The 72089-nt window shown below is 38.4% G+C and overlaps 2 protein-coding genes and 1 long non-coding RNA gene across 3 annotated transcripts; 1 reads left to right on the top strand and 2 right to left on the bottom strand.

The window, feature by feature from the left end:
- Positions 1–15615: 15615 nt before the first annotated feature.
- On the bottom strand, positions 15616–16707 carry LOC149267247 (uncharacterized). Its single transcript, XR_016253067.1, has 3 exons — positions 16412–16707; positions 16176–16269; positions 15616–15924 (listed from the first exon to the last, which is right to left on the bottom strand). It is a non-coding gene; the product is annotated as an uncharacterized LOC149267247 (long non-coding RNA).
- Positions 16708–19166: 2459 nt separating this feature from the next.
- On the top strand, positions 19167–20941 carry LOC149267248 (uncharacterized). Its single transcript, XM_089410579.1, has 2 exons — positions 19167–19698; positions 20322–20941. The coding sequence occupies exons 1-2, from the start codon at positions 19167–19169 to the stop codon at positions 20939–20941; spliced, it is 1152 nt and encodes a 383-aa protein (XP_089266705.1).
- A 17002-nt stretch (positions 20942–37943) lies between these two features.
- Positions 37944–40881, bottom strand: LOC149267249 (DNA sliding clamp PCNA). The gene is made up of 4 exons (XM_089432040.1): positions 40412–40881; positions 40144–40296; positions 39561–39658; positions 37944–38345 (listed from the first exon to the last, which is right to left on the bottom strand). The coding sequence occupies exons 1-4, from the start codon at positions 40728–40730 to the stop codon at positions 38130–38132; spliced, it is 786 nt and encodes a 261-aa protein (XP_089288166.1). The 5' UTR covers positions 40731–40881; the 3' UTR covers positions 37944–38129.
- Positions 40882–72089: the final 31208 nt, after the last annotated feature.

A 72089-nucleotide genomic window follows, 5' to 3' on the forward strand; every position in this document is an offset into this window, starting at 1 on the left:
AAATGTTTTATATAATCATGTATAGAAAGGATTGAATACCATCATTGGTGGATTATCAAAGGAGTCTCAACATGATGATGTTGGAATCATGCTAATAGAGGAGTCCTCTCTTTTTCCACAGAATATGTTCTAATGTACTCTTTACAAAGTGCTCATGTATAGTTTCACTCTTCACAAATCACTAATGGATAATTTTTAATTGTTAGTAAGATATGATTTTTGTTTTAAATGAGGTTTAGGAAACTTAGAGAACATTATCCATTACAATCTTACAATCTTACAATAGTAGGTCCTTTACAATCTTAAAAGATGTCGATAAACCTGCCCAACGCATATATGAAATTGTTATATGCAAGTGTTGAAAGCACTAGCAGAATGTAATTAAAATGATGAATACTTTTTTTCTCTAAGAAAAAAAATCACAAAGAAAAATATATTTTAAAAGAGAAATATTAGGAAAAATAAAAATGAAAAAAATGCAAAAAAAAATTAAAACAAAATGAAGGGTTGGTATTTCATTTTACGATGATGGTGATGGTGATATTTTTAAAATTCCTTTACACCAACTTAGTCTAACTGAAAATAAAGAACGAAGAAACTAATAAATTAAAATCAAAGTTATTGCATACGTATTTATTTTAAGTTTGTTTTTTTCTTTTTCCTTTTTTTTCCTTTCTTTTTTAACTATTTTGATCCTAGGCCAAGGCCAGCCTATTTATGGGATGGAAGAAAAATCTATCCATAGTGAGATGTTATCACCGGTATTGTGTGAAGCTCGGTCAAGATGTGTTTCCCCTTGGGATAACTTAATTCCCCCAAAATTGGTTTCCATCCTCAACCTCTCCACATGAGGTTTGAAACTAAGACGTGGTGGGAACTAAACCCTACTAAAAACAACTGGTCTACACCTCATGGGTTTTATTTTAATTTTAAATTCACATAATTTGGTTGTCTTGATTAAGGATTTAACGACAATGGGAAAACCAAAAAGGCAATCTAGACTCCAAAATGCAGTGCAAAAAATTCTGCTTGTAGGTGATACAAAATATTTTCGCATCACTCTTCTAAAAACTTGTAGGCACTACAAGATATTTTCGTAGCGCTTCAAAAAACTGTGTTTCATACTTTTGGAAGGCGAAATGGATCGATACTCTACAGACTCAATTCCTCCATGGTCTAACTCGACTTCCACACTTAGAGAATGATCTCCTCCTGCCTATCCTCGTCAATGGTTACACTCTCGCTCACCAATGGTCCACGTTCCAAGAAAAAGGGAATGATATTGCCTGCAAACACATAAGCACTATGAAAATGGTTTGAAGGTCACTATAAGCAGAATAGACATAATTAATCACAGCTCCAAGTCAAGTTTGACACCACAAAACATTTCACAAATAGTCACAACGAATTCTGGAATGTAAATAGAATGTACACACATAGTTTGAGTGGAACCCAAAGAACAAAAAATGCAGATTTATGAAGAGTGTATAGTGTAGAAACTTTCTTTCATTCACTTTGACATACATACTCAAAGGCGGGAGAAGAGTTTCTCTCCTCCTCATTTGATGCCTCTTTTATTCACAATCCTCGGTGAATGGTTTGTTTCCTATTCCCCCTAAATGATGGAAATCGAAAAGGCAACCATGGTGAGCTAATTATTACAATGGAAATAAATCTTAATTCCTAGACTCTTCAACTTACTACCAATCCTACACTTACATTAAATATTTAGAATTCCAACAGAAATAACAAAATCGATTTTCCAGCTCAACATGTGGCCAGTCCACCACATTGTCAAGCTCTACTCCATTTCTTCATCACGAGCTTGGTCTAATGTTGATCCGGATCTTTTCACTTCACATATGCATACATAATTTCATATAAAAGAGCATGTAACCATGAAAGCATATCACATAAAAGGAGCAGAAACAAAATGAAACCATGAAAAAACAAAGGTGCAAAACAACTTGATAACAGAATTCACCTAGTGTGGGTTATGTCTTCGAGCCCTGCTCAAAGTGGTGAGGCCTTGTTCATTAATATTCAGCAAAATCAAATTACATGCATGTACAAAAGACACCTTATACCTCCACTTCTGGGGATGGCCTAAAAATTCACACCTCTTCTGAAGAAATGTATTGCACTATTTAATTCCAGACGAAAAATCATGAAAAATGACTGTAAACTCGACCCCTTTCTGCTTCGGTCAAAATCTGGACCTTTAGGAACCTCAAAGATTCCCCCAAGATTCCTTCTCGTTGATTGACTAGAATTATCCTGCTCATATGACAAATTTGACTTGACCACTACGCTCCTTGTAAAAAATTGAGTAAAATGAGTATAAAGTCGGCTTGGTTCTGAAACTGTCAAAATTTGGCCCTTAGGGAATCTTTTAGATTCCTTGTGATTCCACAAAGATTCCTCTTTGAAAGTTGACTGAAGATCTGTTTCTCATATGAAAAAGCTTACTTCACCACTGTGCTCCTTGTGAAAAATTGAGTAAAATGAGTATAAAGTCGGTCTAGTTCTGAAACTGTCAAAAGTTAGCCCTTATGGAATCTTTTGGATTCCTCATGATTCCACAAAGATTCCTCTATGCAAATTCACTGAATATATGTTGTTCATGTGACAAATTTGACTTCACCATTGCACTCCTTATGAAAAACTAAGTAAAATGAGTATAAAGTCAGCTTGGTTCTGAAACTGCCAAAATTTGGCCGTTGGGGAATCTTTTAGAATCCTTGCATATTCCCTTGTGTCAGGGTTCCACTCCTCGGTTTTCATGTCCGCTCACGGTTCCACCTTTGCATTGGGTTTCATGATCTTGTTCCCTTATGGAAAATATGAGTTTAAATAATAAAAAAATGGCGTTAATTTGTAACCCTGTCTTCCTGACAGAATGGTTGGCAGTGTTAATTTGTTGGGTCATTATTGGCCAATTTTACTTTTTTTTGGTTACTTTTTTTTATTTAAAAAAAAAATAAGAACAAAATTCGTTGGCCGAAATTTGGGTTCACCGAAAAAGTTAAGTATGCAACAATCTCGCGAGTTCATGTCACCGGAATCCGTTACCGCAAAGTGCCAAATTCTTGCCTCGTAATTTCCACCAAATTTAGCGGCTCCACTAGATTTAGCCAAGATTCCAAGATTCCAAAACATCATTATGTTGCTTTCATAAGTTATGGAAAACACATCATCACTTTTAAAATCATTTTGCAACATATGATTTACAATAATATGACAAGCTACTATATCTAATAAAACTGTCTCTCACTCAACAAAGTGAATGGCTCGTCTCCCTATGATTGATTCGCTTGTTGAACATCTTCACCTGTTGGTTTATTCATAGGTGATTTTTGGGCATGGAGTGTCTGCCATGTGGCTCTCTGGTCTCCATCCTCATTGTAGTAAGTACAATGATTCTTTCTCCTCCAAACTTTCTGGATCGTCTTGGAACGTTCATTCCTGATGCGCCTTTGATAAGTGCCCATGGAATCCTCACTATCACTGGAATGTGATGAAGTGCTCTCATCAGCTATCATTGGTTGGTAACTGGGTATCTTGGAGTATTCCCCAACCTCTTTTATGACATATTGTTATAGACATTTTTGGACACTGCAACCCCAATCATAAATGTCCATAAACCAAGGGCTTTTAAGTCCTAAAAGTGTTGTTCCAACCTCTAAAAGAACAAGGTCAACTGATTACATCTTCTCCCAGAAGTTCTCCATGAAAAATTGCTCAGAACTGGTCAAAACTAGACCGTCTCACCTGCTCCATGGTCAAAGTGCGCTGCATCCCACCTAAATACACACGGGAGGTGCGATGCATCTTGAAAAGCCCTTCTTTGGGGTGCGATGGGCGAGAGTGGACAAATGGCAGGGTCAATCTGCAAGGTGGAGGATCATGGAATCTTCCAGAAACTTCTCCTGTGACACTTGCCTCTCTGCGTTCACCCACAGATGAGTAAGAGATCATCATTCTCCAAGTGGAATCAAGAACTATCAGAGAGAGGACACTAATCAAATCTCAAAAGCTGACTCACCCCCCTTGCAAACATCTATATTTGGATCCCTCATCCCAGAGATCCAGGAGGCTGGAAATTTGTATCTTGTAAGGAAGTGTTGCTGGTTTCTTGGTGTAACATCATAGTGTTGGGTGATCTATGCTTTTCATGAGGTGAAGAAGGGCTTTCTTGCTGAGAGGATGATGTTGGGTCAGAACAATTAGTTGTAATCCTCTTTGCTATTCTTGATTATTAATAAAGCTATTCAAGTTTTCCTCCACATTCTTGTATGATTGATGATATATGCATTTGTGTGGTCAACATATATCTGGTCCTATATTGTTTATGATAATAGATCTATGCTCTTGGATAGTGTTATGCTTCTTTGATTCTACAGGTGCTCTTTGACGCTGGGTAGACGAGGAAGCGAGAGGCAAAGATCTATCAGAAGAGAGAGGAATCAAGCAAGGAACCAGGGGCAAGACAGAGGTTGGTCTCCTTTATTCTCCTCTTATCTATTTCTCATAAAGGAAAACGAAAGTAGTTTTAGTTTGTTTGTTTCTAAGGTAGCTAGCAGCCTTAGTGGGACTAGCAGCTCTGGATAGACACTAGATTTTGTTGAGATTGCAACAAGATGATGGAGCTTAGTGAAAAGAGTCGCCTTCACTAAGTGGGCCCGCAGGCTATTTTTGGCGCAAGTCTATTTTTAGACTATGTCTATTTTTAGACATATGGATCATGTCTATGTTTATGGATGATTGATCAAGTTGGGAAAATAGATGGACTTCTATTTTTGATGAAAGTGTGAGTGATCACAGTGTGAGTGATCAAGTCTATTTTTAGACTGGCTGTCAAAAATAGAAAAGTCAAATATTATTATCTCACAATAATATTTGGACTATAAACTTAATCTTATTCTCTTGGAGCACTTCAGTTTGAGCTACGGAAGTGGCACATGCAGCTGTCAGAAGGAAATTCGTTTTTCTTATGAGTCAGTTGAGTTGTTGCATGCATGACTTCAGTTAGAACTCAAGTGAGTTGAGTTTAGTGGACTGGAGGTACAGTTGATGGAGTTGTGTTCAGTTTAACTTAGTTAAACTGGTTGTAGTTAGTCTAACTGCAGATAGACTAATGATGAGTTGTTAAACTAATTATTAACTCATAATACAACTAAAGAATACATCAGTTAACTCAGTTGCATGTCAGTGCATGTTCAGTTCAACAGGGACAGGTGGTAGAGAATCAGATTGCTATCAGTTGTGACTATAGTTGTGCACCAGATCTTGCACAATCAAAGGATTGAGTATGCCAATGAGTTTGCTCACGTATTTGGCCCGCATTTTAGCCTTTGCTCACGTCCACAAAGAGTGAGTGACTATTTTGCAGGTGAAAATCGAGTTTGGGAAGCAATTCTCATCAGTTCTTGAGCAGGTATTGAGCAGTGGAGGCAGGCAAGCAGTGGAAGAGATTTGGAGATCAGATCTGAGCTGTATTGTGTGTAACAGAGGTGGAGATACTTGTGAGAAGTATTATGCTGTGTAATGTTACATGACTCAATCATTAATATACAGATAGTGTGGGGTTTTTAGCGAGATGCTTTCCCCGTGATACATACTGTGTTAATGTGTGAATGCTCTTGATGTTTTATTGTTATTGATGCTGCTATATTCTTGATCAACGTAGAGGAGCTTATGTATTGTGTATGTTTTCCGCATTAGTACATGATCAGGATAATCTCCATTGAATATGTGTTAAATTATTCAAAATTTCTACATGGTATCAGAGCAAGCTAGATAATTGTAGAAAAAGTTTCTACATGGTATCGGAGCTGTTGATCATCAGATCTACTATTCAGGAAGTGTTTACATTCTATTTCTCTAGGCAGAGCCTGTAATCGGGCCAGGTAGCCTCTGGATTCATCCTTCCTTTGGAAGGTGAAATATCCGGTAAAAGCCCATACAGTCAATCTCTGTACGAGAAATATTTTGTTCTCACGAATTCTAGATCAGAAGCGGTTGAGTTTGGAGCTGGTGGAAATCAAATTTGCAGCAGTGTTGTTGAAATGTCTTTCAACGGATTGCAAATGTTATTCCAAAGCAAGAGCGACCTGGCGCTCAAGGATAAACTCAGTAACAATAAAGGTGAGAATGGATCTTCATCAAAGGTATCTGATGAAGAGAATTGTGCTTTGGAAAGGGAAGAGCAAGAAAGCTTCTCAGTCTGGTGCGAAAGGCAAGAAGCAGGATATGTCCAAGGTGAAGTGTTTTCACTGTCACCAGCATGGACACTATGCCACAAATTGTCCGCAGAAGAAGAAGAACAAGCAAGCTGCTGGATCTGCAGGGGGAGAGGCTTTAGCTTCTCAGTTTGAGCTTGATTTTTCATTGATCGCATGCTTGGTTTCAAGTGTGATGGGATCAGTGTGGTTCCTGGACAGTGGTGCGTCTTTTCACATGACGGGAGATAGAGATTTGTTCTCTGATCTGGAGGACAAAGATCTTGGAGTGCACATCGAGATGGGCGATGATGGTAGATACAGTGCGACCGGTATCGGTACCATTTCCTTTGAGAGGGAGTCTGGTAAACCCTTTGTATTGAAGGAAGTCATGCATGTTCCAGGATTGAAGAAGAATCTCATCTCAGTGGCGATGTTAGAAGACAAGGGGTATGATGTTGTTTTCAGCGAGGGAAAGGCCTTCCTGCGCAGCAAGACAACTGGTGAGACCCGGAAGATAGGGGTTCGAGTGAGGAACCTTTATCAGTTGCATGTAGATGGATGCGCAGCAATGGCAGGCAAGGCAGAAGGATTGGTGAGCCGGGATGATGGCGAGTTGTGGCACAGGAGATTGGGTCACCTTCACCATGGAGCCTTGAAGATACTGCAGCAGATCACTACAGGGCTTCCTAAAGGCACACTTGCGCAGTCAGATCAGTGCAAGGGGTGTACTTTGGGGAAGTTTGTGAAAGCCACCTTTCACGAGAAGGATAGTCGCGCCACGACGATCCTTGAGAGAATTCACACAGACGTGTGTGGACCTTTCTCAGTTGCTTCGACAGCAAAACACAGGTATTATGTGATTTTTGTTGATGATTTCTCTCGTAAGTGCTGGATCTTCTTCATGCAGAAGAAGAGCGAGACATATTCAAAGTTCTGTGAATTCAAAGCACTGGTCGAGAAGGAGTCGGGGAAGAAGGTGAAGGCTCTTAGGAGCGATAATGGTGGTGAATACATCTCGGACGAGTTCAAGGATTTCTGCAAGGCAGAAGGGATTCGTAGAGAGCTCATAGCTCCCCATAACCCACAGCAGAACGGGGTAGCTGAGCGGAAGAACAGAACGATTGTGGGTGCTGCACGGGCAATGTTGCATGATCAGGGCCTACCCCTTCACTTGTGGGCGGAAGCATGCAATACAGCAGTTTATGTGCAGAACCGTTGTCCTCATAGGATACTTGGCATGAGTACACCCGAGGAGGCTTATTCTGGTAAGAAGCCTGATCTTTCTCATTTGAGGATTTTTGGTGCTAACGTTTACATGCATGTGACGAAGGATGCCAGAAAGAAGTTGGAGCCGACTGCAGAGGTTGGGATATTTGTGGGGTACACTGATACGCCCCACAACTATCGTGTGTATTTGCCAGACAGTGGTAAAACTGTTGTGCGACGGGATATAAAATTTCAGGAGGAGAAAGCCATGAAGTGTTCGCTTGAGAGGGAGCTACACTTGCATGCAGATGAGGAGCTATTAGTTCCTAAGGATGAGCTTCAGGACGTGGATCAGCCACAGGACGAGGTTCATGGAGTGGAAGAGACCACTCATGCAGCGCCAACCATCAGAGGGCGAAAGCGCTTGACAGAAGCTGAGCGACTGGCTCAAGATGCAGAGAAAGTTGTAGGACCACCTACAGCCCAACGCAGGCAGAGACAGTCACCTGATCGGTACACTGGATACATGGCTCTTATGAGCAAGTGTGTTGTGACTGAGCCATCCTCTTTCGAGGAAGCTGTGGAGGATCCCGCATGGGTAGACGCCATGGTGGAAGAGTATGATTCTATTGTCAGAAACAGTGCATGGGAGATTGTTCCTAGACCGGAAGGGAAATCAGTGGTAGGTTCGAGATGGATCTACAAAGTTAAGCAGGCAGCTGACGGGAGTGTGGAGAAGTACAAGGCAAGATTTGTTGCCCGAGGCTTTTCACAGATTGAGGGGATCGATTATGAGGAGACCTTTGCACCTGTCGCAAGGTATTCTTCCATACGGACGATTCTTGCTCTCTCAGCGCAGATGGGATGGCACATTCATCAGATGGATGTGAAGACTGCGTTCCTCAACGGAGTCATTGAGGAGGAGGTGTACATTGAGCAACCCGAAGGCTTTGAAGTCTTCAGCAGCGAGTCGCATGTGTGCAGGCTCAAGAGAGCGCTGTATGGGTTGAAGCAAGCACCACGTGCTTGGTACACACGGATAGACAGCTATTTCACAGGACTTGGATTCTCCAAGAGCGAGGCGGATCCGAACCTATACCAGATTGTGGTGGAGGGTAAGTTGCTTATCATTGTACTGTATGTTGATGATTTGATTCTAACGGGTGATGAGCTGTTGATACTGTCATGCAAGAAGGATCTTGCTACAGAGTTTGAGATGAAGGATTTGGGCCTCCTTCACTATTTCCTAGGATTGGAAATATGGCAGCGCAGTGGTGGACTGTTTGTTTCTCAGGGCAAGTATGCTCGGGAGATACTGGAGAAGTTCAACATGCATGGCTGCAAGCCTGTTGATACTCCTCTTCCTGGAGGTTGGAGGAAGGAGGATGCCACTTCGGGAGAAGAAGTGGATGCCACTGTTTATCGACAGTTGGTGGGGTCGCTGATGTATTTGGTCAATACACGACCTGATATATGCTATGCAGTTAACCAGCTTTCACAAGCTATGGTTAAGCCTACCAAGCTCTTCTGGAAGGCGGGCAAGCATGTATTGCGCTACTTGAGAGGCACATCGGGATATGGATCTTGGTACAGACAGGAGGATGAGGTGAAGCTATGTGGCTTCACGGATGCAGATTGGGCAGGGAGCCCAACAGACAGAAAGAGCACATCAGGAGGGGTCTTCAGTATCGGATCGACAGCAGTTTCTTGGTACAGCAGGAAGCAGAGATCTGTGGCACTCAGTTCAGCGGAGGCCGAGTATATGGCAGCAAGTTTGGCTGCATGCGAGGCTATATGGATGAGGAAGATCCTGGTTGGTTTGTTCGGTTCTCATTTGGATCCTACTGTGATTTACTGTGATAACCAGAGTTGCATTAAACTCTCGGCTAATCCTGTATTTCATGATAGATCTAAACATATTGACATCAGGTACCATCATATCAGAGATTGTGTGCAGCGGAGGATCATGTTACTTTCGTACATTCCAACGGAGGATCAGGATGCTGATATTCTGACGAAGGCTCTCACCAGGAGCAAATTCGAGTACCACCGAGGCAGGATAGGGGTTGCTGATAATCCATATCTTGTCGAGAGGGAGTGTTGAGATTGCAACAAGATGATGGAGCTTAGTGAAAAGAGTCGCCTTCACTAAGTGGGCCCGCAGGCTATTTTTGGCGCAAGTCTATTTTTAGACTATGTCTATTTTTAGACATATGGATCATGTCTATGTTTATGGATGATTGATCAAGTTGGGAAAATAGATGGACTTCTATTTTTGATGAAAGTGTGAGTGATCAAGTCTATTTTTAGACTGGCTGTCAAAAATAGAAAAGTCAAATATTATTATCTCACAATAATATTTGGACTATAAACTTAATCTTATTCTCTTGGAGCACTTCAGTTTGAGCTACGGAAGTGGCACATGCAGCTGTCAGAAGGAAATTCATTTTTCTTATGAGTCAGTTGAGTTGTTGCATGCATGACTTCAGTTAGAACTCAAGTGAGTTGAGTTTAGTGGACTGGAGGTACAGTTGATGGAGTTGTGTTCAGTTTAACTTAGTTAAACTGGTTGTAGTTAGTCTAACTGCAGATAGACTAATGATGAGTTGTTAAACTAATTATTAACTCATAATACAACTAAAGAATACATCAGTTAACTCAGTTGCATGTCAGTGCATGTTCAGTTCAACAGGGACAGGTGGTAGAGAATCAGATTGCTATCAGTTGTGACTATAGTTGTGCACCAGATCTTGCACAATCAAAGGATTGAGTATGCCAATGAGTTTGCTCACGTATTTGGCCCGCATTTTAGCCTTTGCTCACGTCCACAAAGAGTGAGTGACTATTTTGCATGTGAAAATCGAGTTTGGGAAGCAATTCTCATCAGTTCTTGAGCAGGTATTGAGCAGTGGAGGCAGGCAAGCAGTGGAAGAGATTTGGAGATCAGATCTGAGCTGTATTGTGTGTAACAGAGGTGGAGATACTTGTGAGAAGTATTATGCTGTGTAATGTTACATGACTCAATCATTAATATACAGATAGTGTGGGGTTTTTAGCGAGATGCTTTCCCCGTGATACATACTGTGTTAATGTGTGAATGCTCTTGATGTTTTATTGTTATTGATGCTGCTATATTCTTGATCAACGTAGAGGAGCTTATGTATTGTGTATGTTTTCCGCATTAGTACATGATCAGGATAATCTCCATTGAATATGTGTTAAATTATTCAAAATTTCTACAGATTTCCCGATAACAAAATGGCGACTCCGTTGGGGAATGAATAGATTGTTTGTTTGTCTACATTTGTTTACTTTATAGACTTAAAGACGGAGCCTGAAGTCAAGCTAGCGAGCCTTCGAACTGCGTTTGCTATGCAAGTGCAAAGTAGATCAATGTTGCTTCAGTCTATCTCCGGGTTTTGTTTATGCACTGAACAATCGATTTACAAGCTCTCTAATTGCCCTTGTGGTGGCTCTAGTAACCTCCTTAGATCTACCCCTGTGATTGATTTACTGGTTACCACTTGCTCGGCCTAAATCCCTGAACTGAGCTGCAAACTGTGACCTGGAACCCAGTTAAAGTCTTGTCCCTGGTCCATCGCACTGTCTCTTCTTTGGATTTGGAGAAAGCAAGAGTTCGAATATTGATCCAAAACAACAAAAAAACTCGCCTCATTCATTAGTAGCATTCATCCCTTGTATGCATGGTTGTACAACAGCCTGAAATTCTTGGTGAAGTCCCATGGGATCCCATCATTTGGTTCACTCACAGATATCAAGCACAAGAACTAGGTCAAGCAAGAGATAGATGAATACTTAGAATAGTGGAGACAGGTTACCATCAAGGAAGATCTTGAAGTAAACAGATAGAGTATGCACAAGTATATCGGTGGCCCTGTCCAAATCAACACGGTGTGTCTCTTGCTCAAGAAGGAAACACAAACTGGTTCCAAGTCAGTGTACCTGGATGCCATGGAGGCTAGAGTTTGCTTCCAGCTAGACACCATCGCAAAGTTTGGGGATATCATTGCGTAGTACCAAGCTTGGCACCACTATGTAGCCGAGAAACATCAAGTGGAAGTTTATGAGCTGGAGTTTACCCAAATGCAAACATGATATGTTGTCTTATTAGGTTGTCTAGTTGGCTCTAGCCAATTTTGTCTTATATGCGTACGAGTGTAAATTGTAATATTATTTTGCAATTAATTTGTAATTGGAATTCCAAGTGTCAATATTGAAATGTGAAGAGTTACAATGTAAATAATGAATCATTGTAAAGACATTCAAGAGTCGTGAGGTAATTCCAAGAGTTACAAAGGGGAGTTGAAGAGTCACTCCCTCTTGTTATAAATATACCCTCATAACTCATGTAAAGGGCTTTGGGGGAGCCAAGCTTTTAGCTAGGTTTAGGCTTATAATCAAGAGCTTGGGAGTTTGTGAGGGCCTTGGATTCTCTATAGCATAGAGAGAGTATCTTTCTTTGGAGGAGCAGGTGTTGACTTCATGTTCCACTATTGGGGCTAGTGGTCTGTCAATGGTATATGTGTGAATGAAACTTTCACTTAATAAAAGATTAGAGTCAGCACAGTATATGTGTGAATGGAACTTTCACTTAATAAAAGATTGGAATCGGCACGTTTTCATGCATATGTAGTTAATATAGTAAGATTATTCGTGTTATGTTTGCAATGTATGTTATTTAACTTACACTTATGCTTATGAACTATTTCATTCGCATTGGAACAAATCTTGTTGAATGGATATTGTTGTTTAATTCCATCACTGTTAACTTGTGAACTGTTTCGTAGATTAGCTTGTGATGTTTTTATGCTCGTGTGTTCCTTTCAAGTTACGTACTATTACAAGTTTCTAAGGGACTCACTCATTTTCCCTTTGTGTATTAGAGCCTCCATGCATTGCACATGATTTTCCACAGAGTCACACTTGTTCCCACCAAAGTCACCATACATCACTCTATGCGCCATTGCAGCCAAGGAACAACAGTAACACCCACTGCATTGACAACCAGGGTGTATTCTGGATGGGACTCCTACACCAAACGGTGTGAAGTGGTTTCCTTTGTCTTGTCTTTTGTGGTTTTTGTGATTTGGTCTTGATGGTTTGTTGGGTGTAAGGAAAGAAAGTGGAAAATACAAAGCGAAAGAGAAATAGGTAACTTTAGAAGAGCTCAACGAGGGAACTCAACCCGAGAAGCAAAACCTTGATCAAACCCTATGCATAAAATAAAAGATGAAAAGAGAACAAAAGAAGATGGCGGAATAATCAAAATGGACATGACTGAGTCCACTTGAACAAAAAGAAGATATAACCACTATGAAAGTGGAATGGAAAAGAAGTTGTCATAAATTCTAATAATGCGTGGTTGATGTAGATTTGATATTGTGAAATTATGATAATGTGTGGTAGATGTAAATTTGATATTGTGAAATTACGATGTTGCATAATAATAATGTGTGGTTGATGTATATTTGATATTGTGAAATTATGATTGTTGTATAATGTAACAGATCATTATGTATAGCTACGAGCACCATGGGTAGCAAGGTAAGTAAATACTCCTTAAAAACTAATATGATTATTGTATGAATGGTATAAGAATGGTATAAAATTGGAATTAGATTGTGCGGTAAAGTCAATTCATAAATTGCATATTACCAGGAATGACCATTAGATAAATGTGCAAGATAATCTTTTGATGTCAATTACTATTAATAATGTGGTTATAGTGATGTTTTTGACCCTTGTTGGGTGTCCATTAGAAGTGGTTATATTGATATTATTAATAATGTGGTTATAGTGATGTTTTTGACCCTTGTTGGGTGTCCATTAGAAGTGGTTATATTGATATTTTTGACCCTTGTCGGGTGTCCATTAGATAAATGTGCAAGATAAGTTCGTATTGAATATGAATTTGGAAGAAAAGTGAGTTTTACTCCAGAATTGAACCATCGCCTAGTTAAAGTGCAATAGAAGCACTTTGTTCCTCAGGATGCCACTTGGGAGATGGATGATGAAATGAGTGAAGTTTTTCCTATATTGTTTCAAGGAAAATGGAAAAATGAAAACACCACTAACACAGAAGAATGAAAACACCACTAACAATGTTCCTCTGTTAGTTCCTTTTTAAGGGGAAGGGGGATGTAATAAGGAACAATGTTCCTCTGTTAGCTCCTTCCACTAACAATGTTCCTCTGTTAGTTCCTTTTTAAGGGAAAGGGAGATGTAATAAGGAACAAGGGAGATGTAATACCCCTAGTAAGTTTATTTTTATGGCTGGCTGTTGTTCAGCTGCCTGTTGTATTGAACATGTGGTGCCTGTTGTATTGAACATGTGGTTGAAAAGTCAAAGTGAGAAGGGAGATGTAATACCCTAGTAAGTTTATTTTATTTTTATGGATGTGGTTGAAAAGTCAAAGTGGAAAGGGAGATGTAATACCATTTTTATGATTGGCTGTTGTATTTAACATGTAGTTGAAAAGTTTATTTTATTTTTATGGATGTGGTTGAAAAGTCAAAGTGGGAAGGGAGATGTAATACCATTTTTATGATTGGCTGTTGTATTTAACATGTAGTTGAAAAGTCAAAGTGGGAAGGGAGATGTAATACCCTAGTAACTTTATTTTATTTCTATGGTTGTTGTATTGAACATGTGATTGAAAAGTCGGAGTAACTGGAAAATTTTGGAATAAAGTTATTCCCAAGAAGGGGCGGGAACAAAAAGAAGAAGAATCCTCTTTTTGCTGCGAAAACCACCAAGAAATTGAACTGTTTAACTGTTGGTTGTACAAACCACCATGAAATTCATGACTGGAGATCAAATTCATGAGGTGGAACTGATTGAAAAAGGATTGCAAGAGATAACAGTTTTCTTCATAAAAAGAAAGGGACAATGGGAGATAAAGACCGTACATGTACCTAGAAATTAGCAGGACGCTGCTGCTAAGGGTTAAGGAGGTATGAAGTAAGAAATGAATTGTTGATTTGTTGTTCTGACAGAAAGGAGTAGAGCTCGGGGGGACTACAGAGAAGTGAAGTTCATGGTGTAGAGCTCGGGGGAACTACAGAGAAGTGAAGTTCATGGTTGGGATAAACGGGGAAGCCTTTTTCAGGTATTTCCTAGATAAGTATATATAATTTCGTGGAAATGAATCTGTGTTAATTACATTCATTCTACAGTTTATAACTATGACAGGTTTTAGGAAATATCAAAGTAGCTCATATTGTTTCCTATATGTGTTCGAGTAAAAGAAAAGAATGGATAATTTTTGCTAGTTTCCTTCTAATGAAAATGTGTATATAAGTGTGGATTTGGACTAAATAATTGTAGGAAATCTAGTGGCACCGGGACAAAGGGTTATGTTTAAGGATTTGAACAGGAACCCTGACCAAGGACCAACCCTGGCAACCAATACAGAAGTGGGTGTGAACAGAAAATAGAAAGATGGAGCTAAGGTAGAAGAATGTTAGCATTTGTTTCGAAAACAAATGAGACACTTCTAAAATTAGACTATGCTTTTAACAACTACAGGAAAGTTAAAGATATGTATGTATATATTGAAGGTATATGCATTTATTATAATATAAAAACTTATCACAGACAAGTAAAGAGTAGGACAGTTATACCCAAGTTAGTTGTTGCAGGCCATGACAAGGGACCTTGTCAATTGGCCAAGGGACAAATAGTCATGGGCAAATGTATTAAGAAAGCACAAAGAGAATTCGTAATGGTCCCCCATGACAGGTGTCCTCCAGGTCCTTGGCTTAGTACCGAGGCTATTATATCAAAATACCAATTACAGAGCTACTACGAAGATATTGTCAAAAACAATACATAGATTGTAGTGAAAGAAATCTTGTATGCATACATGATAAATAAAGAGGATGGTAAGGCCATTATCACCAAAATAATCATAATAATTGCACAAGGAAATAAGTATTGCCCAACCTTACAGGCTTCGACCTTAAATTATACATAAGTTAAAGAAACCATACCTAGGTACACATGTATCATTGACATGCACAGTAAATTTCGAGAGAACAAGATGCAATGCTATTCTAGAAATGAATCAAGGAAAGTTTGCATTCTTGGTAACACAGGTATCGACCACATATCAAACTTTAAAGTGAGAAAATCTAGAAATTTATAGAACGGTAAACCCATTGTAAAATACAATTATTATAACAATTGTATACAGAAAATGGGAATTTTCCCCAAATACTTTTAGTGCAACTTTCCAGACAGGGATGCATTCAAATAAGTGAAATTCTGGCTAGATACGACCCTCTCTGTAAAACCCTAAAATCAAGAGATTTGCATATGAGCCAGAAAAGTTGGGCATGTCTATGGCATTGATAACCTGTGAAAGATAAAGATAAATAATCCCCTGTAGCAGCCGTGGCGAAAGGAAGAGAAATTGTGAGCATTTAATACAAGAAATGCCAAACCAAAGACCCCAACTCCGTTGAGACTAACCTGTGAAAAATAAGAAGAGTTCCTCAGTTAATCCTCACATTCCTTAGGAAATTATTATAATCAATGTGAAAAAAATTGTCAAAACAATTATAATATTTTTACCAGTGGTAAGGGAGGAGAAATCTCTGCATTAAGACTTTGTTTCATAATACAATATGTCAATTTCGAATATGCATGCAATTAATGGGAGACCCTTTTTAAAGAAGACAAGTTAGGGTTTGAAATTAGGACTAGATTCTTAAGAATGTTACCTTGTGAAATCCATAATAATGGAGTGTCAATGCTAAGAATTATGGAGAAAACAGTGGACATAACCAAAATCCTGATGAAATTCCAAGGTTTGACCTACACATTCAATTACATATCATTAAGCTGAGAAATAAACAATCTAGCCGATGAAAATACCCAAAATCTTAGAAGTAGTTATAGAGGGTTATATACGTAAAAAAAGAAGTTAAAAGAATAGAGATATGGGTCGATTTCAAACCTGGATGTGAAACCCTGCCTCAGTCTTAAGTAAAATTCTCTTCCATCGGCGATAGCAGCAAGACTGGAAAATAATTCATTATGCAAATCTTTACTATGTGAGGAAAAACCCTAGTTTGCCATCTTAATTCACCGATTGCAGATCGTGTTTCCAAAACTGGTGCAATTGCAAATGAGGCCAAAGCATCAGTATTCGTGGGTAGGTAACTAAGTCAGAGTCATAATCATCGTAGATTAAACCCTTAGCGATCCCTGTCGTCGAGATTTCCACATGTCAACGAGTTGATCAAGTTGTGGATAATACTTCCAAATGTAACATATCACATGGGCCGCAGGCTGTGAGGCCTCCACGAATGCATAGGGTAGCCATGAAAAGCCCTCAAAGGGGTCTAGAACCCTCTATACATGTTGAAACTTCCAAGGTAATTAAATCATTGCGAAGTTCAAATCTCATTGAGTACATTGTCCCTGTGGTGATAGTTAAAGAGGCAGATTTCCCAATCCTGTTTTGGCGGTGCGTGAGTCTAGCTCTTGCTAAAATCATAGGATCTTAGTATATCGACCTGCAGGGAGTCCCTGTGGTGATAGTTAAAGAGGCAGATTCCCCAATCCCGTTTTGGCGGTTCGTGAGTCTAGCTCTTGCTAAAATCATAGGATCTTAGTATATCAACCTGCAGGGAGTTGGATGTACCCCTGGTGTTATAGAGACAGCTACGAGAATTGATCTTGGGTCTCCCATAGATTAGGACTAGCAGTTACCGATACACCATGTGGTTAAAAAAAAAAAAAAAAATCATTGCGAACAAAACATCAAAATCATAGGATCTTAGTATATCGACTTGCAGGCAGTTGGATGTACTCCTGATGTTTTAGTTGGATGTACTCCTGGTGTTATAGAGGCAGCTATGAGGATTGATCCTAGGTCTCCCATAGATTAAGACTGGCAGTGACCAATTCACCATGTGGTTAAAAAAATTAAATTAAATCATTGCAAACAAAACATGAAAGCTTGGTTTTATGTGTCCACCACCTATATAATATCAACCCTTTTTATGTGTATATAATTTTATAAGGACAAAACATTAGGTAATGAAAATACAAAAACAATAATTCCATCCTTGGACAATGGGCAAGGTTGGCTAAGCCAACACCTTAGTCGAGGCTTGATTTTATGTGTCCACCACCTATATAATATCAACCCCTTTTTATGTGTATATAATTTTATAAGGACAAAACATTAGAAAATGAAAATACAAAAACAATAATTCCATCCTTGGACAATGGGGAAGGTTGGCTAAGCCAACACCTTAGTCGATAATAGATTGACAATTAAAAGAGGAAACATTGTGTAAATAAAAAGATATATAATAATTTTTATTGATGGAAGAAGTAGAAAAAAAGATTGGAAAACAACATGTTTATTTTTGTGAAAAAGAATATATAAATAATTTTAAAGAGACGTTATAATAGATCTTTTCAATATTTATTTTTTAATTAATAAAAAAAAATTATTTAAAAATTAATAATAATAAAAGAAGCAAACATCATTTTAAAAAAATAATAATTTGGTCTTCAATTCACTCTTAAAAACATAAATTATATATATATATATATTCTTCAATCAATAAATAAAGTTCTTTAATCCAATTTGCTATGTAGCACAGTCTTAAAAACATAAATTATATATATATATATATTCTTCAATCAATAAATAAAGTTCTTTAATCCAATTTGCTATGTAGCACAGGCAAGTTAATTATTTCTTAAAACTTTGTAAATATTATTTTTTTCCTTGTGTTTTACAATTTTATTTTAAAAAATGATTAAAGATGTTTTTCAATAATATATATTTAATATTTTCGCCACTTCATATAAAGTTAAACATTCTAATTGCAATTTTGATTATAAAAAGATAAAATAGTAACATGGTTTTGGATACTTCAAAATTTTATCTATTTATAAAAACCATTCTCTGACATCTTTAAACATAATTACAAAGTGATGATGAGAAACTTATTTTAATCGAAAAATTTAATCCAAATATGGTTCACCATAACTTTAAAGTAAAACATTGAATTTTTGTGGTGGTGTTGAACAATTGCTAAGGTTTGGGACCTGCTGCTGCGCTCGGCTCTGTTCTGCGTGGTCCGCCCCTGCGGATCCGCCCTGCCTCGGCCCATCCTTGGTGGCTGTGCGTGGGTGCTCTTGCCCTGCGCTTGCCCACCCCTCTCTCTCCTTCCCGCTGCGGTTAGAGCTGTGCGTTTGCCCGCCCTTCTCTCCCCTTTTCCAGCTGCGGTTAGAGCTGGCTCCCCATGGAAGATCCGGACCCTCCCCCGGGATCTTCCTCCTCCCCTCCCCCTCCCTCTGCAGCTGAGGCCTTCAGATCCTTGTTGGCCTCGCTCCCCAAGAAGAAAGCAGTGGAAGCCGCAAAGTTCGTCAAAAGGCTCGATGACATCCCTGAGATCGCCCTTCCTCCCGAAGGTCCAATCCAAGTAGCCCTTTCGTTGTCGGAACGTGCCCTAGTGGGTCAGTTTACAGGTCTCTGGCCCTCTCCTAAATCAACAGAGAGCTGGGTCTCCAGAAACTGGGCTCCGTTGATCCAGGGCAAGGTTACTTCTTATTTTCTTGGAAGAGGATACTTTCTTTTCGAATTCTCAGAAAAAGAAGACAAAGATCTCATTTTCAGAAATGGACCATATTTCATGGGACCTCAAGGGTTATACCTGAACAAATGGACGCCAGATTTCGATCCGGCAATGGACGTGCCTTCAGCAGTCCCAGTATGGGTAAGACTCCCCAATCTTCCGGTCCATTGCTGGAACTGGGATTCCCTAAAGCACATCGGGAACACCCTCGGGAAATTCATTGATACGGCCAACAATAGAGACCAGTATGACTGTGCCAGAATCTGCGTGGAGGTGGATCTGGAGGTTGGTCTTCCTGAAGCTGTCAAAATAAGGGTGGGTCCGTGGACACATATCCAGAAGCTTGACTACGAGCAGCTGCCATTCAAATGTCGGAAGTGCCAAGTCTATGGACATTTCGCCAGAGACTGCCCGGCCAAAGGGGCTGAAGATAAAGGGAAAGAGGAAGGATGGAACCAGGTGAAGAGATCCAGAACTACCTCCAGGAAGGCCGCTAATGCTAACATCAGAACACCCCAAACAGCGCCTGCTCAGAAGCAACCCATGGAAAGTCAAGGAAACAGATATGAGATCCTGGGATCAGAAACCATAGTTTCCCAGGATGCTGAAATCCCGAAAGAAGTCTCCCCGACTAAATCTAAAAGTGAACCAGAGATTCCCAAAGAAAAGACATCTGAAGACGAGGAGGAAACCCATGAATCCGACGAGTCGGAGGAAGAAGGGGAAATAGGGGAATCACAATCCACCCCCAGAAGATCTACAAGAGGCCGAATGTCTTCAAAAGAAAAAAGGGAACAAGAAACATACAAAGACAAGCTCCAGGGCAGCCAGCCTACGCTCGAGAAACTCCTATCAAAAACTCCGAAGACGAAGAAGGCCCCAATCCAGAGCTCCAAAGGAGCTCTCCACAACAAAAATAAGTAATGAAGATTGTCTCCTGGAACTGTAGGGGTATGGGATCCAAAGTCAAGGAAGAGGCGATGAGAAGTCTGATAAGGCAGGAATCCCCAGACATCCTCCTCATCCAGGAGACTAAGATGGAGGAATCATCCTTCCTCCAAGCAAGTAGAAAGTTTTGGAAAAAAGATGGCGCGCATGCAACTTCGGCTCGAGGAGCTTCAGGAGGACTTGGGTCGCTCTGGAATCCTCATAAGTTCTCCCTCATCTCTAAAACCCTAAATACTCATTGGATATTGTTAAAGTTGCATCATCTAGAATCTAATACAATTATGAGTCTAGTCAATGTATATGCTCCAAATAATGCAGGTGAAAAAAAATTATGTTGGGACTCCATAAAAAATTTGGCAGACCGGGAAGACTTGGAGAACATCATCATTGCAGGAGACTTCAATCTCACCCTCCTGCCATCAGAAAAGAGAGGAGGCAGTATTGTCAGGGATCCAGCAAGAGAAACAGTAGAGGATCTCATGCAAGGCTGGGACCTGATCGATATTAAGCCAACCATCGGCAAGTTCACATGGTCAAACAAAAGGGCTGGGCCGGGACACATAGCGGCAAGATTGGACCGCTTCCTGGTTCAAAGCTCCTTCCTACTCATTGGGTTGGAAGCTAGATCGCGCATCCTGCACAACAGTACATCAGACCACAAACCAATCAGCCTGGAGTTACTGACTCCTCCGGATCTGGGGCCTATTCCATTCAGATTCTGCTCTCTCTGGATCAAGGAGGCAGACTTCATGGATAAGGTCAGAGACTGCTGGAAAAGCCCAGTCAAGGGCTCTGCCTTCTTTGTATGGGAAGAAAAACTCAGAAGAGTGAAAGCCATGCTAAAAAATTGGGCCAGGACCTTGCCCAATCCAGCTGAGGAAAGGAAAAAAAACTCACTCAGATCTGGAACGGCATCACCTCCAGCTAGAAACAGCTGATATTTCAAATGAAGACCTGGAAAAGGAGGCCAAGCTTCAGCAAAACTTTCATAAAGCATGCCTGGCCGAAGAAGAGTATTGGAGACTCAAATCTAGAAGTCTTTGGCTTAAATCCGGAGACAGGAATACCTCCTTTTTTCACAAGCAGGCTCAAGCTAGGAAAGGCCGGAACTCTATCAAAGAAATAAAAGAAGAAAGCAGTGTTTTAAGGGACTTTACTAGCATAAAAAAAAGCAGCCTCTGAGCATTTTGAGAATCTGTACAGAGAGGATATCAGAGCAGACCATAATCTCAGCCTCTTAGATGCTGTTCCTAAGATCATCTCACCCAAAATCAATCAGGCTCTGGAAGGCATAATCACACCCAAAGAAGTCAAGGAGGCTCTATTCGCCATGGATCCGGATAAAGCCCCGGGCCCGGACGGTTTCACCCCTAGATTCTTACAAACATGTTGGCAGATTATTGAGAAGGAATTCATCAAAATGATCCAGAAATCACAGAACTGTCAGAAGATTGGAGGCTGCACTAATTCGGCATTCCTAGCTCTCATCCCTAAGGAAAAGGGGGCAAACACCTTCAGCAGATTCCGCCCAATTTCTCTATGCAACATCGGGTACAAAGTGATCACCAAAGTGATAGCAAACAAGCTGAAAAGATTCCTCCCCAAAATCATTCCGGACAATCAAGGGGGATTCATCAAAGGCAGACAGCTAGTAGACAATTTCGTGCTGGTCCAGGAGGCAATCCATTCCAGTCAGCATCGTAAGGAAAGAGGTATGGTCATCAAACTCGACCTATCGAATGCATTTGATCGTGTTAATCATAAATTTTTGTTTGATGTAATGCTTAAAATGGGATTTGGGCAAAGCTTTATAAAGTGGATAAAAGCCTGTATTGCGGAGCCCTGGATTGCTCCTCTAGTGAATGGAAGGGCCGCTGAATTTTTCAAAGCTACTAGAGGGCTGAGGCAGGGGTGCCCTCTTTCACCCCTCCTCTTTGTCATTCAAGCCTCTGTTCTTAGTTTTTATCTGAACAAAAAGCAGCAGGATCATGTTATTAACGGATTGTGCATTGCAAGAGGAGTGAAGCGCATCAATCATGCACTCTTCGCTGACGATACTCTTCTCCTGGGAGCTGCAACTCTTCAATCAGCCATCAAATTCAAAGCAGTATTGGATGACTTCTGTCGAATCTCAGGCAGTGAGCTAAACAAGGGAAATGCCAGATCTTTTGTTGGAATACTCCTGCTTCCACTGCATCCTCCATAGCTAGATGTTTGGGATTTTCTGCCTCCAATAGTTGGTCCTCTTTCAAGTATCTTGGGCTGCCAGTCTTCAACAAGAAAGTGACAAGCAAAGACTGGAATCCCCTCATAGATAAATTCAAATCGAAGATGAATTCCTGGGGTTCCTCTTGGCTTAACATCGCTGGCAAAGCTGTGCTCATCAAAGCGGTCCTCAACAGCCTTCCGATCTTCAGATTTGCGGTCCTTCTGGCTCCAGTGGGAACTATAAAAAAAATGGATGAATTAATCAGGGGATTTTTTTGGAGAGGAGGCAAGCATAATGACAAGAAATTCTCTCTAATCAACTGGGATACAGTCACAAAACCTTATCTTGAAGGAGGATTAAATCTCAAAGATCTGTTTGCCAAAAACCTTGCTATGGGAGCCAAACTAGCATGGAAAATTATCGCCCCGAATCCTAGCTGGGCTCAGATTGCGCTTTGGAAAAAGTATTTTAGAGGCCCAAGGCTCCGGTGCTTAGACCACCCCAAAGAATCAACCAGATCGCATCTCAGCATTCTCCTTAGCAAAATCGCGCCGATGATTAACAGCTGTGCCCATTGGATTCCCGGTAATGGTAAGAAAACGCAGGTTTGGAAGGACAAAATAATGAATCGCCCCCCTTTGGTAGACGCAGGCAATTTTACAGCGCTCAGAAATTGGATGGAGGCAGCGCACATACACACGCTGTGGGATCTGTCAGAATGGACAGAGAATTACTGGACGGGCTGGAAGCGGTTGCCAGTGCCCAGCGATCTGGAAAATGAATGGACTAACTTCAAAGCTCATCTCCATGGATTGGCTCCCCTCCACGCCAACAGAAAGGATGCAAGAGGCTGGGAAAACAGTCGCTCTGGTTACACAGTCAAACAGGGTTACTACAAGTTCTTAGAGCGTCCAAACGTCCCTCCCAACCCAGCTCCCTGGGCAGGGATATGGAACTTCCCGTCCATACCAAAAATCGACCATTTTTGCTGGATTGTTAGCCACCAAAAAATTCTTACCGAGGACAGACTTCAAATCAGAGGATTTAAGGGACCATCCAGATGTGTCATGTGTAAATCAAATTTTGAAACCGCTCTCCATATAATGATCGAGTGTAATTTCACTAAATCTGTTTGGCAAGATCTGCTGGACAATTGGCATCTTGATTTTAATTTCCCCACTTCAGTTCAAGAGCTGTTTGCAGGTTGGATGGACAGATACCCAGGTGCTCAACCAAAGAACAAAAAGATCAGAGCAGCATGGAGCGCTTTGCCAAAATTCACTAGTTGGCAGATCTGGCTAGAAAGGAACAGGAGGATTTTTCGAGACAAAGCTCAGGATCACAGAATAGTAGCTAATACAGTGAAGTCCCAACTAAGTGAGTGGTTGGAAGGCATAGATGACGATTCAAACCTCAGCCAACAGGACAGAGAGCTGGGAACAGCCTTCAAGATTAACTTCCATAAACCAAGAAGGCCACCTCCAGAACTGGAAGTTTGGCAAATCAGAAAAACTGAGATTGAATTCCAGGAATGGCTGTCCAAACAATTAATTCCTTCTCTCTTTTTTGATGGAGCAGCTAAAGGGAACCCTGGGAAAGCTGGGGCAGGTGGTCACATTATCATGCCAGGCAATATTTCTTCTCATAACTTTGCCTGGGGGCTTGGTCATACATCAAGCATGCAAGCCGAGGCTCTCGCCCTCTTGCAAGGGGTAATCTTCCTCAAGGAGCTGGGAATTCGGGAAGCAAACATTCTCGGCGATTCCCAAGTTATTATAAGAGCTGTGGTGACCAACTCCAACCCCTCTGATCTGCATCTAGCAAGGCTTCTCTACAGAATCAAAAGTATCTCGAAATCGCTTCGCTTGACATACTTTCATGTCTTAAGAGCAAACAACAAAGCAGCAGACGCCCAAGCAAATATTGCTGCCCACCTAGAAGCTGGAACTGTCCTCAGAAACGAAGATTCTCTGTGGTCTCCTATCCCATGAAAAAATATGTTTCACTGTTTATTATTAAATCAGTTTGTCTGCATTTTCCATCTAGGACAATTAGCATTCAAAGTTTATTTTGAAAAATGTAAAAAGAGGAAAAGGATAAGAGAAAATGCCATTCCCCTTCTGGCAGAACAGCATGTTGGAAAGCGCTCCTCATTTTGTAACAGAATTTGTGGCCATTGGCCAAGCAGATAATGAAACACCATAACCGTTTTTGTTAAAAAAAAAACTTTAAAGTAAAACATTAACCAAAAATCAATTTGGGGGATGAAAAGCCATCACTCCTCATCGATGAATCTGACCTCTTTAAAGAAGTATTTGAAAAGAAATAAATGGGTCACTTAGGCTCTTTGTCTAACTTACAAAGACCTCTCCCACTTCCAAAGCTTAAATGTTCCCAGTCTTTATGATTAACCAATGTGGAATTGAATATGTGCTTGAAATAAGGTGTATGCTTATGTTTATGGTTGATTGTTTATGTGTTTTAAGTCTATTTGATTGAACTGATATAACAGCAACTAAAGTGGCAGACAAAATGTAGCAATAAAACAACACACATAAGACAACAATTTAATGAGGAGTTCATCCAAAACTCTTGGGCTACATCTCCTTGAGCTCTAATCAACTCAACTAGACTCTCTAGGATTATGGCAGCAATCTTCTTACAAGCTCTCTGGCTCAAGTTCATGGTTTAACACAGAAACAATGGGTTTAGAATGCCATTCTGTCCCCGGCTCTGAAGCTCTCGGCCTTCTTGCTCTGGCTTTGGCTCTTAGGCTCTCGCGCTAGCTCTTAGGCTCTCGGCTCTTTGGCTCTAGCTTCTCAGCTGTCTCTCGGCCTCTGCGTGCCTCTGTGATCCGCTTGATCTCCAAGCGATCCTCGACAACCTTCCAGCGACCTTGTTGCAGCTTTGTTGCCTGTCAATCGCACTCTCAGGCTTTCTCGCCCCTTCAGCTCTCTGCACTGCCTTCTTATGCCTCTCAATCGTGCTCTCAGACTCAGCAAGCCCTCTGTCTCTGTCATTGAACAACTTTTAAGCCTATTGGCGCTTGTCTGTTCGTTTCAGCTCTCTAGCTCTCTAGCTCCCAGTCGTCGTCCCTTCATCTTCCTTCTGGAGCGTTTAACAATCATTGCTAATGTCCCAAGGTATGGTGGCCACCTGTTTTGCAACGGAAAAGGCCACTAGCGCGTTGAAATCCCAAAGATATCATTTCTCTATTTACACAAAGAAATACACCGGAAACGCTGAAAAATTTGCATAAACGCCTTTTATCGGACTTGAAAATCCCTTAAATCCGCTCTATAACCATATCGGGTCCGCCTTTGGCTATTGTCGTAATCTCCATTGTCGATCTGGGTGTTCTCCGATCCAACGGTCATCATGCAATTTCGGGCGGCTTAGGAGTACGAAGGTTACCTGCCCAAAAAGGCGGTTTTCCTCTCTCCTCTGCCAACCACGAGTCGACCAGTCTATGGAATCGAGCGGAGCAAGCCCAAAACCATTTACCGCTTGAGGCCTACTCGAAATCCGCCTTTACGGAACTCAAAATCTATGCAATCGGGCTTAGAATTCCCCTTCGGGTCCGTAATATCGCTTCGGGCGTCGTTCCTTTGTATTTTGGTTTTTACACCGAAAAACGTTAATACACAGAAAAATCTGAATTTCCGAATTTCAAAAATTATAGAATCCTGCCTTATATTCCATCAAGTCTGCCTTTTAAATCGCTATCGCATGTCGCAAATGCCCGTTCCGTGGTTTTCCCTTTGTATTTGAAAAATACATTAAAACCTTTGAAAATCCAACAAAGGGCTTTATGGTGGACTTTAAATACCTATGCAGCGGAATCCATAACCCTTTCGGGTCCAGTCGCATCGCATCGATGCATATGTGTGTGTGTGTGTGTGTGTGTGTGTGTGTGTGTGTAGCCCCGCTCCGTCGTATGACTCTGACGCGATATTGCGATGCAATTGATCGCAATCGTGTATCGCATGGGCTCGGGGTCTTTCCATATGGTATCGTCGATTGCAATCCGCCGATATCAGCGATCACGATATCGCATCAACCCGGTCCTTTCCTTATGTTTCATGCCCTTGCTGATGCCAATCCGTCGATCGGTGATCTTAGTGTCGCATCGGCCCGGGTCTTTTGCTCATATTATATGCCTATGCCCGCCTCTAACCCGATATGTCGGGGATCGACGATCGAGGGTGCTTCCCCTTTCCGCTTAAGTCCGCCTTGGACCTCCTCTGATGCGATTTTCTTCATAAAGCCTTTTAGGCCATTTTTTTGAAGATTTGCCTCTTTTTCCAAATAAGCAAGGGCATCTTCTTTCTGCCATAACTTTTGCATCCTAAGTCCATTTTTGCCCATTCAAGTTGCAGTAGATTCAGAATGAGACGATCTCTGCAATGGGGCTAATTCCAGGAACTTCCTTGGACTTTCATTTTTCCTCTGTGAGGAACACTTAGACTTAGGAGTCTATCCAAAATCCATTTTGGATCATTTTTTCACACAGTGGGAAAACCTATATAAGTCAATTGTCAAACTAGTAGTGAGGACAACCATTATTGTTTGTTATTTGTGAATACAAGCTCACTCATCTCCATTATTCAAGAAAAACCACACCACTTGGAATTACTAGTTAGTGGTTCGTAAGGGGTAAGCTTTCACTCCTGCTAGATACCTCTGAGTCCTGGATTTTTAACATGTTTCCTTAAGTCAAAAGAAAACAAACTCTTGGAAAAAAAAATTAAAACATACTCCAAATCCATTTATTAACATATACCATAACTAAATAGTCTTTTTTTTAATATAATTTTCAAAAACGCATATTATTTTATGTATTACTTTGTTCCTCTTTTGGGTTATACAACACCCTATCCCTAACTACTCTACTCTACTCCACAAGTGAGCCTAAGCCACAACCTTTACCAGTTAGAGCTAGAATTGTAGGCAAAGAGACTTCAGTTTTTGCTAAATGAGTTGTTTGTGAATTAAAAAATGCATATTATTTTATGTATTACTTTCTTCTTCTTTTGGTTTAGTACCCTATGCCTAACTACTCTACTCTACTCCACAAGTGAGCCTAAGCCACAACCTGTACTAGTTAGAGCTAGAATTGTAGGCATAGAGACTTCAATTTTTGTTGAATGAGTTGTTTGTGAACGGGCACTTCCAAATTCAAAATTGTGCGAGGAACTACATTGATGGTTCCAAAGTTAGTAATCTCCTTAAAACCACATTTTTTGTTGTTTTGAGAACTACTATGAAAGTTCCAGAGTTGGTGTTGGTTGAGACCTTAAGTTCTCCCACATTTTTGTATCGTTTGTGTTTTTCTTTTGAAAACCATCGTCTTTGGTTTTTGGTCATCCTTTGAAACCATTTTTTAGAGACATTCAGCTTTTTTAGCTCTCATTCTCTTTTATACATCCTTTGGATTAAGGGAGAATGTTAGACACATAATCCTTGGAATTAAGTTTGAGTTAGTGTGTATTATGGTAATTAGTTGTTAAGTGTCCAAAAAGACCTGAAAATCGAATCAACACTTTCTTTATGTATTTACATGTACATATGTTCATCATTCTGTGAGATCAATTGTTAATATACAGTTGAATTTGGTTTCCAATTTTGTTGCCTTACAATCTTCAATGTAATAAGACACAATTGAATGATACCCCCTAAAGTCAACTTGTCCTTTATATTTTTTCCAAGACTTTTAAACCATATACTTATCTTTAATACTTCCATAAAACTTCACTAATATGAGAATAATTACAATATTTTTATAATTAGAAAAAATAATTTTATCCCCTTTGTAAAAATAAGAATAATGAAGTTTTAAATTCAAGACTTGAGAAAGTTCAACTTAACAACTAAATTAATTTTAGAAAAACAAACAACTAAATTTATTACATCGTAAGGCATTTCCCTTTGAGAAGAACTCTTTCAATTACCACTTTGCACTCTTCTCTGCCATCAGATACATTTTAGACGATTGAAAGTTCTCCCACCCTTAGATCTCACTTTTTTAATTGTCAACCAAATCTTGATTTGTGTAAGTGTTCAACTTGTTGATCTTTAAAATAATAATTATAACCTATGAACATCGCTCCTCCATGGCGGGTTTCAGCAAAGAAAAGAAACAACGAGAACACAAATATGTATAGATATGTTCTTATAAGCACGCAAGCAGAATGATGGAGTTCATTAATGGCAAACGAGGCAGAATCATGGAGTTTACTAATCGATTTCTTCGAGAGAGAAAGATATAGTTCATATTTAGGACGTAATTTTTGTTTAGAAATAAGTACAAATATTCTGAGATTTCGGTGCCAGATAAGCTCTGTAGTATAAGTTATATAACGTTCTTTTCCATGTATTGAGATGCTTTGCTCTTAGAATATGTTGATATTCGTGATAATCAAATGATCATTCCAAAAAGCTAACTTTCAAATATTTTCAAAGTAAGATAGGATGGCTTATATAATATTGTTTATTCGACTACAATACTACTAACTACGAGTGTAATTGGAAAACCAACCTGCGAATATCGGGAGATGAAAAACAAGGTATTTCAGATGAGGGCCTTTGTTGATTACTGGCCTCTGGTGTTGTTGTTTATTAGCAATCTCCTCACATTTGCCTACAATGCCGGGATGTGAAACAATCACGGAATTTCAGGTTAAAACATGTGAGTTTTAAATTTTTTGAGAATTTAGATTTATGTGATTTGAATTGAGTTGATTTTTGTTTCAAAATGTATCACATTAAAAAAATGCAATCATTAAAATGGCTTCCAATGCCAAGTTGCTAGCCATGTCGAGCGATACCTATTGCCCAATACATAACTTGGAATCTATATGTATCGATGTCTTTAAATTTGCTATCAATGTCGCTGTCGTTGTGATCGTCGTTGGTGTTAGGTGTGTTCGCTATCGCTTACTGCACTTGCTCTACGAGCCTGGATTTTCCACTCGATTCTCCCATGGGGATTACGATCCAACCATCTTGTTTAATTTAGTCCATCCCTTCTTGCTCAAAATCTTGCTGCGAGCTTTCAATTTGATCTCAAAGGAGGAGTGGAGACCCTGACTCTTATTTCTTATCCATAGATAGATCTTTATACTTCATTTTCAATGAATGTGTCTGCCCATTGGACGAATCTTACTCTCCATTCAACAGATAGGATGCCAACATGCTTTAGCCCTTCAAGAAATTTAGGACGAAGGGCTCACCTAATGTCAGAAAGGTGAGGGCAGTCAATGCCATCTTGCTAACAGATTAGATAGTTAGGCATGCCAAAGAGCGCTTCCTTATATTCTGCCCAATTATAATCAATAGGAAGGCAGGCTGGTAATGAAAGAAATAGTAAAGAAAGGACTTCCCCTTGATCAAATATGAATTAGAGACATTGTAACACTTTTAGAGTTATTGGATCAACATATTGGATCCCGGTAGCCTATTTCAACTATGGGATTAGCGAAGTCAAGTGGACTGGCCAAGTAGTATTCAAGCCCACCCAGTCTAGCATCGCAACATGTAATCAAGTAGATAATAAAGACCTGGCATGAGGGGAAGTAATGTCCCAGGGATAAACAATCTTCTCAACGATAGTCAATTCCCAGGAGTAAGCCAAATATTAGGGGAGAAGAAGAATCTCCATCTCTTCTCGAACTCTAAGAGGGCCGTTATGAAAGGCTCTTGCGGGGGAATACTTCGTTACAGTTAGTTTGTGAAAAGTGAAATGTATATATATGTGATTATCATATTATATCAAATTGATAGAGAATATCACGTAGATATGTGATTCAGGTTAAACGTAGATATGCAACATGTAGATCCACAAGTTGTTAGGTTAATCGATGCACCTTTACACTGGGAACTACTCTAGTTCCCTTTGGCCTATCTGAAAATTACAAATATGTAATTTGAATTGAGTTGATTTTTTTTTTCTGGATTTGTATCCTTTTTTTAAATATTATTTCACAGTTTGCTTACACAATCACTTGATAATAAAATATTATATTTCATGAAATTTCAATTTTAAACCTCCCCTTAATTAAAAACGTTATTTCTCATTTTTTAATTTTTTAATAAAACAAAATGAAAATAAATTTATATTGTTATAATTTACATTAACTAGATGGTCTCCTTTCATACCTATAGTTTTATAGGTTCTTGGGTATACTACAAGGAAGTGGTCAACTCTAATTTAAATGATAAAAAGTATTTTTGAGTTTTTATTAGCAAAAAAAAATCAACAATGCTAAACTAAAATTCAACCTCCGTTGGCTTCATAGTGCAAGTGTGCATTGGATAATTCTCAAAACATCTTGGGATGCAAAAATTTGTCATCAATACACTAACATGCAAACCAACTTCTATGAATTTCATAGTGAAATTGTGCATTGGACAATTCTCAAAACATCTTAGGATGCAAAAATCTATCATCAATACACTCAAATGAAAACTCAATTTCAAAATACATGTTATTATGACTTCTCTTAATGCTTTTCTAAACATACAAATAAATTCTAAAAATATCAAAGTAATATCTTATATCTTCTTACATGTTTCCAATTAATATTAATAATCATTATAGCCCACGGGGGTTTGGATTGACAGTGAATGTGTGTTCTGTTAAGGCACTCCTTGTGATAGGTCACTGGTTCAAATCCCCATGGGTACTTAGATTAGTCTTACCGAGGAAAAATAAATAAATAAAATACAAATACAAATACAAATATTAATAATCATTATCATCCTTGAGTAATTGGAAGCACAAAATTTATTAGTACATTGAAGGTGTTTTTCACAATTAGTCTGAGAGATGTCAACATGAACTTGACACTCAGTGACTTTAAAAATATTCATGAAAAAAATATATTTAAATATCCACTTCCATTAAAATAATTTTATATCAATCTAAAAAAAATTGTTAAATAATAGCAATCAGTGACTTTAAAATATTCATGAAAAAAATATATTCCAATATCCACTTCCATTAAAATAATTTTATATCAAATTTATAAATATATATATATATATATATTAAATAATGACATTTAATGACTTTCAAAATATTCATGAAAAAATATATTTCAATATCTACTTCCATTAAAATAATTTTATATCAATTTAAAAAAAAAAAAAATTGTTAAATAATAAATAGAAACTTTTATATTTTAATGTTAACAGTGAATACAAATATAAATAATAATTTCTATTTAAATTCTGGTGAGAATGATAATAATTATTTTTCCCACTAACACAAAATAAACCCAAATCCTGTTAATAAAATTTGAACTTTATCAGGAAATTGGATGTATGAAAGAGCTGAAATATATTCAAACAAGCATTTACTATACAATGCTCTGCCTTTTGCATTACTTTTCCTCATAATGAAATTGAGATTCTCTAAATAGCTGCAATTAAGATTTCAGAATGTTTTTAGGAAGATAATTTGAACAAACATCAAAATTATAAGGCACGTACCATGAATACTAGGACTCTCATTTGATTTGAATGGTTACTAGAATTACCAAAAGGCATATATCAAGGTTATTTTCTCTCAATTTTAAGGTGATAATGCATTCCTCCGTATCATATATATTTTAAATGTTTTTTGGTTAATTTATTTTTAAATTCATTTTATTTTTTTTATTTTTTATTAATATAATTAAAATATATATATCATCGTATTTGTTTTGTTATTGATTTGTTACTCGAAACCAGGCTACTACCATAGAAGGAGAGTCTTCAAATTTATTATCAACCTATATACCATCTTTCAATAGAAGAGTCTTCAAATTTATTATTAACATATATACTATCTTTCAATAAAATAAGAAGTCTCAAGTTTATGACCAAACCTAAAAACAACATAATCTAATTAGATTATTATTATTGTTTGCATTCTTGTTCCATATATCACCCAAAAAAACCATAAACAAGAAAGTGAGCCATATAATGGTACTAGATTATTATTGTTTGCATTCTTCCATATATCATAAATATATATATATACATATATAACAAAAAAGTGAGCCATGTTAAGGTGGATAGTGACTCAATGTCCTCTTTAAAGATTGTGAAGTTCAATTCTACTATTGTTTTTTAGGATAGTCACATTTTCATCTCATGTTTTTGTAGAATTTTATTTATGTATAATTTAATTTTTAGTTGTGTTAAATTAACACTTTTTTCATAATTGTTTTCAATTGATAATAGATTTCAATTGGATTGGTCAATATCTTGTGTTTCAAGCCTTTGGATTCCAAAGGCTAACAATTTTTCCAATTTCTTAATCCAATATGAAATGACTTTGGATGCCAACCTCCTCTTTTTGCTAATAAATTTTAATTCTAATTTTCAAAGGGATCACAAAAGTTTAGTGAGTTGCAAAGCTCTAAGTTATTGCTTGGACTTTAGGAGAAAGAATGGATTGACCATCGTATGTAATGTGCCTCATTACTTCATTAAGTATTATTACCAAAATAAAAAAGAATAAAAATAAAAATTGTAATATTTAAGTATATATTATTGTCAATATCGCAATTATAGATTTCATTTTTTCACTTTATTCACCAAGGTTACTTTGAGTATCTATGTATGTTCCAACTTTTTTTAGGTTATATGATTGTATGTATATAACACAGAGTTTTTCCCTAATCTCATTAGGATTTACTTATAAGTAAGATGGATGACCACCACCATGTTCAACACATGACACACCGAAAGGCAATGCAAGGTCTTAACATTAGAGTACCAACGTGACTTTGTATTTTCTTAAAAAAAAGAGGTAAATTTATTGAACCGGCATGAAGGTTTTAAAATAAGTCTTATCTACCATTCTACCATGTAACATATATTATGTGCAAAGTTTTACAATCTCAATTCTGATATTTTAATCATGCACTCGAGACTATTTGGCCAATATTCCAAGGCCACAATTAGCCTACCCACGTGTTTGTCATAATATTCACGGTCTGCACGCTCCCTCCTTGATCTAATAGTGGGAAATTAGGTGTCGAGTGGTTAGGGTAACTAAATCTCAAACATTTGAAAATTTCAAATAATTCAAGGAAATGGTAGGTAACAAAAGTGGTCATCATAAAGTGTTAAGAACAAAAAAAAGGTGAGTATGAAATGACTTTCATACCTTATGTAAGAAGGATGGGTTTATAAGAGAATTCATAACAAGGTACACACTTTAGCAAAATGTTCTATATGAAAGAAAAAATTATACAATTATGAATGTGATTGGAAGCATGTTAAAGGGGAAACTATATCAAATGATTATTGGGGACAAAAAGTATATTCCTTTATTTAGTTTTGAATGGATGTCCCATTAAAGCTGTGAAGAAAAAAGTCCCATGGGAAGTAGGGGTAGGCATGAGTTGCAGTGTAACACACTTTAGGGCATTTAGCTATTTGACATGTGCTCATGTGACTAAAGAGTTGAGAAGAAAGATATATCACAAAAGTGAAAAGTGTATCTTTCTTGGGTATAGTGATCATTCTAAGACATATAAGTTGTATAATGTGAATATAAACAAGCTCATAATCAGTAGGGATGTCAAATTGAAAGAAAATGAAGCATGGGATGGATGTATTGAAAAAGACTAAATGTTTGGAGCAACAATATGTCAAGCAAAAGGTAAAGCAAAGAAACAAATTGTAAAAGGATGACAAGGCTCATAAATCTAATAATCAATGCTAAGAACTCCCATAGGAACTCCAAAAAACACTATTAAGAACATTCATGTACTCTAGTATCCCAATCTACACCCACATCTCAACCAAGTAGTGAATCTTATACTATAATTGTTTCCTTAAAGTATACAAAAGGTTTAATGGAAATCTATGAAGAACTAGTTGTGCATTTAAATTTTGCATTATTTACTTGTCAACCAAAACGTTTTGAAGAGAGAATTAAAGAAAAAAATTATGTCAAAGAAATGGATGAATAGATGGATTTGATAGAGAAGAATGATACACATGATGTACTAGAATTACTAGAAGATAAAGATTGTATTCGTGTAAAATGGATTTTCAACTTAATGGTAAAGAAGTAGAGAAGTACAAGTTTATATTGTTAGGAGAATATTTTGCAAAACACTATGAAGTAGATTATGGTGAGAACTTTCCAACAAATTCAAGGTTAGATATCACTAGAGATAGCATAGCCATGACAACTCAAAACATGTTGAAAGTTAATTAGTTTCATGTAAAGTTGGAAATATTAATGGTATTTTTGAATAACGAGCTTATCTTGAACAACGACCATGATATGTGATAATTGGATATAAAGATAAGGTGTATAGGTTGAAGAAATATCTCTATGGACTTAAACAATCTCCTAGAGCTTGGTATATTAGGATTGATTGATATCTCATCCATAATGGATTTGGTAGTTGTAATACTGGACCTACATTGTACATAAAGGTTATCACATGGTTTAGGTTCAAGTTCGAGTTTGGCAATGATTAGGTTTGGTTCATGTTTAAACTTTTTGATGAGGTTCATTATATAACATAAAAAATGTTATCACTAACATGGAAATTGCAAAGATAGATTATAAGTTTGAGTTGTAAAATGAGGTTATGAGTTTTCATCTATGGACTTGGTCAATCACTATGAGGTTCGACGAGGATTCGTTGAACCTCAAAAAAAAATTTAAGGTTCACCAATATTCAAACTTGAAGGTTTAAATTCATCAAACCTTATGACATAGATTAAAGGTTATTAAGTGAGGTAAAATTATAATTGCTTATTTATATGTTGATGACACAATCTTTACAAAAAATATATCAATAAATCAACTATAAAACAAGAATTGAAATGATTTAGGGTTAATAAGACATTTTCTTAATATTGAAGTCATTCAATCAATTTTAAGTCTTTTTTATGTTTTGTGCAAGGTATTCCATGGATGTGGTGAAGAAGTTAAAGATGACAAATCATAAATAACAAACTTCAGTTGCAATATTGTAAATTTTAGACCAAAAGTTATGAATAATTGGGATATATTGAAGATTTTACACCAAACTCATTTTTATCTAATACATGGTGATGTTTGAAATTTGTGAGGTTGTCATGCAAACTTAGATTTGGAAAAGTAACCATCATATTATTCATGAATTAAATTTATTTTATTTACTAGTATTTTTACAAAGTATATCAAATATTTGTTCTTAGAACTTGAAAGACCATTTTTGAAGATTAAGGCAATCTATGTCAAAAAGATAATAGAATTTCTCAATTCAGCATAATTAGTGATTTCTCTTTGTCTTCTAGTTTTGAATGGTATTTCATTTACTATATTTTTTATATGACACGATTCTTGTGAAATTTATGCCTTGCATCGTTTCCTTTGCAACATCTAGTACAATTACTATTTCAAAAAAACCAAACTTATGTACATTTTATAATCAATAGAGACCCATGCTCAATCTCCCTATCCATGTGGCATCTCCAATACAATAAAACAACATGCATATAACTGCCCAATTGATTAAACTTTTAAATTAAATGTGAATAAATATATATATTTATTTTATATTTTATAATTAATCCACCCACAAAAGAAAATATATATATATATATATAACCTTGAAAATATATATATATATATATATAATGGTTATATATATATATAAAACCATGATTCATTATGAAAATTAGAAAAATGGTTAATTATAAAAATTATAAGCCAATTCATACTCCCCAGAAAAGGGGAAAATATATATATATATATATGACTCGCGAAAAAATTATATTATAATTAATTAATTTAGAAAAGAAAAGAAAAAAAAAAATATATATATATATATATATAATAAAAAATATATATATATATAATGGTTATATATATATATAAAACCATGATTCATTATGAAAATTAGAAAAATGGTTAATTATAAAAATTATAAGCCAATTCATACTCCCCAGAAAAGGGGAAAATATATATATATATATGACTCGCGAAAAAATTATAATTAATTAACCTAGAAAAGAAAAAAAAAAAAAAAATATATATATATATATATATATATATATATATAATAATAATAAATTATGGAAATTAGAAAATTGGTTAAACTCGTGAAAAAAATCAAAATCCAAATAGTAGACACATTGTCATGATCCACCAAATAGTAGACACATTGTCATGATCCACCATTATTCTTCCAACAAAATTAACCCATGAGTTACCATCCTACTGGAATTGGCAAATTGTCATAATCCACCATTATTCTTTCAACAAACTTAACTCATTAGTTACCATCTTAATTATAGAATTAAATCAAAATCTAGATAATAAGTTACCATCCTAATTATAGAATTAAATCAAAATCTAGATAATAGACACATTGTCATAATCCACCATTATTCTTCCAACAAAATTAACCCATTAGTTACCGTCCTATTTTTGGAATTGGCAAATTGTCATAATCCACCATTATTCTTTCAACAAACTTAACTCATTAGTTACCATCCTAATTATAGAATTGGCAAATTCTAATTGGAAAAGTTTCTCTTCGCTTGAGTCCTTTCTTTCTGTTTTCTTATCATTTTCCTGTTTTCTTATCATTTTCCTGTTTTCTTATAACTCATTAGTTACCATCCTAATTATAGAATTGGCAAATTCTAATTGGAAAAGTTTCTCTTCGCTCGAGTCCTTTCTTTCTGTTTTCTTATCATTTTTCTGTTTCTTATCATTTTCCTGTTTTTCTTAGTGCAACATTTTCTTGTGATTTCCAGTTTTTCTTCCTGTACTGCTCTGCCCTGGTCTCTTTATTCATCTTGGTATTATTCAGGCAAGGCTTAAATTTTATTTTATTCATCTTGGTATTATTCAGGCAAGGCTTAAATTTTATTTTATTTTGTGGGGAAGTGATGGGTAAGAAACGCCTTTCTGCAGAGCATTGAAAGACTTTTGTTCTGACCTGATCTCTTTATCCATCCCTTTTTCATAAATAAGGCAGGGCTTTATTGTCAAACTTTTTTTTTGGTGGGAGGTGCGAGAGTAACATCTTTCTACAGCATTGAAAGAATTGTGTTGTAATCTTTTCTAGAAAGGAGATGTAAAATTACAATGAGCTTCGTACCAGTAATGCAAATTGTTGTGATCTACTCCAGTGTTTTTGCTCCTAGAAAGTAGGAATGATCATGGTATGGTTGTCTGTATCACGTATTTCAATTCATAAACTGTTTTAAGTACGAGTTTGTCTGTACCACTTATTTCGTCCCATAAAATAAAATGTTGTGTTTAACCATGCATAAATTAAAGTAACGTTCACATGTGTTCTGTGACATGGATTAATCACTTCTCACAAATCTTTATCTCAATGTGATTGTTGACTAATAAAATCGGTCATTTAACTAGGTGTGCAGTCATGGAATGAGCATGGTTAATTATATGATGATTCGAACTATTTAAAGATTGTGTTATTGATAGCCCTGGTATGGCACTCTGATATTGGATTGTATAAAGATTGTGTTATTGACAACCCTGGTATGGCACTCCGATATTGGATTGTATCTGTGCATGATAAACATTTAAATGTAAAATTTGATTTGATTTAATATTAATGTCGATGTTAGTGTTCACAAGAATCTTCTTTTCTTACGATAGCTGAAACACTCATGCCAACAAAGTCTGTGAAATTTAATTTTGGCAAAATCATCTTTTGAACTTACTACCCAAACACAAACCTGTATATGGGATCTGTGGAAATAAGACTTAAATAAGATGAGAATAAACCCTTCAAGGGATACATGACGGGCAAATAAAGCCATTGCACCTTTTTGGTTCCCTCCATGACATGCTCAACAATACAAGCAAAAGAAGACCATGCAACTAACTAAGAGCCTCTCTGCTCAATGCAATGCAGACAACGCAGAGGAAAGAGCAGTTAGCTTTCACCTTCCTCCTCAATCTTAGGGGCCAAGTAAAACCTAATATAACCCATCTCTGCAATTTTGTATTCAACAACAACTGGCAACTCCGATGACATGCTAATGGTCACTGTGTTAGACAGCGGAGTTGCCTTGGTGAACGAGTTCATGTACCTCAGTGCAAATGTAAGTGACACAGGCTCTTGCATCTCAATAATTGTTGCTTCATCCGGCTGCAAAAAAACATTAGGGAAAAATTAACATAAAGAGCTTCAGCATTATGTTTGTTTAGACCATGAATGAGTGCCATTGTTAAAACTTTATCATGGCTCAAAGAGAAAACCTGGTGCATTCTATACCCCAAGTACTGTGCATTAAATCTAAACAGTAAATTACATTCATTGAATATTGAAACCATCCACAGAGCTATCTAATCCAGAGCCTCGCAGACTCATCTATGAATACAAGAACATAGGTAATCCAGCGTTTAGCACAGGGAGTTATCTAATACAGGGTTTAGAGCAAACGATCTAAACAAATTGTTCACCATGTAATCCATTTAAAAACACCGGGATCTATCTAATCGAGGGCTTATAAGACCCATCTAATTCGTCGAGAAGCACAGAGACTTCTCCAATACAGAGCTTAGAGCAAACAATATAAACAAAAAAATTTGGTCGCCCTGTAATTCATTTAAAAACACGAGGACCTAGGCTTAGAACATCACATCTGATCAAGTCAGGCACACTAATCCAAGGTTAAGCAAACCCATCTAAAAAAAATAGGGACCCATCTAATCCATCTAAAAACATAGAGGCCGCTCTAACCATTATAGGTACAGGAACCTATGTAGTCCATGTTTAGGACAGGCTCGTAAAAAAAATAGGGACCCATCTAATCCATCTAAAAACATAGAGGCCGCTCTAACCATTATAGGTACAGGAACCTATGTAGTCCATGTTTAGCACAGGCTCGTATGAAAAAATGGGGAGATATCTAACCCATCTAAAAAAATTGGGGACTGACCTGTAAAAAATATAGCAACCTACCAAACCTGGATTTAGGATAGACCCATGTTAACTAAATTGGGACTGTAATTCAGGATTTAGCAGGGCCCCATCTAAAAAATCAGGGGCCTGTACAATCAAGTGTTTAGCACAAACCCATCGAAAACTACAGGCACTATCCAGTACTTAGCACAGGCCCATTTTAAAAAACGACCTACCTAACCTAGAGTTTAGCCCGGATCCATCTAAACAACCAGGGTCTGTAATGTGTCTTGAGATTTTAAGATGCATACATCAACTGGCCAGCTATCAAATATTAGAATTCAAACATAAAGGAAACCTTAAGGTTGACAACTTCCAACTGGAACTGAATATCAAAGCTATGGGTTTGTGCTAACTTCATAAAGCATTGAAAATTATGAAATAACACGTGAAGCTTACCTTATCAACAGAAGGGTTTTGCCTACACACAATGTTAGCACTACCAATATCTCCCCTGGTTGAGAACTTCACTCCTTCCTTGCTCACAGAGATCACAACTGCAAGCAACACAATATGCAAGGGGAACATTATTGAATAAAACACATAACTGCATTGACAACCATTACACTAACAGAGTACTAAGATGAAATCAACCACATTAAGAAATATCTAGGTGCCTATAGTCAGGTTGGGACTGGAATCAGCCAAACTGTGCATGTGTAATAGCACATTGATGCATTTGACATGACATACCCATATAGGCCCCAGGTTAATATGCATATGGCCTGGGCCTAGATTGGTTCATGTTACTCAAGTATGATATGCACCTGATCCCACTTTACATGGATTTTATCCTTATAGTAGCATGGATATGCCAAGCCCATCCCATTTTCTCAAGACCTGGCATTACCTTGGTTAGGTTATGGCTCAGCAGAACCAGTGGATTCACTCCAACCGACATTAACTGGCCTAGGTTCAAATACCAGGCCAAACAAAACGAGAGCTTTATGTTCAAAAACTCAGTAGCATGATTGTCACTCACCAGTGTCCCCAATGGAGCTGAGATCCTTGCAGATGCGAGCAAATTCTTGAGATGGCATCCTCACAATGGCATGGTACTCTGACTCTGGAATGCCCAAATGCTCGCTGTCAATGTCCATTAACTTCATTTCGAAGTCGGAAATCTTGTCCTGGTCTGAACCCACAGAAAAACAAAACCCATCAATTATAAAACCTAAAAGGAAAACGAAAGATTGAATGATTGAAAAAAAAAATGACACACTAGGTATATTGAGGTCGTTTCAACTTACTGGGGCTTTCGAACATGAAGGTAACGGTGTCGCCTCCATCGTCGGCCTTGATGGTGATGATGTCATCGTTGCCGGCGCACTTGAGCATCTTGGCCATGTTATTGAGGTTCATCCCCATGGACATGTTGCGGTCGCAGCGATAGTGCTCGAAGCCCTCAGATCTGAGCAACAGGGAAACGAGGGCAACGTGGCTCGAGTCCATGGCCTGCAGGGAGAAGCCCGTGGCCGAGCAATCGAAGTTAGCATCGGTGACGAGGTCCTTGATGGACTCCAGCACCTTCTTCAGAAGACTCCCCTGCACAAGCCTTAGTTCCAACATCGTTACAGTGAAAACAAACTCTGAGAGAAGAGGACTCTTTCCCTTGTGACAGAGCTCGAGAGAAACGTAATTCGTTCCGAGAGCAGAAAGATGGGTTGCGAGTGAGTGTGGATGTGTGTTTGTAGACTGAAATGGCGGGAACTCTGCTCTGTTTTCCCGCCAGAATGAAAGCATTACACCATATTTGACCAGGGCATCTACCAAAGACAAATGCCAACCAAGTACTCTGTGTCTGTGGATAGGTGGGGATATTGGAGGAGGCCCGCTATTTTTGGTGAATTCTATGCATACACCTCATTCATTCAAACCACATGGCGGAGCGGAAGCATGCCTTTTCCCTCTGAACAAAAAAGTAAATTTGAAAATGAATTCATTTTCAATTTTTTGGGAAGGCGGTAAACCAGGTGTTGTTGAGTTGCCAAGAACGTGTAGGTAGGTATTAGTTTTATGGGAGGGAGATAGCTAGGTTTAAATTTTGAGGGAGGGTAAACAAGTATAATGTAAGTATGAAAATTTTATTAACAAGTTAAATAGTGATAATGAAATTGCTAATCTTCTTAACTTTTTATTATTAAGTATAATGATTATGGTATTGCAATTTTTTTAAACAAATGAAATTATGTGTAGTCAATACTAACAATTCATGTCAATATTAATAGAAACTTAGACATTGAGAGACACATTCCCATATGGGGTCTCATTCCAAGGGAACACCTACCAACTGTTCTCATCACAGCCTATCAATGAATCTCGTCATAACCTATCAATGAATCTCATCATAACGGGCCAAATTTAATTATTGGACTTATATTAATGGTACTAAAGTTTAACTATAAATAAGATAACATGTTAGGTCATATATACAACTTACAAGTTTAACTTTTGTAGAAAAACAATCAAATATAATATATTTATATGTGGACATATCTATACTTTTTATTTTTATTATTACATATAGTTTTCATGACTTTAGGATTGTCTTTTAATTTTTCACTTAAGTATATGTTAATATTTGAAGAAATTTAAACTCTCTAAACTTGGAGTGTCTCTTTTTTCTTAAGTCATTAGTCCTCGTTTCATTGATTTGTAAGGTTTTTATTTAGAAAAATGAATGCTTTTGTTTTTTTATTTACTAGTATTTGTATGACTTGCGGGATTTGCTTATAGACTAAGAAACTGCAACTTAGGGACATCTAAGATATCAAAAGGATCTTGGGGTATCTAAGATATCAAAGAGACCTAGGGACATAGAAGCTAGCAAAATCACCCAGGTCGCACTCGGCCTGGGTTACACTAACCCCTTAATCACATGTGGTGTTGACCACACTAAACCTTAACATGGTTGATATTTTCTTGTCTCCTCCCAACTTCAAAAAGCTAACCTTGACCTTCCAATAGCACTAGTGAGATTTGACTAATGACATAAAGTACATGGGGGTGGTCTTTCACCCACTTATGCATACATGGGTTACAAGGTCCCATTAATATAATCTCTTTGGGTATAACCCCTCATTTTTCACTACTAAAGCTAACCCTTTTCACTCTTAAAACTAACCCTCTTAATGAAGAAAAATAAATTTATCTTTACATTAATGAAAAAATTGTTCTTGACTCATCGTTTGAATGTTTTTTTCACTAGTCCAAAGTTAAGTTTTTTAACCAAGAGAGGGCTTATTCATAAAGTTTATCAAAAATTATTCTTTATTCTATTTCTTTGGAAATTAATTTTTAACCTTAACAACGTTTTTGAAAACCTCAATTTTCATAGTGTTCAGCACAATCTCAAACTCAAATTTTTTATTGTTGCAATGCCATTACAAAACTCGGTTTTTAAGCATTGTATAGCAATTTTTTAGCTCACTCTATGGCTTTGCAACACTTTCTTCAAATTTGCTTAGTGGTCTCGTGGAATACCTTAAAAACTTTAATATCCTCACTCTGTAATGCCTTTTAAATAAAAATCAGGTGAGTTCTGAAAATGGCTTGATGAAATTTTCAAAATCTATTGTAAACCTTTGAGAAATCAGTCACCTTCTAACTTCGTTGCGGCGTATCTTTAAAGTCCACTGTCGAATGAGTTTTCAAAACCTGCCACAAAGTTTCGAACTCTAAACTTTCTTCTAAAAAACTTGTCTTTCTTTCTCTTCTTTGAAAACCTAAAAGCCTATGCAAGTTCTTGTGGATTCTACCAAGTATGTGATGGTCTTGGAATATGTAAGATGCGAGTACATGTTTATTACCAAAAAAAATTGAAAAACAGATATAAAAGGCAATATGTTTGCACATGTGATAATTTCCTTGCACAAGTATTTAAGTTGCTTTTCTGCAAACTTGCTCCTATATTGACAAAGGAAGTAATGTAGATACTTAGTAGTATTGAATATTATATCTTCAAGAATATTGTAGTTATTTGAGAACTTATGGAACTACTGCACCACCACTCCTCTTGGAAAACATATTCTATATAGGTCATTAGTGGCAAGATAACTTATTGAACTATATTATATGGTCTCAAAGCAATATTAATGAAGTTGATTAATGAAAGACAAGTGTAGATCATTTATCCCATATAACATGTACAACGAGCAATATGGTTTGATTGGCTCTCAATACGCAAAAAAAGGAAGCCATAACCATGTTAGAGTTTTGGTTCCCTCAAAGGAAATTCGAGAGACATGGTGCTAAAGGATTAGTGTCAAAGCGTGAGAAAAAACCAAGTATATCTTGGCCCTACACTCATTAACGTTTGTGGTCGTGAAATTATTCATGAAATTGTTGAGTCTTGGGAACAAATCCAAGAAAGGATCAATAACAATCCTCCCCTCGACATAAGGATAAAGAATTAAAAGAAAAGAAAAGGAATGGTGACCCTAAGAAACTGAGAGAGAAGAAGATGAAAGCAAAAGGAAGAAAGAAACAAATAATAATTAAGGAAAACAAGAAGAAGAGACCGAAAGAATAATGGACGTTGCTAAGGGTTAATTTTTTTTTTAAATGTAGAAGTTGAAAAGAAAAGAAAATTCATAAAAGTAGGGAAAAAAAGTCACAAAAGAGGTCAAGGAGAGGGAAGAAGAAGCAAAGAAGAAAATGATTCAATTGAATTAATGAGAAAGCAACTAGAGGAAAAAGAAGTTAAAGAGAAGGTTTAGTACACTCAATTTTTAAATGTTAATCATGTTATGGAAGATTTCATAATTATGAAACGAAAAACACATACTAGTCTAGGAGACAAGTATAAGAATATAGTTACCCTCGATCAGGGTGACGGACAAGGTAATGAGCCATAATGACGGCGTCAAAGGAATGATGGAACAAGGACAAGTACGCATGAGAGCTCAGAGTTACACGGTAAGGCATCGCCGTTTGGCAATGAAAGAGGGCAGAAGGAATGTCAGGACAGAGAGTGGGGGGAGGACGGTGATGTCGGCACGACGAGACAGCAGGATGGTAGTATGCGGAAGTATAGAAGGAGCAGAGTAAAGAGGAAGGATAGAAGGCGAGGGAAGCGCGGAAGGAGCGGGACAAGGGAGACACATCCTACACCAGCAAACAAGGATCGTGCTACTAGGTATGTAAATTGTTGCCCTCCTGTTATTATTTCCACCGTTGGTAGTATGCTGGGGGGGGATAAAAACAGAGGAAGGGAGGACGAACAGGGTCCTGTCAAGGGGACTAGGAAGAGTGATCAGTCCAGACCTCAGAACATGACAGAGCCTGAGCGTTGGGACTGGAACCAGGAGAAGGGTAAAGAAATAAGCAACGACAAAAGGGGGAAGCAGGAGTATATACCATGTGAAAATAACAGAGAGGAAATGAGGATGGAAAGTTGGGGTAAAGGCATCAGACATAGCAGCCGCTTAAAGGAAGCCAACGAGAAAAGCATAAGGAAAAGGGACTGTGAAGGAAATCTGATAGGGAACCCTTGTAAGTTGTTACTGCCTTCCCAGGAGGAGCACTCTGACAACGCTGAAAGGGTAGTTGGGATCATGGCTAAAGGCTTTACCATGATACGGAATAACCAGGATGGGGAAGGGCGAATTCCAGTAGGGGAGCGGGCAGATATTAGAGTTGCAAATCAAAAAAATCTGCGCGAAGGAAAAGCAATGAGAAACAGAGGGAGGGGCAGGGATAGTCCTCTGGGTGAAATGGGTATAGGCAAGTGTACCCACAAACAACCTAACCCGGAGTGGATGGGCACTTGGACTGGTGAGGATTTTATTTTAACACATTACTGCTCGTCTTGTGAACAGATAGAAGGCAGCAGGGAGATGACTCGAGCAAGTCGCAGAAGGGGTCAAGGACGTAGTCGCGGTCGCCATGGACAGACAAGCAACTGCCTGGGACCACAGAATAGTAGCACCCCGAGTAATCGGCGAGGCCGGCGACCGATGAACGAAACCATTCAGGAAGCAGCCACAGATTACATGAGAAATACAGATGAAGGCATAAGAGAAATAATTGAAGACATGGAAGCGGAAGTGAAGGAGGAGGAGTCTGAGGAGGAAATGGAAGAGTGGAGGGGTATGGTTTCTAACCCGGGTAACACTAGGGGTCGAATGGCTCAGTATAAGCAAACACTGCACCTGTACTGGCTTATGAAGAAGTTGTTATGCAAGGCAGTAGAGCAGGTCTCAATGGGCATGGCCTTAATTACAAGGGACATGCCTGATTATAAGAAAGACCTGGAGACCATACAATTTCAGCTCTGCAGGCAAGACATGAGATTGGACCGTATCGAGCGCAACACCCCAGGAGTAGCTAACAGGGGACCTGTGCATGGGGGTTCAGCAGCGAACCCAGCAACGATGGAAACTGACCACGAAGATCAGGATGAGTAAAATTAGCCTCATTCTGATTTCAGATTAGCAGTGTGCTCTTTTTTAGCGGATAGTATCTGTTATATTTTTGAATGTCTATAGGAACAGTAGATAAAAACTCTATTTCTAATTGTATGGTTTACATAGCATGGCTAGAAAGACTACAGACATACCAATTTTGGATGGCCTATGTTATTTTTAGGTGGTTCATAGCTTGGTTTCCCTTTGGGCAAGTTGTGGCCACCTATGTCATGTATGTGTTCTCAGTTTGCGGATTATAAATAGAAAAGGAACTACCTAAACTTACAAAAAAAAAGTATAAGAATATAGTTGATGAGGAGGTGATAACACTAAGCAAGTTGGAGAATGTGAGAATGTGTTATCATGGGGAGACACACCTATAATTGATCCACTAGATGACATTGCTAACTTATAGTTAATAACAAACAATAAGAGGAAACAGTGAATTGTTCAACAAATATATAGAAAGAGAAAGCTATATCTAGATAATACAATAACATGCACAATTGAGGTTGAAGTTTTGGACACTAGGAAAACTAATTGTCTAAATTAGTATCAATAGGGTTAGCAATAGCTCCTACTACTTTAGATAAAGCTTAGACTAAAGAGAAATACATCAAAAAATAGAAAGACAAAATAACACTCGTAGAAAATCAAGTTAAACATTACAAAGGGAATGGTTACAAGTTTCATTGAGTATGCTTTACAAGAAAATGAAGCAAATGTGAAAGTCAAAAGGAATTTTAAAAGAAAACATTCTAGCTACAAGATTTAAGTGTCAAGCTTCAAGTTTATATAAAGAAACCTCGCATTGGAAATTTACTTTGGAAAAAACACAATATCAATTTGGTGTCATAAAAGAAATGCAAAATGTGGTGAGGAAGGACCCTCCTAATATTCAAGATTTAGAGTGAGATCAATAATATAAAATTGAGCAAGTACTTATATAGTGTCATAGGATATCTCAAGATGCCCACATGTATTTAGAAGAAGGATGGATAACATGTTTAAAATGTGGGATTATGTAGAAGATGTTATTGAGGAATGTCAACATCCATCATTCAGACCACTACGGATTTTTCTCCTTGTAGGTGAAGTGATAGAGTCTCTTGAGAAATCACTTTAGCAAAATATAATTGATACTAAAAGTATTTATTATGTAAACAAAATCTATATGAAGATTTTTTTTTGACAAAAGAAGCCAAGAATGTATCTTGCATTCAACACACTTTTCTTAAAATAGATAAGTAAAGTTTTTGAAGGAAACCAATTGAGGCTCTATGCAAATTATGGACTATCCTAAATTTGTATCTACATGGATATACTATAAGAATTGTATTTGAATTTTACAAACTATCCCTTAATGTCATCTATAATTCTCAATTTCTTTGAAGAGAATTTTTAGTTGTCATGGATATTGAATTGTAAATAGTAATTTATTGAAATTTATTCCTAGATTAATCACTAATTATTTATTTATCTAAGTTCATTAGGAGTAAAGAATTACTTCTTAAAACTCTTTAAAACATATTAAGTAGTTGATTTTCTATCCTTCCTTTCATAAGATGGTAATGGAATTAGAGTATATACATTTTAAGCACATTAAATTTTTAACATTATTTGCATTAGAGTAGTTTGCATTCATAGCTTAAAGAAATTTGTTCTACATTTGTAAAACCCATTGAAAGATTGTTAAGGCATTACTCTGATGGGTTTCTCCACAGCAAACAAGAAAGAGTCTCATTGTGCCTTTTTTATAGTTTAAACCCTCTTATGTTGATGTTGGGTATTTTCCCTTGTCAATAGTGTCCTAGGTCATGTGGCACTACCTTACTTCAACCATAGGGGCTTGACCAACCTACACCTACTTTCAACCAACTATGACTCTTACCTACCACTCTTAGCATTTCAGCCAAGTTTATTAACAAATAGGCCAATGACTAGAAGCATTCTTAAAACATCCCAACAATATTTTTTAACACTTAACAAACTACATGTGCACTTAGTCAAACAAAACATTGAAATGATCAATAACATCCATCAAGTAAAGAAACCACAACAAAACATGTTTATGCGGCACCCAAGGCAACACCTTAACTTTTATTATGAAGAATGTTACAACAACAAGAGTATTTGAGGGAGATTGGCCATGCTTGCAACTCTTATTATAGAAGTTCAAATAGAATAAGTCAAACCTACCTTAGTGCCATTCCACATGCACAATCCATCAATGAAGGCCCCATGGATCGACCCCCAACAAATCTCAGTTTATGTATGCCATGACTTAGACATTTTCCATGTCATTTAAGGTCAACATGCAAATTTCCCTAAGAACTCTACCAAACTTAGTTGTGCCACTCCATAGAACCCTTGAAATTTTTTCTTGAATAACTCTCCACAACTAAATGACTTGTAAACTTCATGATGCCCTGGAGTCTCACGACCTCCACTTTAAATAAGAGAGGTGTGCATTTTTCTTTTCTCCAATATAAGGTGTCGCATCACCATCTCCAAGGAAAAGTGGACCCATGGCCCTCATGTTGCCCACTTATTTGTTAGGTAGTTCCAACCAACTCATTGAATAATGCACAAGATAACTCTAGACGAATTACTTGTTTCTTAATGATTGTGTCATTCCATCACCCTTCCTACTTTGTGGGTTGTGCCTAACCTGCAAGCCATAACACACATGCCCATCACATTATTCTTGGAACCTATGCTCATGAAACAAGGAATGCCCACCCCACTTGGATTTACATTCTCCCCAAAATGTGTCAACCATTCAATTCATTTCAAGCATTGTAAATACTTTCACAACCTCTATAATAAGGCCACTTGATGCTTGTCATGTTCCTGAACATTTCTACCAAGTCATTGAACACTTAGGTGCACCTTGGAATTTGGAAAAGCTACTTGAAGCTTGTGTCATTTATCTCTATCACCTTCCATCACATCTTGTTGCACCTTACTTAGACCACATAAATGATTAAAAAATGACACCCATTTCCACCTTTAAGGAAAGGGTGTTACATCCTCCTCCATTTAAACTCTTTCCATTCTAGAAAGCTCAACAACAAGTCCACCCAAGACTTATTCATTTGTCATCCTAAAATTCATATTCCTACTACCAACATTGTTATTGTTGCAACTTAACCTCCACCAAGAAGGTCGTTCAAGTGTTGTTGATATAACTTAACCTTCACCAAGAAGGTCATTTCAATATTGTCGATGTTACAACTTAACCTTCACCAAGAAGGTCACTCAATTGTCCAATGCCTATAGTTCTACAAACTTACCACTACTTCAATACCTTAACAAATTCTACCATGTTTCCGAATACTATTAACCTTCATGTTTTGAACTAGTTGAGTAATAATTCCAACTATCACTCTCGAACCATGAGAATGTACTTATTCATGCCTATAATGATCAATTCCATCCACTCTTCAATTGTTGTACAACTTCACTAAACAAAGGGAAGGTCACTACCTTCACCTCAAAGCCAATTAAGTCACCACCTTAACTCAAACAATTTCTCCCAAGTGTCCTCATATTCAACAAGGCACTTACATAACAATACTTTATGCCCACTTACACACCCTTGGGTAGTATGTCACTTGAGTAGTCTTTAATGAGAAGAAGAGGGCAACTAGCGTGAGTTGTTTCCACCATGAGTTTAATCATCACAATAATAATAATAAACCACATTTATCAAATCTACAACAATTTTCTCATACTTATGGCTCTCGCTCAAGTGCCTAGCTATTTCCTCGAAATAATCATGTTCATTGCCCACTTCCTTTTGATTCATGCAACTCATCTAACAAATCTATTGACAACATAATAATATTCACCACATACTACCCTATAACGCTCTACAATTTGTAGTGCCACTCATTGGGGGGATTCCTCATCCTCCAACTCTTCATCTCCTCTTGGTGTTTATCATATGTTAGAAGCAATATTAATGGCATACTCACCTTCCTGGTCTTAACGACGTTGAATCATTATTAACACACTTGGTTTCACCAAATTTAGCAAAAAAAAAATTGTTAGATGAGTGCCTCCTTGCAGGACTTAAACCCAATACTAGATAGTTTTTCAACAAATGTAAGGCATCCTCTCACATCACTTCCTCTTGTGCCTTACCTATAATGGAACATGTGGCGCTGTAGTAAGCACCTTTATTAACAATCCCACAACCATTGTTAGTGCAATATTTGACTTGTTTTTGGTTACCCAAAACACATAATAGATTAGTATTTTGTAATATTGTACCCACCAAAGCCTCCAATTTTGCCAACTTATTCTCCATGAGAAAACTTGAGCACCCAAGGCTTCCCTACTTGAAATCTCTATTTGTGTTTTGTGATGATAGAAGCCACGTTCATGGGCTCAATGGATGTCTCAATCAACTTCATCACTAGCATTATTGGCACCCTCCTCGTCTTCCTTTGAGTTATCATAGGTACACACAAAAAGTCTTGAACTTCTCCAAGAACATTAAAAGGTTCGTATGGGGTGTGGAAACTACTTTGTAAAGTTTTAGAAATTCTTTTCCCAGGATGACTCTATGCTCATCCAATGGAATCACCATCAAACTTCAAACACCAAACCATTCCTAAACCTTCAAAAACATGGAACTAAACTACTCTTAGAATAATTTTCAATTTTTCACTATTGAGTTCACCACCTTGAATGAGGCCTCACAACTCTTAACCTTATGATCAAGTCATTTTTCACTACTGAGTTCACCACCTTGAATGAGGCCTCACAACTATTAACCTTATGATCAAGTCACTTATAAAATTCTTGGTCACACTAGTGTTGTGCAAGTCTTCTACCTTTGAACCACTAAATATTTCATTCACAAAACAAAGGCCATCCTTACTTTTACCTTGCAACTCATATTCTTCACCTTTTGTTTCCAAGTCAATTAGACCAATTGGTAAGGTAGTGAAAATCTACAATTCCATTTATGAAGTTTATTATTCTTGGAATTATTCCAAGGCTGGCAACTTCTTCTTCAAAGGACAAAAATTCACATAATTATTTTGGCTACTCAAATAACATACAATAGATTTATCTCTACTAAACACTAGGTGTCTTATTGAGACATTTTCTATGCCATTATAAGACATCCTTTTAGGCTGCAAGCATGCATTTACTTAGGTCATCATGATTTGCAACCAATGAAACAAGGAGTCAATCTTCGTGTTTACCTCTTCCAACATTACTTGGTGGTGTCGAAAATCACCAAAAGTCTCCCCAACTAGCTATCCTCGACCACAATATGCTCCAAAGCCTCCATTGAAACCTCCATGATTACAACATGTCACAACATTTCAAAGGCTTGCAACTCTCATGGCTAGATTCTATGATCATTTTCTAAAATTGCCCCAACTTACCAAGACTTGGTTCCCATATATTGTCCTAAGTCCATTACACCAAGTACTACCTTCAAGACTACTTCCTTGACCCAACATTGCCACCAAATGTCACATTGTTGAACTGATTTCAGCATTGTTGCATTCAATTCTCTCTAAAAACTATTCAATGCAGACACATTAAGTAAGTTCACTAACATGTGGATCAACATTCAACCATGATCTAAAACATCCTAGCATCACTCTTTAACACTTAGCCAAAGTTCATCAGCGCTTAGCCAAACAAAACATTGCAAGGAATAGTAAGATCCATTAAGTAAAGAAACCATAATACATATGCTTGGGTGGCACCCAAGGTGGATGCCTTAACTTTTATTATGAAGAATGTCAGAACGACAAGATTACATGAGGGAGTTTGGTCATTATCTGCAACTCTATTTATAGAAGTACAAATAAACCAAGTCACACTCGCCTTAATTCCACTCCAATTGCATAATGCAACCCCTAAATCACCTACCAATCTACCTCTTGTAGATCTCATTATTCAATGACACTCTCAGTTCAAGGCTACTATACCTTAAACACTTTCCAAGTTATCTAAGGTCACCTCATAGACTTCCTTAAGAACTCTATCGAACTCAATTGCACCACTAAAGCACAAAACCATTCGAATTTCACTTAAATCTCTCTCACAATTTAATGACTTTCCAACTTCATGATGCCTTGGAGTCTCATGGTCTCCACTTTAAATAGGAGAGATGTTCAATTGTTTTTCCCCAACATGGATTGTCTTACAACCATCTCTAAGGAAAAGTGGAATTGTGGCCCTCATGTTACCCTCTTAACTATAGGAAGCTCTAAGTAACTCTTTGAATGATGCCCAAGGTTCTCTAGCCAACTTCCTTGTTTGTTAATGGTCATGTCACTCTAGCCCACTCTTTTCTTAATGAATTGCACCCAACCAACAACCCATGGCACACCTACCCAATGCATTTTTCTTAGTACCTTGTTCCCATGAACAAAGGAATGTCCACCCCACTTGGGTCTCCATTCTCCCCAACACACATTTGTCATCAATCATACAAGTTGTTTCAAGCCATCCTCAAGACTTGTGCAACCTCTATAAGAAGGTTGGTTCATGGTTTGCCATGTTTGTTGAATGTTTTTTCCAAGTTAATCTACCAATTAGCACATCTTTCCATCTAACAAGACTAGTTGAAGCTCGTACCATATATCTCTATCGACATCTATTATAATTGTCACACTTTTCTTAGGCCACATAAATGATTGATTAGGTATGTCCATTATAGCCTTTATGCTAGGGCATTACAATAGTTGTACTGGGACTTATATGTTGTCACAAACATAATCAATGGAGAATGGGGAGAAGAAATGAGTGAGCATAACACTTACAACTAAGTATAGTATCTTGGGGTTCAACCTATGTTGTTGTGGACCAATCCTCACAACAAATGCATGGTGGGGAGAGGGAAAGAATGAGCATAACTATTATTCGTGGGTATATCTGGTTAGCATGTAATTAATTAAGGTTTTCGAAAAGGTAAAAATAACACAGGTCAAACAAAGGAAGTAAAAGAAGGACAAGAAAGCTTGCCCAATAACCTTCAACACATCAACAATTTTTTGATGAAGGGGATCACTACCTCTGCTGACGAATCCATTGACCTAAGCATCGTGGCATAAGGGCCTGATACCCACCCTTTGATTTGGTAATAGAAGTGTTAAGTGATGGTGGATTTGTGAACCTAGCAACATACACAAGATATATGCTATACTTTGAAGTCAAGCAAGGGGCCAACATCTTAAAAAAAAAGTTGTTGAATAGTTAGAACGGCATGGCGATGAATCAAGCCAACTTTCTCCAGAGACACTTTTTAGCAGGGTATAGTATTTCCAATTTTCAATGTTATATCGAGGCCCATCAGAATTTGGAAATGTTGCAAAGATGGAGATAGATGAAGATGTTTATTTGAGTCCATATATGTACATGTAACATATAATTGGTAATGCATGGAAGGTTGAAGAAATGCATGTCATAATAAGGTGTCAATTGGAAGAGCATCTATGCAAAGATTGAACAATTATCATGAAAGTAGCAACATAAACATGACATGGTTTTATCATTACAAATGGGAAAACTAAATCACTAAGATATATGGATGATGCCATACATTTTCATGGTGAAAGAGGTATGGGATTATATGATCATTGAGACAATAAAGTGGGATTTCTATAATTTTGACCTCGCACTTATTGTACATGTGATTTGGAGAAATGTCAGTGAGAGTTGATTAGATGATGTTTATCCATGGCAAAGACGTAGTATGTATGAACTTTCTTGTCCAAACCCGATTGGAAAATAAACCTATTAGTTTGTTGTATGATTGTTGAGCTATAAACATAGGAGATGTTAGCAACATTTTCTTTTTTTCTATTTACCTTGTTGAAAATATTTCAAATTTGTAGCTAGAAGTAATTTACAAATGACTTAAGCTTGCAACATTCCAAGAAATTTTTACAAGAGCGTTGCTATTGAGACAAAGGTATATCAGTCTAGGATGAGCTAGAATTATTTTTGTTAGATCCACCAAGACAATGCAGCCTGAGATAGTTTGATAATTGTTCTCTACAATAGGACAAAATTGGTGTCACTGTAGTAGGATCCTATATATTTCAGCATCTGAGGAGAAAATCTGGCCATAAGCATTTACCTTCAACATCGTGGTCTGAGCATTGTGAAATGTGCACAAGTCTGAAGAGGGAACCCTAAAATATGGGTGCAGATTTATGCCTTGAAGAACAAAGTACGCTGAAGTAATATTTAAGGAATACATAATGAAGGCATATATATATATATATATATATATATATTGGAAAGATTTTATATTAGTTGGCGAACCCATACAAAATTGAATGCATGAAATGTTAATGAGACCAACCTATCCAAGAAACTCGAATATCAGTGATAATTTAATAATAGCTAAGCCAACTCCTGCTTAAATGTTTGTGGGGTTGCACACTCAACATGGGAAGCCATGTGTCCAGCTTTGAAAGGGATTAGGATGCTTATTGGTTGATTTGGTGGATAAAAAGTAGTTTTGAAAGGCTTTTGGAGGATGGATGCCATACCGATCCTTTTTACTTGTGGAGAGAACACTTTGTGAGGGCTAATTCACCTTCATTGTTATACACGTGGCATGAATCCCCCTTAAATGGTGTAATTTAGATTATTTAATTGTTGAGAAGGTGTTTCACCCTTGCATAGGCTAGAATATGGGATTTTAGTCTATAAAAATAATATTTTAATGTGAGAAAAGTTAAGCACCTCCTCTATAAATAGATGTTCCTGTTAGAGAATTATATATTATAGAGCAATGGAACACATAAAATATTGCAGAAATATAAACACAGAAAATGCATAAAACAAGAGAGACACAGATATACGTGGTTCACCCAGTTTGGGCTACGCCCATGGAGAAATAGCTAGTCCTTCCTTTTATATTATCCAGCAAACTGAAGAGATACAACCTACAATAGATCTGCTGTAATTCCCTCTTCGTTCTCAATCTCCTCTCTCTTCCTCACTCAGAATATGTCTATACATAGATGCAATACAATTCCCTCATATATAGCGAGGGGTTGCCTTCTAGGGCAAAAAACCCTAAATTAAACATAACTTCTACTGTCAGATCTCTGCCTAATGAACGGCCTAGATTGACTATGAAGTTACAACATTTTACAAGGCAATTCTACATCTATTCTTAGCTTCGAGGACGCTACCCCCGATCCCCCTGCCAGGGGGGGCTCCCAAAGGTTGCAGCCCCCCCCCCCCCCCCCCCCCCCCTCCCCTTGGACCCCCCCTGCAACGAATATTTTAGTCCCATTACGAACTGGGGTCCAATGCGGCGATACCTTTGAATACAAAAGATAATCAGGCTCCACACCCAACAGTTCCCATACTCTTATTTTGGCATGTTGGATTTAGGGGAGAAATCCCATAGGAAGTCTAAATTTATGTTATTTTTCTCCTATAATTTGGTTATGGATGGATAAGTTGAGTTACTTTTCTTAGCTAAAATTGTAATATGATGTGATACATTTTCATGGATGTAGATGATGCATGGTAAAGTAAGTTTATTTGGTATTTTCTTCATTTTCCTTTGTTGAGCTAAACCCTTCTTCCAAGTATTTGAGGAATATGAATTGTTTTTTTTCTTTTTTTCCTTATGAACCAGAAAATTTGAGGCCCTAGATCTCAAACTCTAGGTTAGGTTAGTCTATTTTCCCTGGCTTGTTAGATCTAGTTATCACTCCAAGGAAATGCTAGAATTATTTGATTCCTTGACTCCACACACACACACATATGGTGACGATATAAGACAACAATTTTCCATCCTCCATCACCCATTGTTTTTACAATCTTTAAAACTATTTTGATAGGGTTTCTTCTCTAAGACCATGTGGTAATTCCTTGATTCTATGTGTTCTAGGACCTATTTGAGACTCTATTGGTTGATATGAGCCTTTATATTGACCCTTAGGAAATTTTGAGCCAAAATCTTGGAACTACCAATCCCTAGTAACCTTATCCCAAGAAGACCCCCCCTTACGCGAGAGGAGACTAGCCATAAGCAAGAATAGGGTTGGTGAAGTGAAAGTGCCCCCCTTTGATGATCCAAAATTAAACAGGAACGCAACAAATTAAAGATATAATCATAAGCACAGAGATGCAAAAGAAAAACACTTCATTTCATTAATAGAAAACTATTGAACTATGCTTAAAAACAGAATGGAAATAAGATAGCTCGAGCGATGGTGGCTTATCTCTAAGAAGAGATGTGGCAACTACATGCCTCTAAACTGAGTTACAATGAGGCTCAAGGGCCTTTTTATTATTGAACAATAAGAGAAAACCCTAAACAACCAAAACCCTAACCCAAGGAGATGTAACACCAAGAGTTTATAGGCCCCATTAGGGTTAGTTGGGCAGCCAACTTCCCAGGGTCGTAACTTGGTCATATTATCTCTGTTTGACGTGTATGATACCTCATTCGAAATATCTCTCTCAGGGATACAAAGACCAATGCGATTAATTTAGCAATCGCTGAGCAATTTTTCCAAAAAAACGTTGTTTAGGGCTTCAAAACGACTTCGGATGTTCAAGACCCGAAAAAACTGCCAAAAATAGTAAACTGTGCTACAATTAAGGAAACTAAAAAAACTGAAAGAAAAAATGGCGAGGGTCCAAGTGGAATAGGCAGGTGGCCACCAATATCCACCTAGATCGGTCCTCCCCCCTTAGGTATTAATGGTCGCCATTGTGTTGAGTTCCTCCACGAGATGAGGAAACTTTTGCTGAACTTGGTCCCTGGTAAGCCATTTTCCTTGGTGAAGGAGTTGGCTTGCTTTGACAACTCGATATAATTGTATCCTCTATTGCCAAGTGTTCTTGATCTGTGTGTCCATGATCTGATTAGTTGTGGCTTGTTCCATGCAGTTCGGGTTGAGCTCTATGAGTGTGAGTTGTTTTGTAATGTTAGATGTGTCCAACAATGGTGGACAATATGGCCAAAGGCAATATACATTGAACACTGGGTGCATACCAAGGAACGATGGGATTTTGAGCTCGAAGAAATTGTCACCAACGACCTTGGTGATGGTGTATGGCCCATATCGAAGCGGGCGAAGCTTTCGGTGGGGTCTAGCAAGGCGCTCCTTCAGCAAATGTAGCCAAACTTTGTCGCCCACCTGAAACTTGTGCGGCACTCAATGCTAATCATGGCGTTGCTTGTACTTAGCATTATCTTTTTCCAATATATCATGGACCTGTTGGCGGATGCAATGAATCTATTAGCCCTTTCATTTTTGGATTGCACGCGAGCTGAATCTACCTGAGTGGCTGCAAATGGTATGGACACATCAATGGGGCATAATGGCTGAAATCCCAGCCTTACCTTAAAGGGGTTGTGGCATGTTGAGCTATGGAGAGCTCTGTTGTAGTTGTGTTGGACATAGGGGAGACTTTCATCCCATGTGCGTGAATGCTTCGAGTTGTACATGCATAGAATATGTACGATCATCCTGTTGAAAACCTCTGTTTGGTCATCAATTTGGGGATGGAAAGTCATGGACTTAGTAAGTTTGGTATCTAGCATCAACCTGAGACTTTACCAAAATGCACTTAGGAATCTGATGTCTCGATTTGAGATAATGGACTATGGGATCCCAAAGTGTACCCACACTCGCTCAAAGAAGAGCTTAGCAGTGGCCTCTATCGTGATACTCTTCTTACAAACCGCCATGACAACCATCTTAGAGAATTTATCGACGACCACGAAAACACAATTGTTTCCGTGCTTAGTAGAAGGAAGGCCCGACATATAATCCATGGAAACAGATTCCCAAGGCTGACTAAGAGTAGGTAGAGGAGTATACAAACCTTTCTTCTTGATGGTTCATTTGGAAATGGTGCAGGCGGTGCAAGATCTAATGTACTTCCCAACATCTTGACGAAGTTTCGGCCAATAAAAATGCTTCTGCAATACTGCCACTATTTTCTCTACTTCGAAATGTCCAACAACCCCACTATAGTGCATCTCCCAAATCATCTTGGCACGCTCACTTGAAGGAACAAAGATGTGTCCCAAGTGGCATAAGAGTGCATCTTGAAGGTGAAAATTTGGAACTTGCTTCCCTTCCAGGAGTGTCTAGTATATGCTACTGAATTCTGGATTGCTCTTGTAAAGATGCGGCCACCTCGATGTCTCGTGCTCACAAGAGTCGAGCATAGTGATTAGCTCCATGAACGGTGGTCAGCTGAGGTAATCAACGACATTATTGGTGTTGGCATTCTTATACTTAATGTTCAAATGGAACTGTTGCAGATAGGTGGAGCATTTCTAATGGCAATCATTCTGCAACTTCCCTTGTGTTTGTATGAACTGTAGAGGCTGGCGGTCTATGTGGATTACCATTTCCTTCCCCAGGATGTAATGCTTCCATTGACAGCAGGCATGCACAATGGAATACATTCTTTGTCGTAAGTGGGGTACTTTCAAACCGTGTCTGAAAGTGTCTCACTGTGGTAAGCCATTGTATGCCCATGCTAAGTAAGAACCGCACCAATGGCATAGTCAGAGGCATTTGTCTCAATCTCAAATCGTTGTTGCAGGTTTGGTAATGTGAACACTGGTACAGAACATAGGCAATTCTTCAACTCAGAAAATTTTATTTTATTTTATTTTTTATTTTTATTATTTTATTTTTATTTTTTTTAAAGTTGTGGAGCTCTATTAGAGTGGTTGGGGCTGGCCAATCCCGAATGACTTGTATCTTGGATGGGTCCACATGCACACCCTGCTCATCAATGATGTACCCCAGATATTGAACCTGGGTCAGGCCAAAGGTGCATTTCTCCAAGTTAGCACACAACTTGTGTTGTCGAAGGGTTTGAAGGACCTGTCGAATATGGTGGAGGTGCTCTTCCCAACTATGGCTGAAGATCAAGATGTCATCTAAATACACCACCAAAAATGCATTGGTGAAGGGTCGCAAGATGTCGTCCATCAGTCTCATGAAGGTTGCAGGGGCGTTCGTTAATCCGAACAACATAACCAAGCATTCGAAAAGGCCCTCCTTGGATTTTAATGCAGTCTTCCACACATTAGAGGGTTTGATAGGCACCTAGTGATAACCTGACATCAGGTCAATCTTGCTGAAATTATTTTCCCCCTTGAGTTGGTCCATAAGGTCATCAATTCATGGGATTGGGTAGCTATTCGAGACAATGATCTTGTTCAACGCCTGATAGTCAATACAGAGCCTCCAGGTCCCATCCTTCTTCTGTACCAATACAATCAGGCTCCCATAGGGTGATGAGCTTGACCTGATGTGCCCTTTCTGCAGTAGTTCTTGAATCTTCCTCTTGATCTCATCGTTCTCCAGAACAAAGCGTCAAAAGATCAGTCCATTGGGCAGTGGCGCACCCAGGGTTAGATAGATGGAGTGTTTGACCTGACAGTGTAGAGGTACCTCTGTGTGTGAGGCAAAAATAACCCTATACTCCTCCATGACCTTGTCCATTTGCTGCTGCTGTGCAAAGGAGCCCTGCCTGGGAGCCGTGGCCACAACCTTCTTCTTTCCTTGGGGGTGAATCATAAGAAAAAAAAATTTCCTGGTTTGGGAAATGATCTTACTACATTTCTTTGCAGTGATCAAAGAGATGATGGGAGGCGGGGCTACCTCCGGTATCCTGTACAACTTATTAACCAAAGTAATAATCACAGAATGAGTTCTAGACTCATATACAACATGTCGCTTCCACAAGTATGGTTGTCCTAGCAATACATCAGAATCTTCAAGAGGAGAAACGTCACACAATACCTCATCTGTGAAGGGCTTGATGTTGTAGGGAAGGCGGCACTTTTGGCTAACGCAAAGATCTCGTCCTTCGTGAAGCCACCCGATGATGTATGACTGTGGATGTGTTGTATTCTTTAGGCCCAGCTGCTTCACGACCTCTGATAAAATGAGGTTCTTTTGGCTCCCACTGTCGACAATGAACTGCAACGAAGAACCCTTCACCCAAATCTGTGAGTGGAAGAGTTGTTCCCCCTCCTTTGGATCTTCAGGCTCACTTTTTTGGATCTTTGTGTTGGCCACGGTGGCACTGGTCTTCGCATCAATGATCTGCTTCCCTTTGTCAGTTCCCTTATTGGGTTCTGATTGAGAGTCAGAACCTGTGTCTGACTGAGAAGCCTTCAGCTCGGCCACCAGTGACTGCTTGGCCCGACACTCACTTGTATTATGAGTGGAGATCTTATGGAACTCACACCATTTTCCCGTGTCCTTCTTCGTCTTTGTGGTGTTGTTCTTTTCTTGCGGCTTCGACGGGTTATCCTGGGTAGCCCTGCCTTCGCTTGGTCCTTTGTTCTGTGGTTTGTGGGGCTTTTCGCTTGCTTTGGATTCGCATATACAAAGTCCCACTTCTTCTATTTAAATGTATGCTCAATCTTTACAGCGTACCAATACGTTGTGTCGAGCGAGGAGATGTCCAGGAACTGATCCAGGGATCTTTTGCTTATATATGTATGAATAGAATCACAGGTAGAAATTGCAGCTTAACACAGAAATTTAATGTGCACACATAAAAGAAGAAGGAACACATAAAGGCACGAAAAGAAGACAACAAGACTTGATAATGGAGTTTGTCCAACTCGGACTACGTCTCCGGGCCCTTCTTGATCAATGGGGAGGCCTTCATTCATTAATGGCATGGAAAGAAGAGAATTACAATCATCAGTTACATAAAAGGAGTATTATACCTCCATTCTGGAAAATGGCTGAGAAAAGGAGAACTCTGATGGAGAAATGGCTAGCACCACTGCGTCTGTGGCATTGAGAGGGGCAAAAACCATATAAAATTTGTCTGCTCTCCTGCGCTGCTCCTGCCTCGAACTGTGTGCCCAAAATCCTCTCTCTGCGCTTTGTTGTGTGCATCGAGCTTTATAATACAAGGCCGCTTAAAAATTGGGGTTGTTCGATTAGAATAGAACGCTGTTCCAATGGATGATCAGTCGGGTGCGATGAATCTGCCCTTCCTTCACAAAAAAATCGAAATTGTCCTTTTTTTGTTTAAACGAACAATACACGGAATACTAGAAAATCCGACCGAAGCCTTAAAAACCGGACTTCAAATATATCAAATCTGCCTTATTTTCTTATCGGGTCTGTGCTTATCGCAAGTTGCAACGGCCCTGGGTCTTTCCCTTGACTGTGTTATGAAACCAGCTCACAAAAAGATAGAAAAGAGAGATTCACGCCTTAGAATTTAGCCTCTTCGAGGGGGCAACCTCCTTTACATTACATAAATGAACAATTCTTGGATGATACAAATGAAAATACCTCCTTTATATATATAGGAGTCTAAGGGGTCATAACATAATCAGAGCCGACATAACAATAATAATGTAAGGGCACAATAATAACAATAGTGGGCTTCTATGGTGCACAATAGTAACAATATGGGCACTACATGGGTACATCAATATAATAAGTGGGTTGTACTAATAACAATAAGGGGTTACACTAGTAGTATAGGGGCCTAACATGCCCCTCTCCTTCAAAAAGCGTTGTCCTCAACGCTTGAGTAGTTCTTGATGCTTCTGTATAAAATTCTTGTCCTCCCATGTGGAATATTCAGCGGGTAAGTTCTTCCACTTGATGAGATACTCTGAAATTGATCGATTTCGTAGCTGTCTGGTTCTTGTTTCTATGACTGCTCCAGGTTCCAATATGATTTTTCGTTCCTCTTCAATTTTTGCAATATTGTTTGAATTGGGATCTTTTGCAACTTTTGAATAAGTGGCCATACTTCTTCGTCCTTCTTCCATTCATTCCTTGCTTTGTTTATCCAATCTGGTTGGATAATAGAAATAGCACAAAACAATGTTTCCACATCCTCATCCTTGAAGAGTCTTCCCATTCGGTAAGGTTGCCATTTTTTAAGTGCATGTAGTATTGCCAACGTTTCCTTATCATAAATAGCTTGCTTGAGATGTACCGGTAAAAATAACCAATCAAAACATTTTTCACTACGATGTTGATCTACCTGTTTTTTCGTTTGATTTTGCACCGAAGTGGCGTTATCCTTTAAAAGTTGGAGAACTTGTTGTTGATGCTCGATATGATTTTTCACTGCTTGAACCTTTTTCTTCTTGATATGTCCTTCTATCTCTAGAGGTTGAGGAGTGGTAATTTCTTCCAATCCTTTACAAGATATGGTCGGATTGAATTCTTGATGCTCGATGTGATCTTTCACTTCTTGAACATTTTTCTTCTTGATGTGTCCTTCTATCTTGATAGTTTGAGGAGTGGTAATTTCATCCATTGAATTACAAGATATGGTTGGATTCATTTCTTCTTTCTCGATGTGATCTTTCACTTCTTGCACCTTTTTCTTCTTGATATGTCCTTCTATCTTGAGAGTTTGAGGAGTGGTAATTCTTGCCAATGCTTTACAAGATATGGTCTGATTCATTTCTTCTTTCTCTGGGGTGGTGTCCTGACATATATCCTCTTCTTTTGATGTTTCTTGATCCTTTTCTTCCTCCTCTTCATATTCTATGTAAAATAATTTCTTTTCAGCACACCTATGACCTTTAGTGCATTTACTATCACAATTGTAACAAAGCCCTTTTTCTCTTTTTTCTTCCAATTGTTGTGGTGTAACCCTTGTAGGTTGTGGAAGGCTGGGAGAAACAACACTTCCATATTTATAGTTGTGAGGGGTATGCTTCCTGGTTTCCATAATTTTGCTTTCCATTATGTCACAAAGCCCTTTTACTCTTTCCAATTGTTGGGGTGATGCTCTAAAGAAGGTGTTGCTCTTTATATCCTCATAATGTGCTATCATTTCCTCCGTGAAAAGTGACCACGTAACAAGTTTTTTACGAGAACAAAGCCCTTTGTACCATAAAAATTGATCTGGTTCTAAATATGAAGATGCAATACATACCTTTTGTAACAGTTGTACACCATGTATATCAAAATATTGCTCCATCTGAAGTATCCAATTTACCGGATCCTTGCCATCAAACTTCCTCATCTTGCTTTTTCTTGATTTTAGGACCTCTACCTTTAAACGACTGTAACTCTGTACTTTCGGATCTTTAAGTTCTGAACTTGTGACCTGTAGTAGCCCTCTCTGTCCTCTTTCCAGTGCCACAAGTCTGATCCAAATTGGATTCTCCAAGAAAAAGTTATGCACAATCTCCCGCAGTGACCGGATTATAGACTAGTGCAGTAGAGCGAACTTGTATGAAGTGCCACGTGTCACTGTTTCCACCTTTGACTTTGAAAAATATATAAACCAAAACTACAGTCCGTCCTCTTTCTGTACCTTCTTACGAAATTTCAATCCGATGCTCAGAAAGAAAGTTATGACGATTTTCCCCAGGTCACCTGTTTTGAGTGTAATTCAGGAGTCTGCAAAAAGACCAACTTCCGCAGATCATATCTCCGAAAATATCACGCGAAAAGATTTGAAATTCGGACCCAAGGTTCAGCACGATTTCTTCTCAAATGGGTTTTTTTTTGCGACTTCTGAAACGTCACAGAAAAAAAGTTATAACGAAAATGCCACGATGACCTGTTTGGAGCAGCGAAACCCTAGAATCCAAAGCTCTGATACCAAATGTTATGAAACCAGCTCACAAAAAGATAGAAAAGAGAGATTCACGCCTTAGAATTTAACCTCTTCGAGGGGGCAACCTCCTTTACATTACATAAATGAACAATTCTTGGATGATACAAATGAAAATACCTCATTTATATATATAGGAGTCTAAGGGGTCATAACATAATCAGAGCCGACATAACAATAATAATGTAAGGGCACAATAATAACAATAGTGGGCTTCTATGGTGCACAATAGTAACAATATGGGCACTACATGGGTACATCAATATAATAAGTGGGTTGTACTAATAACAATAAGGGGTTACACTAGTAGTATAGGGGCCTAACAGACTGTGTCGATCGTTGATGCTGATCGCCGATATTGGCGTATCACATCGGCATATCCTGGTCCTATCCTTTGGGTTTCGCTGACCCGATCCGATCATCCCGATATCGTCGATTGCTTGCCCCCGACTTCGATTAATTGGAGATCGCTCATCGAGGGTTCCGCTACTGCTGCCTTAAGCCCGCCTCTTGACTTCTCCGATTGTGATTTTGCCTTTTAAAGGCTCAAAGCCATTTTTTAGGGAAAAAGCCTCATTTTCCAAAGGAACAAGGCAACCTTGTTTCTGCCATAACTTCATCATCCGGACTTGGATTGGAGCGTCGTTCACACCGTAGGAATCAGGGTGACGACCACTTTGATATGATGTTAGGATACTTGCTTTTCTGCCACTTTAAATATTGATATTTTCCATGCCATTGTGTCTGAAGATCCACCTGGATCAATCCTCCACATTGAGGAGCTTTTGGACCGCCAAAAGCTTTCATTAGTCAATTGGAAAGTGAGGGAATTGTTCCCTCACTCTTTCCTTCTCCAACCATTTTTCCTTGTTGGGGTGCATTCCCTTGAAACCAACTCGAAGGTATTCCACATCTCCTCGCTGTGAAGTCCTGGTTCTTCTATCAAGGATGATGTCTTTAGGTAACTCATGGAGATATTCTAGTGCAAAATCATCAATTGTAGGAACTGTGCCCACCTCATCGGTGTCCATGATTAATAGTGGTTCATACAGCTTTAAGTTCTCCACATTCACTACTGAGTACATCTGCATATATATCAACAAATCAAGATGAAAGGCATTGTTTCCAATCTTCTCCAAAATGGTGAATGGACCATACCGGATTGGTCGCAACTTCTTCCCTTCTCCCTTCATCCAGTCCTTGTTGATGTGGAACCACACTTTGTCGCACACTTGGAATTGATGGTTGATTCGATGTTTGTCATGTCGAGCCTTGTAACGGGCTTGACTTTTCTCCAACTGATCTTGTACTGCTTGGTGAATCACTTGGATTCGTTGAATGAACTGCTGAGCTTTGTCCCTTTCATTACATCCAATAGAACCATCTTCCCCTCTAAAGACCATATCAAAAGGGTCCTTTGGCAAGTAACCAAAACATGTCTCAAATGGTGAACATTGCGCAGTTGAGTGCACTGCTTGGTCGTAGGAATGTTGTACATATCGAAGATGCTCATCCCACAACTTGGGATGTTTCCTACAATAGCCTCGTAGCAAGTGTACCATGGTACGATTGACAAACTTTGTTTGTCCATCAGTCTGCGGATGAAATGCCGTGCTCCTTTCCAGCTTGGTGTCCATCATCTTCCACAAGCTCGTCCAAAACTCTCCAAGAAATTGAGAGTCCCGATCTGACACAATCGATGTGGGTAATCCAAAATGGACCCAAACATGCTGAAAGAAAAGAGAAGCAGTCTACTCTGCAGTGATCTGCTTTCTACAAGGCATAAGAATACACATCTTGCTAAAACAGTCAATGACGACATACAAATAGTCGTGACTCTTTTTAGAAAAAGGCAAACCTCCTACAAAGTCCATTGACACACTTTCCCATGGGCGACTCGGAATAGGGAGTGGTGAATAGAGATCGAGTTTTCTACTAGAGGGTTTTGAAACAGAACACATCACACAACCCTTTACATAGCGAGTCACAATGTTTTTCATATGAGGCCAAAAGAAAAATATTTGTACATGACATAAAGTCTTTTTGACACCAAAGTGTCCAGACACAAGAGAGGTGTGGGCCTCTCGAATTACATGTACTCTTTCCACTGTGGGAATTCACAATTTACAAAGGTGATACAACAGTTTCCCCTGCAAGTGATAGTTGTCCACCTGTGAACAATGGGTTAGTTTTGCATAAATCTCCTTAAAGTCATCATCGTTAGCATATTGTTCAGCATAACTCTCAAAATACAACGAAGCATTATGCAAAATAACAAAAGCAGAAATAGGAGGGCGAGATAGCATATCAACCACTTTATTGCTAGTGCCCTTCTTATACTTTATTACCAGAAGAAACTATTGAAGAAAACCCATCCACTTGAAATGACAAAATTACTGCAACTTGGTCTGTGACTGAAGATACTGTAAGCGCTGATGATCTGTATGGATAATGGTCTCTTTGCCGATCAGGTAGTGTTTCCACTTTTTCACACTCTGCACCAAGGCATAAAGCTCCTTATCATAAGTGGGATAGTTTATCACAGCCTGAGAAAACTTCTCAGAATGGTAACAAATTGGCTTCTTTTGATGCATCAGTACAACTCCCATGGCATAACCGCTGGCATCGGTTTCGATCTCGAATGGCTGTTGGAGATCGGGTAAGGCTAAGATTGGCGCGGTGCTGATCTTTTCCTTCAATGTTTCGAAGGACTTTTGCTGTCTTCCTCCCCATTGGAAGACCTATTTCACACTTGTCAATGTGTGCAAAGGTGCTGCAATAATAGTGTTGAGATTGCAACAAGATGATGGAGCTTAGTGAAAAGAGTCGCCTTCACTAAGTGGGCCCGCAGGAAAATTATGGTGCAAGTTCTATTTTTGGATCACAGCAGGAGTGATCAAAGTCTATTTTTAGACTGGCTGTCAAAAATAGAAAAGTCAAATATTATTGTCTCATAATAGTATTTGGACTATAAACTTGACCTTATTCTCTTAGAGCACTTCAGTTTGAGCTACAGATGTGGCACATGCAGCTGTCAGAAGGAAGTACGCTTTATTTGTGGGTCAGTTGAGTTGTTGCATGCATGACTTCAGTTAGAACTCAATCATTTGAGTTTGGTGGAGTTGATTTTGGAGTTGATGGAGTTGTGTTCAGTTTGACTTGGTTAAACTAGTTGTAATTAGTCTAACTGCAAATAGACTAATGATGAGTTGTTAAACTAATTATTAACTCATAATGCAACTATAGAATACATCAGTTAACTCAGTTGCATGTCAGTGCATGTTCAGTTCAGCAAGGATAGGTGTTAGAGGATAAGATTGCTATCAGTTGTGACTATAGTTGTGCATGAGGATTTGCACAATCAAGGGATTGAGTATGCCAATGAGTATTGCCCAGTATATGCCCAGTATCACAGCCTTTGCTCACATCTTTCCCAGTGTGAGTGATTCTTTGGAGGTAAATACGAGTTTGGTTAATCCATTCCCATTCATTCTTGAGCAGGTATTGAGCAGTGGAGGCAGGCAAGCAGTGGAATAGATTTGGAGATCAGATCTAAGCTGTATTGTGTGTAATAGGTGAAGCTGGTACAGGATTGCTTGTGATAAGCATTGTAGTTTGTAATGTTACATGTTCTCAATCATTAATATACAGATAGTGTGGGGTTTTCAGCTGTAAGCTTTCCCCGGGTTACATATTTTGTTAATGTGTTAATGCTCTTGATGTTTTATCGTTATTGATACTGCTAAATTGATGATCAACGTAGAGGAGCTTATGTATTGTGTATGTATTCCGCAATAGTACATGATCAGGATAATCTCCATTGAATATATGTTAAATTAGTCAAAATTTTTACAAATAGAGAAATTAGCAATAAATCTCCTCCAATACTGGACTACACCTAAAAAGCTACGGACCTCGGTTACACTAGTAGGCTTAGGCCAATTTACAATTGCTTCAACTTTAGAAGGATCAATCTTTAACTGACCATGACCAACAATATGACCTAGGTAACCAAAAGAGGTTTTCTCGAACTCACACTTTGACAACTTTACATAGAGTTTTTCATTTTTCAATACATCAAGCACTTTCTTCACATGACACACATGTTCATTCCAACTTTTATTGAAGACAAGTATATCATCTAAATATACAAGAACAAATTCATCAATGAAAGGCCGAAAGAGATCATTCATGACTCTCATAAAAGTGGCTGGAGCATTGCAAAGTCCGAATGGCATCACCATCCATTTGAACAACCCCTGTTTGGTCTTGAAGGTGGTTTTCCACACGTCCTGCTCTGCAATTCGGACCTGGTGATAACCACTGCACAAATCCAATTTGGTGAAATAGATAGCATTCTTTAACTGATCTAATAAATCATCTATGCATGGAAGAGGGTAGCAATTTTTCACTGTAATTTTGTTTAGTGCGCGGTAATCCACGCACATCCTCCATGTGTCATCTTTCTTTGGGACTAAGACAATTGGTGAACCACATGGAGAAGTGCTTGGCCTGATGACCCCTTGCTCCAGTAATTACTGTTCCTATTTCTTGATTTCCTCCATCTCAATGGTCGACATCCTGTACATGCCAATATTCGGTAAAGGAGCGTCATGCTGCAAATGGATCTCATGTTGGATTTACCTCTTCGGAGGTAATCCCTTCGGTTCCTGAAACAGCTCATCATAATTAGAAATTAATTCAGATAATTCCTGTTTATGTTCCTGATCACAACCCTGGAAAGCGTCAACTAATTCTACCTCTTTTTCCCTTACAACCATAAGCATGCAACCCTTACTGGAATTCACTAACCTTTTCATTTGTCCAGCGCTTACAAGGCTAGCATTGATTTTATTTTGATGAGCCCTTACTATATATTCTACCCCATCTTTTGTGATTTGGTATTTGTTTTCATGACGAAAAAAGACTACCTTTCTATCATATAGATATGGACTCCCCAACACCATGCCACAGATATCCAATGGGATTACATCCAGTTCTACTTCGTCCACTAGCTTAGAAGCGATCACAAATTTTACTTTACACTGTTTGGTTACATTTAGTTTTTCTTTATCATGTATCCATCCAAACGGGTAAGGTTTCGGGTGTGGTTTTGTTTCTAAGCTGAGTTTCTTTACCGAGGATTCTACGATTAAGTTTGCTTGGGATCAAGTATCAAATAGAGTTTCTACTTTAGTATGATTTACAACAACTCTGATATGAAACAGTTCAATTCTCTTTCGACCATTAGGAAGGGACTCATTTATAGAACTAGTGCCTTCATGCGATTCAGAATTAACATGAGGTGTAAGAATACCTTTTGTTCCTACTGCTGTGATCAACGCTTCATCTCCGGAATCTGATCCAAGGTCTTGCTGTGCAGTTGCCACTGTCTTCTACTTCCCTTTTCCTCCATACTTCTTTGGACGCTTTTCTGGGTGTTGTTTCCAACAGTGATTGTCATCGTGGCCTTCCTTTTTGTAGTGATTGCAATATGGCCTTTCTCCTTCTTTGGCTGTTGTCATCTTCTTCTCCTTTGTTTTCCAATTCAATTTATATTTGCCATTGCGAGGTTTAAACGGTGGTTTTTTGGAATGATCATCTCTTTCATTTTTGCCCCTGTTCTCAATATGAATTGCCTTTACGCTGGCTAAGTCAATAGTGGTTGGTTCAAACAACAACAATGAATGCCTAATGTAGCTATGCAATGAGCCAATATACTTAGTTACAACTTCAGGTGTATCAAGTGCAATACCCAAATTTAGTGCTTGCTTTCTAAACTCCTCTGTAAAACTCTGAACATCCTGACCTTTGCCTTGCCTTAAATACTACCAATTCATTAAAGCTTTTTGCTTATATCCCAAGGGATAAATTGTTCCTTTAACGCAGAAATAAAATCAAGCCATGAGGAAAAGAGGTTACCCACATTCTTATTGCTCTGCAATTTTCTCTCCCACCAAACGAGAGCAGTGCTGCTTAGCCGTAGAGAGGCCAGCTGAATCTTTGCCTCATCCTCCACGATCTGCTGAATCCTGTAGTAGACCTCAATCTGCCTAATCCAATTATTAAGCTTCTCTACGTTACTTTCACCATTAAACATGGGAAGATCAATAATAGAGTTCAGGCTTTTGTGATCCATATCAAGTTAGAGAGAGATTCTTCGGCGAAAATCACATGGAAAACCATTTGTGACGCGTTTCGAACCAACTAGTGTGGTTTGAAACGCGTCACAAATTGGAAGATCAAATTTAACATCTAATTTAAAGAAAGGTTTCTTAGATGCATCCTTTGAATTTCTATGATTATGGTGGTGAGAGGAAGAAGAACCTTCACTCGCGGAAGGAGAAGGAGGGGGTTCTTCTCCACGATTTCCATGCGCTGAACCTTGTTCTTCTGGGTTCCTCTCTTATGCTTTCTCCAGCCTTAAAACCAACTTATCGACATTCTTTGCCATTGAATAGAAGGTCTTGCGGAAATTGCGCTCCTCTTCAAGATGAGCTTCATCTTCTGCCATGTTTCTCCTTCGATGTGCACGCCCCGCTTTGGGATCAAAAGACTCTAATTCCCCTTCACCTCTTCAGATTCTGTCTCTTGTTAGCATACAAACATGCAATTCACATCTAAAAAGACTTGCTCTGATACCACTTGATCCAGGGATCTTTTGCTTATAGATGTATGAAAAGAATCACATGTAGAAATTGCAGCTTAACACAGAAATTTAATGTGCACACATAAAAGAAGGAACACATAAAGGCACGAAAAGAAGACGTAATAACAGAGTTCGTCCAACTCGGACTACGTCTCCGGGCCCTGCTCGATCAATGGGGAGGCCTTAATTCATTAATGGCATGGAAAGAAGAGAATTAAAATCATCAGTTACATAAAGGGAGTATTATACCTCCATTATGGAAAATGGATGAGACAAGGAGAACTCAGATGGAGAAATGGCTAGCACCATTGTGTTCATGGCATTGAGAGGGGAAAAAACCATATAAAATTTGCCCAATTCAGACAAAATGATCAATCAGCTCTCCTGCGCTGCTCCTGCCTCGAACTGTGTGCCCCAAAATTCTCTCTCTACGCTTTGCTGCATGCATTGGGCTTTATAATACAAGGTTGCATGAAAATTGGGGTTGTCCGATTAGAATAGAAGGTTGTTCCAACGGAGGATCAGTCGGGCACGATGAATCCGCCCTTCCTTCACAAAAAACCCTGAAATTGGCCTTTTTTTTGTTTAAACGAACAATACACTGAGTACTGGAAAATCCGACTGAAGCCTTAAAAAATGGACTTCAAATATATCAAATCTGCCTTATTTTCTTGTCGGGTCTACGCTTATCGCAAGTTGCAATGGCCTTGGGTCTTTCCCTTGACTGTGCCGATCGTCGATGTCGATCGCCGATATCAGCATATCGCATCCCTACGGCCCAGGGGTCCTGGTCCTATCCTTTGGGTTTCGCCGATCCGATCATCCCAATATCGCCGATTGCTTGCCCCCGACTCTGACTAATCGGAGATCACTGATCAGGGGTTCCGCTGCTACTACCTTAAGCCTGCCTCTTGAATTCTCTGATTTCGATTTTTCCTTTTAAAGGCTCAAAGCCATTTTTTAGGGAAAAAGCCTCATTTTCCAAAGGAACAAGGCAACCTTCTTTCTGCCATAACTTCATCATCCGGACTCGGATTGGAGTGCCGTTCGCACTGTAGGAATTAGGGCGACGAGAAATTCGATCTGATGTCAGGATACTTGCTTTTCTGCCACTTTGAATTTTGAGATTTTCCATGCCACTGTGTCTGAAGATCCACTTGGATCAGGAACTCCATCTCATCCTAGATGTACTTGTGTAGACAGTTGCGGTACTTTACCACCAAATTCCGCTCAATATCCTTGATACCCAACTTCGTGTGAAGGGTATGGAAAGTATTTGTGAACTCTAGCACATCTTGGTCCCTTCCCTACCATAGCATGGTCCACTTTATGTATTTATCTTTATAGCTCCCGAGAGGGTAATACTGTTCCTTGATGGCATATCGAAAAGAATTGCAAGTGGGTGCAGCTAAAAATAGCGAGGGTTTACTCCCGTCCTTTTGTTCACAGTAGTTTCCCACCAGTGCTTGACGTGTGGGGCGACTTTGAGAAGTGCAAAAGTAACATTTTTCTGATTGGAAAAGTCATGAATAAAAAATATCCTTCCAACATATTTAACCATTTATTTATGGTGTCTGCGTCTATCAGGCCTGGAAATATGGGAATATCAATGTTAACCTGTACCTTAAAAGGAGTGGCGCCTCTACAGTGGCTGTTGGATGAGGATGCATCGTCTATGGGCAGTCGTCAAAGGATCTGAGCAAAGTTATCCATCATCACGTCCCTATGTCGCTTGAGGGCTTCGTCGAGCAACATTTTGAAAGGATCTCCTGCCCCCTCATCTTTCTCTTCTTCTGCCATGGGAGGTCGTCAAGTTTTACAAGGCTGATCCTGTAATGGTTCAACCAGATCGAGCCCTAACTCCTTATACCTTGATCTCATTGGGGACATGCAAAGAAAAACAGAGAAAGAGCAGACTGCTCTAATACCATTGACCCGAACTTAAATAGAAATGCAACAACTTATAGATATAATCATAAACACATAGATGCAGCGGAAAAACACTTCATTTCATTAATAGAAAAATATTGAACTATTCTTACAAATATAATGGAAATAAGATAGCTCGGGTGATGGTAGCTTATCTCTAAGAAGAAATGTGGTGGCTACATGCCTCTGAATTGAGTTACAATGAGGCTCAAGGGCCTTTTTAATGTTGAACAATAAGAGAAAACCCTAACCCAAGGAGATGTAACACCAAGAGTTTATGGGCTTCGTTGGGCTTAGTTGGGTGGCCAACTTCCCAAGGTCGTAACTTGGTCA

Source organism: Pinus tabuliformis, chromosome 6, assembly GCF_031772625.1.
Source record: "Pinus tabuliformis cultivar Carrire ecotype Pingquan chromosome 6, CPIR1, whole genome shotgun sequence".
In the NCBI taxonomy this organism is placed as follows: domain Eukaryota; kingdom Viridiplantae; phylum Streptophyta; class Pinopsida; order Pinales; family Pinaceae; genus Pinus; species Pinus tabuliformis.

Excerpts from the sequence above, each read along its gene's own strand:
- LOC149267248 (XM_089410579.1), top strand. The coding sequence starts at position 19,167 with ATGGACGTGCCTTCAGCAGTCCCAGTATGGGTAAGACTCCCCAATCTT. Across the intron at positions 19,699-20,321 it reads CTCCCCGACTAAATCTAAAA|GTGAAAAAAAATTATGTTGG; the intron begins GTGAACCAGAGA and ends CAAATAATGCAG.
- LOC149267249 (XM_089432040.1), bottom strand. The coding sequence starts at position 40,730 with ATGTTGGAACTAAGGCTTGTGCAGGGGAGTCTTCTGAAGAAGGTGCTG. Across the intron at positions 39,659-40,143 it reads CAGCTCCATTGGGGACACTG|TTGTGATCTCTGTGAGCAAG; the intron begins GTGAGTGACAAT and ends TGTTGCTTGCAG. Across the intron at positions 38,346-39,560 it reads AAAACCCTTCTGTTGATAAG|CCGGATGAAGCAACAATTAT; the intron begins GTAAGCTTCACG and ends GTTTTTTTGCAG.